A 72,089-nucleotide genomic window follows, 5' to 3' on the forward strand; every position below is an offset into this window, starting at 1 on the left:
TCAGATTGTGGCACTTGACCGCTGAGTCTATCCCTACCATATCCTCGTGACTCCAGGCGAATACGTCGAGGTTGGCTTTTAAGAACTCTACTAGTTTCTCCTTCATGTCACCGGAAAGGTTTTTTCCTACCTTCAACTTCCTCAACGGCTCATTCATGACCGTTATTTCCTCCAATTCCTCTACTGTTTCAGCTATGGGCTCTTCTATGACTCGTGGGTCCAACTCGCTTGGGTTTGCGCCTTCATGCACAACCGTCGCCATAGGTGATGTCGGCTTTGTGGCTGTGCGGAGGGATGCATTATAGCATTCCCTCGCTTCCTTCAGCTCTCCTTTCATGCATGCTATTCCCTCGGGAGTTGGGAATTTCATAGCTAAATGGTATACAGAAGTTATCGCTTTCAATTCTCTTAGGGAAGTTCTCCCTAATACTGCGTTGAAGGCTGAGGCGCAATCTACCACAACGAAGTTTTCCATTATGGTGGTTTGTCTGGGTTGTTCTCCCATAGTAAAGGCTAACTCAATTGCCCTCAGGGGCTGTATCGAATCTCTCGTAAATCCATACAAAGACGTTATGCAAGGCTTTAGGTGACGGAGGCCTAGTCCCATCTTCTCTAGCGCTGGGCGATACAAGATGTCCACAGAGCTTCCATTATAAACCAAGACCCGATGCAGTCTCATGTTAGCAAGCTGGACTGTCAACAATAGGGGGTCATTGTGGGGGAAGTGTACACCTCGAGTGTCTTCTTCGGTGAAGGTTATTGAGTCATTTTCACCCTTGAAACTCTTCGGGGGGCGCTGCTCCAGACTTAGGACGCACGGTGGTGGACTTCGCCTGGCCTCCCTGGCATATCTATCTTGTCCCTCCTTGATTCGCCCCCAAATCCTGGTCCTCCAAAGATGGTCCTGACCTCTCCTTGCACTTCTAGGGCTACTTCTCGCGCCCGCGGCGAGGATGCTCCTTCTGGCCTATGGTTCTCTTTGCGCACATATCTACCCAAATGCCCCCTACGGATGAGCATCTCAATTTCCACCTTCAAATGGTCGCATTCCGCAGTGGTGTGGCCTATATCTTTGTGCACCTTACAATACTTGCTGGGGTCTCTTTTAGACTGGTCTTTTTTCATTGGCGGGGGCTTTTGAAAGGGACCTAGTTTTCGTTTGTAACGAAAATATTCTCTCTCGCATGGGTGAGTTCAGTATAAAAGGTATAGGGGCCTTGTCTGCGCTCGCCAGAGCGCTGATGCTTTCAGGGTCAATCATCTCTTGCCCCCTCATCGACCCTCTTTTTCTTTGCATTGCCTTGGCTCTCCCGGATTGAGGGCTTCGGTGAATTCTGGTCTTTTCTGGCCTTGAGGCTCTCGTGACCATCTTCCATGCGAATATACTTTTGCGCCCTCTCGTAGAAATCATCCAAGTCTGTGACCTCCCTCTTGAGCATGTTATCTCATAACTTGCTTCCTGGGTGCACTCTAGCTGTGATGGCTGTTGACGGTGAGAACTCGTCAACCAAGTTAAGTTAGAAAAATAGAAACATAGAGATTATGAAAAGAAAAACTTTAAAGATCTAATTGGAAACTGAAAGAACACTTGCAGAAGAAAAATGGTGAATTGAATTTGTATTTTTTATGGTGTAGTGCTACAATGTTTTTTCCAACCCCCTTCCAAGTGGAAGTGAAATTCCTTTTATAGTGGGCTCTAATGGCCCCTGATACAATGTGGTCTAGGGGACCAGATAGTACGCAAGTACGGTGTCAGGAGAGTGGTATCAGGTGTAGTGGTGTTGGTTCCAGTACATGATTAGGGTTGGTGGGAACACCTCCACTTCAGTACTTGATTGTGCCTCCACTACTCATTTAGTACGAGTTTCAGAGGAGTGGCCGATGAGGACAACAACAGGTACCTCACTCGTACTACCACTACTTATCTGGCGTGGATATTATGTTCATACTCTAACTCCTTTTGGGTTTGTTAGTGCGCTCCGTACCCATAGGAAAAATGGTTCCCCGTTGGTGGCACTAATCTCAGGGAGAGAGAAGAAGGCTCTTCAACAGGGCCTGCTACGTATGCGATAAGACGTGACACCCATGTGTGAGTCGATGGTCTCACTTTATGAGATCAATGCCCTATGGCCCCTATTTGCGAGGTGCAGGTGCGAGGTGGCAAGGACCCATGCAATGGTCGTGCCTTGCGGGGATCCTAAGGGTGAGAGGCCTTGCTACGCTTGCCTCCTTGCGACACGGACCTAGTCATGCGAGGCGATGGCATTTTGGTCGGAGGGCCTCGCGGAGGCGTAGGCGCATGTGGGCCTCGCGTGGCGCATCCCCTAGGGGCGCTAGATGGCCCCGCGAGAAGGTGACGACCCGAGGGCTTCGCGGAGCCATAGGTGCATAAGGGCCTCGCGTGGCAGACCTCCTGGGCATGCCCGATGGCCTCCCGTGGCACACCTCCTGGGCACGCCCAACGGCCTCGCGAGAAGGTGATGGCCCGAGGGCCTCGCGGAGGCGCAGGCGCATGGGGGCCTTAGCACGTGCTTTGGATCTTTTACAAGCATGGATTTTTTAGCATCTACATTTGCCCCCCAGTCGAGGAGAGGACCTTTAGGTGCTCTGGTATAATCTTCTCTTTGATTCTTATAAAGAGGCCCCCATGGCAAGCCTATTTTTTACACTTCATCTCCTTAGCTTAGTGGCATTTAGATCCTTGGTCCTTTCAGGAGTTAAAGGGTTCAATCCCCCACAACCTCACTTTTATTGTAGTTTCCTCCTTTTTTTTTATATATTTGAGCTAATTTTTGGTATGTTTATATCCCTTCGTATATTTCAAGGCCAACACATCTTTTTTCTTTATTTTTGCAGACGCGTATTTTCGACCACTTGCCTCTATTTGACCGTGACGGCGCTTTTTGCCCTCGACCTCCTTTTGACCACGTCAACACCCCATTTTACTTGCATAAGGTATATTTTCTTTCTCCCTTATGTTTGTTGGGTCAACATTAGCACCACACGAGATGGGGTACTTTGGCCTGAGCTCTTCGTGAGTTAGCCTTGATGCATGCCCCTTTATTCACACCCCGTAGTGGGTCATTTAGAGTGTTTGTGCCTAGAGGTTTTGAGCGCATTCCTTTGTGTTTTGTAGCAATCCTTTTTTCTTTCGGGACAAGGTCTCATGGCAAGTGAAGGTCCGTTCAACATTCCTCTGGGGGTTGAGTTTGTTGACTTGTATTCAGACTCAGAGTCCCCTGAGGAAAATCCTTACCGTGACCATGACACTTTAAGGCAGGCCTGTATTCGTCATCTCGAGCACATGGCCGAACTTAGGCGTAAAATTTGGGTGGTAAAGAGCGAAATCGACTCGGTGTTGAGGGGTGACGGAGTACCTTTCCCTCCTGACCTTAGTGACCATGTAGCAAACCTTAGGGTGACCCTTTTAGATTTGCAGGTGGAGTTTGAGTGTATGGAGGGACATCTTCCGCCTGAGCCTCCTAGCCCGTTCTTTCCTGATGACTATCATGGGGCCGCCCCGTCTTCTCTTCAGCCCTTATTTTCGATCTTCCCTAGCTTAGCGCTTCTGCAGCCGGTGCCCCGGTGGAAGACTCTTGCTAAGAAGAGAAAATGGAAGGTCAAGTGTTCTGTATCCTCCTCACCTTTTTCTTCTAGTTTTGCAGATATGCCGAAGAGAGGACGACGACAGGTGTCCGTTAATGACCAGGATGATGCCCCCCTATTGGCATCCACCCTAGTGTCCCACGTGTCTAAAAATAAATTGATGGAAATTGTAGAGCACTACCGTGTTCCTCCGGAGTACGCATTATACACCCCTTCGGACAAGTGTCGGGCTGATTTCCCTAGTCCTGGCTTCGTGGCCCTTAGCGAGCATATCCTGAAGGCGGGTGGTACCATCCCATTACACCCGTTCTTCATTGCAGTTCTCAACTTTTTTTACCTCGCTCCACTTCAGTTGGCACCCAACAGTTGGATGACTTTGAGCTGCCTCTTTATCGCGTTTACGGAACTTGCCAAACGTGCTCCTACGACCCTAGAGGTGCACTTCCTGTACAATCTCATTCCCTCTCCCAAATCCAAGGGCTATTATTTCCTGTAAAAAGCCAATAATGAAGTCCCTTTGATAGATGGCGCAGTGTCCAACCCAGGGTCTTGGAAGCATGACTTTTTCTTTGTGAAAGGCCCTCTTTCTATTCGTGAGCACTTCCGTTCTGCTCCCAGTAAGTACCTCGAGCCACCTTTTCTTCTTTTTTTTTTTTTTGTTGAAACTTATTGTTTTATAACTTATGTTTGTGTCGACAATGGTGTGGATCGTGCAGAGCAGTTTGCCATACCTGTAGTTGTTGGGTCGGAGGCGAACGCCGTGAATGATCTTATCAACGCTGACCCCGTCGTGAATAAGGCAGCATACCTATTCACTGTGGAAAATCTCAACCTTCACAAGCTGTCCCTGATTTCAGATCCCAGGTTGCTGTGGACTATTCCTGGGTCAAAGAAGATGAAGGTTGCCTCTACTGACCCTCGTTCAGGTGAAGGTGAGGCTGAGGGTGTGCCTGAGGGAGTCTTCCTTGGACACGGGCAACCTTACCTGCTGTCCTTGTCCCCTGGGGGATGTCCTCCCTTTATCCCTTCTGACCCAGACATGGCTTCCCAATCCCAAGGCCAACAGGCCATATCGGGGCATTTTGTTTTCCCCGACCCCGCAGACTTTGACACTTTTCCGCAGGCTCCCCTCGACCCCGGTCCATCAGGGGCTTACTTTCCTGATCTTCCTGCACCCCCTCCTGATCTACTCGGGGCTCATTTTTCCAATTTTCCTGCACCCCCTTCTTTTTTGGTGAGCGGGTCGTCTGTCCTTACCCAGCTGAGTACCTTGGCTCGGGAGGGGCGCCCTAGGTGGGTCTCATGGCGGCCTCTTACGGGCAGCGGTATGTCCAGATCGCCTCAGACCCCAACTCCCCCCCCGAAGCTGATTGGAGTTTTCTTGGGAGTTTCTCCATGTCAGATCTCAGGGAAACTCTTACGCACACTACTACCTGGGTGAGTTCATGCATCTTGTGTCGACCTTTTTTTTTATTACTTATCATTGTTGTTGTTGTCTTTCTTGTGCAGGCCTATACCATGGCTCAGCGGTTTGTCGACTCGGCTCACAACCTTTCTGCGTCGAGTACCGAGAGGGACCATCTTGCGACCCGGGTCCAGGAGCTCAAGAGAGAGCTTGATGAAACAAAGTCTAGGCTAGAAAAGGCCTTGGAAAAAATTTCTGCCTCATCAAAAAGGGAGAAGAATGCAGTTGTCAAGGCCATGATGTTGCAGGAAAGGGTCACCAGCCTAGAGGGCGAACTCCTGGGTGCCAAGGCTACCGCGGCAGCGTCGCAGGAGAGGGTTGCTTCCCTAGAGGCTGAACTTGAGGTTGCTAAGGCTGTTTTAGTTGCGTCGCAGGAAAGGGTCGCCTCGTTAGAGGCGGACAGGGCAGCCATTGATTATAGGTCTATAGAGCGCACCCTCTATGGTGTATGGAGGAAGGATCGAAACTTTGATTTCTCCTCCTTTGGCGAGCACGCCGTCGCCCGGGCGGCTTGGGGGAACGCCCGGGGCAGGAGGCCCTGAGATCGTTAATTCATAATTTTTGCCAGTTAGCCCGCTGTGGGTGTATGCTCATTTGAGCCTTGTTGTGCTTGTAATAATTTTTCTTTTAAATCTTGCCATGTTACTAAGACTCTTTTTTTTTAATATATACATATGCGGTTATTCATCTCTTATTCCTCTGTGTTTGAGGCCTTTTTGGGCTCGTATGATGGGGTTTGGTAGGTTCCCCTCTTTTATTTATCAGGCTACAGGTCCTTTGGAGCTTGTGTGAAAGGGTTCAATGGGTCCTTTTTTGGTGCCTCTTGATTACTTTTATAAGGATATATTGACCCCTTGAGTTCTAGCTATCCTTTTATAAATTTCTCCACGCGCTTATTATTTTTTTCAAGAAGTGTCCTTCTCGTCATTATTCATAGTACTATTTTTGCAAGGGCCTCTTTAGGACCATTTTTGGCTAGACGGCTTGGTGGCCGCTCTAGGATTATTGGACCTTTTGGCCTCCTTGATGTTCACAAGGGTAGCTAATCCTTGTGAACTTCAAGAGATGCCTTGCAAGGTCTCCTCCCTATTTGTTAGGGTTCACCATGCATTTTTTTTAAAGAATTCGTTTAAGGTCCTGATACAAGGGGTCCTTTTTAGGATCTTCCTATTAGAGAGTCCTTTTTAGAATCCTCCTGATAGAGGGTCCTTTCTAGGATCCTCTTGATAGAGGAGCCTTTTTAGGATCCTTCAGTTAGAGGGTCCTTTTTCGGGTCCTCCTGATAGAGGGTCCATTTTAGGATCCTCCTGATAGGGGATCCTTTTTAGGATCCTCCTGATAGAGGGTCCTTTTTAGGATCCTCCTATTTGCTGTATGCTTTGCCTTCACGGGCCACTATTCCCCCCCAAGTGTCTGGTGAATTTTATTTCGGCAGGCACTTTGATTGATGCTCACATAAAGGAGAAAAATAGCATGCGAAGATGTGAACAGTTTCATTCATAGTAGGTAGGTTACAACGATATGTATATATATATGAAAAGTTTACATCTTCTTGGGAGGTTATCTAGGAACCCTCCTTGATTCTTGTCTACTAAGCTAACATAACACGTAACAAACTAAGCATGGATGCTGCTTGCATTGGATGTGGAAGTCTCACTGGTAGTACTTTTTGAGGTGCTTCGCATTTCATGCCCGAGGCACGACGGTGTCGTCCATGCGCGCCAGCTTATAGGTGTTTGGTGGTATGCACTGAGCGACCTGGTAGGGTCCTTTCCAGTTCGCTCCCAGTACCCCCGCCCCCAAGTCTCGCGTGTTGGAGAGTACTTTCCTCAATACTAAGTCTCCTATCCTGAACTTGCTCTCCCGTACCCTTGAATTGTAATACCTCGTTGCCCGCAGCTGATACGTAGCCAGCATTAATTGTGCCCTTTCTCTCTTGGCTTCCAGTAGGTCCAAGTTCTCGACCAACGCTGTGGTGTTAGCCTGGTCATTATAAGTTTGCGTGTGGAAGGAGTTAACCTTCATTTCTATCGGAAGGACAGCCTCGCAGCCGTAGGCCAAGGCGAATGGTGTTTCCCCAGTGGTGGAACGGGGTGTGGTCCTGTAGGCCCAGAGCACATTTGGGAGTTCTTCGACCCAGGCCCTTTTCAACTTTTCCAACTTAGTTTTCAAGTTCCTTTTCATGATCTTGTTGATGACCTCTACTTGCCCATTGGCCTGGCGGTGTACTACTGTTCAGAAACTCCTCCTAATTCCTTTTTCCTTACAGTAGTCCTTGTACACTCCTCCTTCAAATTGTGTTCCATTGTCGGAGAAGATCTTGTAAGGTACTCTGAATATGCAAACAATATATTTGTTGACGAAGGTGGTGATCTGCTTTTCCGTTATATTGACTAAAGGCTCTGCTTCCACCCACTTAGTGAAATAGTCGACTGCTACCAATGCATACTTAGCTCCTCCTCTTCCAGTTGGCAGTGCCCCTATCAAGTCAATCCCCCACACAGCACAGGGCCACGGGCTGGTCATGCTCACCAACTCATTTGGTTACTGTCGCGGGTAAGTCGCATGTCTCTTGCACTTGTCACATTTTCTCGCGAAGTCACTCACGTCCTTCTCCATGGTAGGCCAATAATACCCCTGGAGGACGACCTTTTATTCCGCGGACTGCCCCCCAGCATTGTTCCCACATTCCCCTTTGTGTATCTCTTGTAAACATTTTGACGCTTCTCCCTTATAAACGCACAGCAGGAGTGGGGTAGAGAAGCCTCTCTTATATAAGATCCCGTCTACTAGGGTGTACTGGGAGGCTCTATAGGTTAATCTGCGGGCCTCCTTCTTGTCTAAGGGCGAGGTCCCATCATTCAAGTACCTCCTAATGGGGGAAAACAATGGCTCCTTGGAGCTCTTGACCGTGTTGATCCTCTCTTCGGCTATGCTTGGATTAGGGAGATATTTGACCGGTATAGACTCAAGCGTATCTTCGTCTTGCGTGGAGGCGAGTTTCGCGAGCGCATCGGCGTTCGCGTTCTGCTCCCTGGAGATCTGTTCTATCGTGTATTTTTCGAACTGGTCTAAATACTCCTTCACCTTGGAGAGGTACGCAGCCATTTTTGGACCTCTAGCTCGGTATTCGCCCTTCACCTGAAACACTACCAGCTGTGAGTCACTAAAGACATGCAAGTGGGATACCTTTAATTCCTTAGCTAGCCGTAGGCCGGCCAGCAACGCCTCATATTTTGCCTCATTATTGGAAGCCTCGAATCCAAATCTCAAGGCACAATACATCTTGTACCCTTCAGGTCCCGTCATCACTATGCCAGCACTGGCTCCCCCTTCGTTAGACGCCCCATTTACATGGAGGCTCCATTCTTCGGGGTGCCTCTCCTCTTCAGGTGCCGGTTCCTTCTCCTCTATTTCCCCCTCCTCTTGGGGTCGGTATGTGAACTCGACTATAATGTTTGCAAGTACCTGCCCGATGGTGGAGGTCCTTGAGGTGTAAGTGATGTCGAACTGACTCAATTCAATCGACCACTTTAACAATCTTCCTGAAGTTTCTGGCTTGTGCAAGACTTGACGCAGGGGGGTGTTGGTGAACACCTCAATCGCATGAGCATGAAAATAGGGCCTTAATTTTTGAGATGCCACTACCAGGGCATATGCTAACTTCTCTATTTCCAGGTACTGGGTTTCCGCGTCTACCTACCGCTTACTCATATAGTAGACAGGGTGTTGATGCTTCTTCTCCCCCTTGACCAAGGCGGCGCGTATGGCATGCTCAGATACAGCTAGATACAGGTACAACTTCTCCCCTTTTTCTGGCTTGGCCAAAATGGGTGGCCTTCCACGGTGCTCCTTCAGCTCGGTGAAGGCATCCTGGCATTCGTCATCTCAAGCGAACTTTTTGTTTCCTTTTAGGATGTTGAAAAAAGGGAGGCATTTGTCAGTCGACCTGGAGATGAATCTATTGAATGCTGCCACTCTCCCCGTCAGGCACTGCACCTCTTTTTTGCTCCGTGGTGGGCTCATTTCCAGCAAGGCCTTGATTTTTTAAGGATTAGCCTCAATACCTTGGGAATTCACCATGAAACCCAGGAATTTTCCTGATGAAACTCCGAAGGTGCATTTGAGTGGGTTAAGCTTCATTTTGTACTTGCGACGGGTGTTGATCATCTCCATGAGGTCGCTAGTGAGATCTTCCACTTTTTTGCCTTCACCAGCATATCATCCACGTACACTTCCATGTTCCTTCCTATTTGATTTGGGAACATTTTGTTCACCAACCTCTGGTAAGTGGCACCTGCGTTTTTTAAACCAAAGGGCATCACTTTATAGCAGTACAACCTGTTGTTTGCTATGAACGAAGTGTGCTCCTCGTCAGCAGGGTTCAGGGGTATTTGGTTATACCCTAAATATGCGTCCATGAAGCTAAGTAGCTCGTGTCCCGATGTGGCGTCTACCAACTGGTTTATCCTAGGAAGCGGGAAGTTGTCCTTAGGGCAGGCCTTGTTGAGGCTGGTAAAATCCGCACAAGTCCTCCATTTTTCGTTGGGCTTCGCGACCAGCACTGGGTTCGACACCCATAGTGAGTAAAACACCTCTCAAATGAACCTGTTCGCCTTCAGCTTGTCAACAACCATGGCGAATACATCGAGGTTGGCTTTTAAGAAATCTACTAGTTTCTCCTTCATGTCATCGGCAAAGTTTTTCCCTACTTTCAACTTTCTCAACGGCTCATTCATGACCGTTATTTCCTCCAATTCCTCTACTGGTTCAACTTTGGGCTATTCTATGACTCGTGGGTCCAACTCGCTTGGGTTCGCGCCTTCATGCACAACCATCGCCATAGGTGCGGTCGGCTTTGTGGCTGTGCGGAGGGATGTGTTATAGCATTCCCTCGCTTCCTTCTGCTCTGCTTTCATGCATGCTATTCCCCCGGGAGTTAGGAATTTCATAGCCAAATGGTATGCAGAAGTTATCGCCTTCAATTCTCTTAGGGAAGTTCTCCCTAATACTGCGTTGAAGGCTGAGGCGCAATCTACCACAACGAAGTTTTCCATTATGGTGGTTTGTCTGGGTTGTTCTCCCATAGTAAAGGCTAACTCGATTGCCCTCAGGGGCTGTATCGAATCTCTCGTAAATCCATACAAAGACGTTATGCAAGGCTTTAGGTGACGGAGGCCTAGTCCCATCTTCTCTAGCGCTGGGCGATACAAGATGTCCACAGAGCTTCCATTATAAACCAAGACCCGATGCAGTCTCATGTTAGCAAGCTGGACTGTCAACAATAGGGGGTCATTGTGGGGGAAGTGTACACCTCGAGTGTCTTCTTCGGTGAAGGTTATTGAATCATTTTCACCCTTGAAACTCTTCGGGGGGCGCTGCTCTAGACTTAGGATGCACGGTGGTGGACTTCGCCTGGCCTCCCTGGCATATCTATCTTGTCCCTCCTTGATTCGCCCCCAAATCCTGGTCCTCCAAAGATGGTCCTGACCTCTCCTTGCACTTCTGGGGCTACTTCTCGCGCCCGCGGTGAGGATGCTCCTTCTTCTGGCCTATGGTTCTCCTTGCGCACATATCTGCCCAAATGCCCCCTGTGGATGAGCTCCTCAATCTCCACCTTCAAATGATTGCATTCCGCAGTTGTGTGGCCTATATCTTTGTGATAGCGGCAATACTTACTGGGGTCTCTTTTAGACCGTTGTTTTTTCATTGGCGGGGGCCTTCTGAAAGGGACCTGATTTTCGTTCCTAACGAAAATATGCTCTCTCACGTGAGTGAGGTCAATATAAAAGGTGTAGGGGCCTTGTCTGCGCTCGTCAAAGCGCTGATGGTTCCGATGTCGATCATCCCTTGTCCCCTCATAGATCCTCTTTTTCTTGGCATTGCCTTGGTTCTCCCAGATTGAGGGCTTCGGTGAATTTTGGACTTTTACGGCCTTAAGGCTCTCGTGACCATCTTCCACACGAATATACTTTTGCGCTCGCTGGTAGAAATCACCCAAGTCCGTGACCTCCCTCTTGAGCATATTATCCCATAATTTGCTTCCCGGGCATACTCCAGCTGTGATGGCCATTTTCAGCTCTCGGAGGGTCAGGCTCCCCACTTTAGTTGCCTCCATATTGAACCTGTGAATGTAGCTCTTTAGAATCTCATTTTCTCCTTGCTTCACATTGGCGAGGCTGGTGCCTGGCATCGTGTAGTCCCGCACCGCGTGGTGTTGTTGGAGGAATTCATCAGAAAACTGTTGCCAGGACCTGATGGACCCTGGTCTAAGTGTTTGGAACCATTTGTATGCATGTTCTTTCAATGTGACAGTGAAGCAGTGACATCTAGCCCCGCTACTAATTCCCCTCAATTTCATCACATCGTTAAATGCGCCCAGATGGTATTTTGGATATGTGCTTCCTTCGTAGGGGGTCATATGGGGCTCCTTAAAGTTAGCTGGGAGCCGGTTGGCTTGGATCTCCCTGATGAAGGGTGACTCATGATCGAATTCTTCCTCAAAAGCTTGACCTCCAGAGGCAGTGATGATTTTGCTTCGGAGGCTCCTCATTTCTGTGTCCAGGTCCTGCCTCCTCTTGCTTAGGGAGTCTCTCAAAGTGGATGGGTAAAGATCCCCCTTTCCTTTGCCTTCTCGGGGTGCCATAAGGGGTGTGGTCCTTTTACCCATCCTCTTTCTGTTGAGCTCCTCTCGTAAATCTGAGGGTGCTCTTTTTGAGGTGACCTCGTCATCGTTGCGAGGGGCAGCATTGGTCTTCGGCTTTGGCTTCTGGGACTGTTTTGGCGGTCTGGGATGTTCGTGCTGCTTCGTTCGGGGGGTGTTACTAGTGGAGAGTCGCGTCTTTCCGTCATCTACTGGGACAGTGGTTTCTACCCCCTCTGGACTCTCTCTTTGCGCTTAGGGAGTGTCATGTTTGATCTCCCTTGCAACAACCCATTTAGCACTTCTTGCATGTTTTTCAAGGTGGTTTCTAGCCTCTGATTCTTGCTGTGAAGTTCTCGTATCTCATCTTCGTAGAATTGAGACTTTGAGCTTGAGCTGATGGAGTGGACCCGAGGGTGCTTGTCAGCCCGGCGCTTCGATGGGTCTGCATCCTGCTGACCAGGGTTTGGCAGCTGCGGCGGCTTTGGTGGCAGGAACTCATCGACGCCCCTTGCCGGGGTAGTCGTCGACCTTGGGAGATCCTCCTCAAGTGGGACTATCAGGGATGAGACCTCCCTTTCGTCTCTAGGTGCCTCAGGCTCCCTTGGGGTCTCCATGTTTGCAGGTGGGGGAGGATCCCTCATGGAGGCTTTTAGCTGATCTCCATCAAGGTGGACTTCCACCTCGCGCGGCTCTCTCAACAGTTTCGAACGTCACAACATTTTTTTCTTATCAGAATCGACGGAAGAACAGTGACTTGTAATCTATCCTTCCCACAGACGGCGCCAAACTGTTGATTGTGAGAATTCGTCAACCAAGTTAAGTTAGAAAAATAGAAACGTATAGATTATCAAAAGAAAAACTTTAAAGATCAAATTGGAAACTCAAAGAACACTTGCAGAAGAAAAATGGTGAATTGAATTTGTATTTCTTATGGTGTAGTGCTACAGTGTTTTTTCCAACCCCCTTCCAAGTGGAAGTGAAATTCCTTTTATAGTGGGCTCTAATGGCCCCTGATACAATGTGGTCTAGGGGACCAGATAGTATGCAAGTACAGTGTCAGGAGAGTGGTATCAGGTGTAGTGGTGTTGGTTCCAGTACATGATCAAGGTTGGTGGGAGCACCTCCACTTTAGTACTTGATTGTGCCTCCACTACTCATTTAGTACGAGTGTCAGAGGAGTGGCTGGTGAGGACAACAACAGGTACCTCACTCGTACTACCACTACTTATCTGGCGTGGATATTATGTCCGTACTTCCTCAACTACATGAAGTTGGCTTCTTTCCAACTCCCCCCTAACTCCTACCGTTTGTTGGCGGGGTTGAGATATCTGTTCCTGAAACAGGAATTGGAGGTCCCCACCCCGGCGAATATCTTATATTTTTTCTGCCTCAAGGCCAGCCCGGAGTAGCGGGGGCGAGGCGACGGGTTCTACTACCTGACCCGTTTTCCAAACACGGCTGCTGTCATCGAGCTGCCCAGCCACCCCAACGACTTCAAAGAACAGTTCTTTATGTCCACGGGGTTTCGCAACTGCGAACTTCACTACTTCAATCGCCCTTGTAAGTACCCTTCACTCTTAGCTCGTGAGTTAAGTATTGATTAGCTCCCCTTTATCAGTTTCTGACTTAGAACAATTCTGCAGCCATTTTCGCGAGGACAGATAAGTCTGTGATCCTCGGGAGTCAGTACGAGACACTGGAATAATTTCATAATTTGGCTAGCAATAACTGATGGAATAATTTCCAAACAAATATAATATTATTTAAAATAATATTCTTAACACGGGGACAAAAATCCTGAACCGAGTCGTTTTAAGGTATCCGAAAATACAGGACGTTACAATACCTACAATTTATAAAGATTTCGTCCTCGAAACTTAAAATAAATGAGGATACAATTCCCTCATCTTGTCTTCTGTTTCCCAGGTTGCCTCTTCAATGCCATGGTTACACCACTGCACCTTTACCAACGACACCGTCTTGTTCCTCAACAATTTTTCCTTTCAGTCTAGTATCATAACCGATTTTTCCTCATAGACCAGTTGAGGATCCATGCTCAGCTGCTTATAGCTTATTACATGCGAGGGATCGTGCACGTATTTTCTCAACAAGGATACATGGAACATGTCATGCACCTTAGACAGGGCGGGCGGAAGAGCTAAACGATAAGCTACTTCCCCGATCCTCTCTATGATTTCGAAAGGTCCAACGAACCTTGAGCTAAGCTTTCCTTTTAACCTGAATCGCATAGCCCCTCGTAGCAGAGCTACCTTCAGCAGCACATTATCGCCAACCTCAAACACCAGGGGTCTTCTGCGTCGGTCGACATATTTGCGTTGTCGATCAACCGAAGTTTGCAAGTGTTGCCTTATCTGTCGGATGTCCTCGGTAATCTGATCAACCTCATCTGATCTGAGAAACAATCTTTCACTGGTCTCGTGCCAATGAATTGTTGATCGATATTTCCTTCTGTACAAAGCCTCATACGGAGTCATCTAGATGGAATCATGATAGCTATTATTGTAAGCGAACTCTATTAATGGAAGCTTCTCATTCCATGACCCTTGAAAGTTGAGCACGTAGGCTCTTAGCATATCTTCCAGGGTCTGAATTATTCATTCGCTTTGACCGTCTGTTTGCGGGTGGAAAGAAGTGCTAAACTTCAGTTTAGTACCCAACCTTGTTTGGATTCTATTCCAGAATGTCGAGGTAAAACGTCAGTTGTGATCTGATACGATTGAGTTAGGTACACCATGTAGTCTCATTATTTCTGCAATGTAAATATCTGCTAACTTATGTGCACCATAAGTTACCTTGATCGACAAGAAATGAGCAAACTTAGTCAGCCTATCCACAATAACCCAAATGGCATCGTGCCCCTTGGGAGTGGTTGGTAGACATGTGACAAAGTCCATAGTGACCACCTCCCACTTCCATTCCAGAATTTCTAAGGGTGGTAACAATCCGGCTGGCCATTGATGCTCGGCCTTTGTCTGCTGACAAGTCAAGCAGTGTGCCACATATTCTGCCGTCTCCTTTTTCATCCCAGGCCACCAAAAGTACTTATTCAAGTCTTGGTAAATTTTTGTGGTACCCAGATGCATGACATAAGGAGCATTATGTCCCTCAAAATAGATCTGCTTCTTGATCTCGTCATCGTCCAAAACACATATTCTGCCCTTGAACCCCAATACTCCATCTTTGGAGATATGCAATCCTGGTCGCCCCTTGTTCCTCACTTCATACATCAATCCTTGAACCCAAGGTTCAACTAACTGCCCGCCTCTTATAGCTTCCATAATGGTAGGCTCGATAGAGAGGTTAGCCAATTGACCAAGTACTATCTCTAAATCCAAGGTAGCAAGGTCGACTTGTAACTACGGCGAAATCTCTTTCACTGTCATCACGTAAGCACTTGGTTGTCGACTCAATGCATCTGCCACCTTGTTTGCTTTTCCCAGGTGGTACAGAATGTCGCAGTCATAGTTGTTAACCAGTTCCAACCATCGACGCTGTCTCATATTCAATTCCTTCTAAGTGAAGAAATACTTTAGCCTTTTGTGATCAGTGTAGATGTCGCAGTGTATCCAGTATAGGTAGTGCCTCCATATTTTTAGTGCAAATACCACTGCTGCAAGCTCTAGGTGAAGAGTGGGATAGTTCTTCTCGTAATTCTTTAGCTGTTGAGAAGCATAAGAAATTACTTTTCCGTGCTGCATCAGCATTGCTCCCAACCCTTAGCCTGAGGCGTCGCTATAAATAGTATATCCCTCTGTGCCATTAGGGATTGTTAGAACTGGGGCAGTCGTCAATCTTGTTTTCAGCTCCTGAAAAATCTTCTCACACTTGTTAGTCCATTCATATTTGATGTTTTTGCAGGTGAGGGCAGTCATTGGTGCGGCTATTTTGGAAAATCCTTCCACAAATCGCTAGTAGTATCCCGCTAACCGAAGAAAACTTCTAACCTCATGAGCATTTTTCGGAGGTTTCCACTGCTTAATAGCTTCTATTTTGGCGGGATCTACTGAAATTCCATCTCCCGACACTATGTGCACCAGAAAACTTACTTTCTCTAGCCAGAATTCGCACTTCGAAAACTTAGCGTAAAGCTTTTCATCTCGCAGACGTTGGAGGACCAGTTCCAGATGTGTTTCATGCTCTTCCTGGCTTTTTGAGTATATTAGAATATTGTCAATGAACATGACGAAAAACTTACCCAAATAGTCGATTCATGAGATCCATGAATGTTGCAGGCGCATTGGTTAGTCCAAAGGACATCACTAAGATTTCGTAGTGACCGTAGCGCATTCTGAAGGCCATCTTTTGTATATCCGTCTCCTTAACCTTGAGCTGATGATAGCCTGATCACTGGTCTCTTTTGGAAAATACTGACGCTCCTTGTAGTTGATCGAAAAGATCGTCGATCCTCGGTAATGGATATCGGTTCTTGATCGTCACTTTGTTCAACTCCCAATAGTCAATGCACATTCTCATCGTACCATCTTTCTTCTTAACAAATAAGATCGGGGCTCCCCACGGAGAATGGCTTGGCCTTATGAACTTCTTGTCCAGTAACTCTTACAGTTGTGACTGCAACTCCTTGAGTTCAGCTGGTGCCATTCTGTAAGGAGTCTTTGAGATCGGCACAGTTCCCACAATCAACTCTATCTCAAACACAATCTCTTGGTCTGGTGGAATCCCTTGGAGATCTTCAGGAAATACATCAGAAAACTTGCACACAACCGATACATCCGATGGTTGTTGACTCATCTCTTTATCCTTATCCACTATGTTTGCCAGAAAACCGATGCACCCGTCACTCAACATTTTTCACGCCTTCATCACAGAAATCATGGGACACTTCTTTTCTCTTGTCGTACCCTTGAACTCGAATGGTTCTTCTCCTGCTGGGGTGAAGACCACTTTTCTACGCTTGCAATTGATAACGGCTCCATATTTAGTTAACCAATCCATCTCAAATATGGCATCGTATTCAAGTTGGTCCACGACTAAAAAATCCACCGCCACCTCACGATTTTCAACCCAAGCTGGTACGGTTCTAACTCATGTCCGCACCAGCATATCCTCTCCCGAAGGAAAGGATACCCCACAAATAACAGGCATAGGCTCAAGACTTCTATATAATTTTTCCACAAAGGATGCAGATACAAAAGAATGTGATGCACCAGTATCCATTAATGCATATGCTGAGGTTCGGGCGATAGAAATCTGACCTGACACCATATCAGATGGGCTAGCTCCTTTGTCGCTTTGTGTAAGCGCATAAACTCGAGGCGGAGCTCCAATTTATTTCTGTTGGTCGTTTCCATTTCCCTTGGCTGACATTCGACAATCCTTAGCAAAATGCCCTGGCTTTCAATAGTTAAAACAAACCCCGCACTCGCCCCAATGGCGTCGGTTACACTTGTTGCACAATGGTCATTGTTCAAACTCATGTCTTGGCTGTTTTTTGTGACTAGCCATTGCCTGATTGGGTGGTCCCCCTTTTCTTTTGTTATTTCCTCCAAAAATTGGTCTTGTGCCTCTTGGATTGTTTGTTCGCCTCGAGTTCTGGCCGAACCTCGGGTTGAACCTTCCCCTTGGGCCATTCTGATTGGCCTGAAACTGTCCGGGGTTTTTGGGAGTGTACCTCCTGTCTTCGTTCTTCTGTGGTTCTGGATTGTCTGACATGGCCCAAGACTCTTGGCGAAGAGCCCATTCCACAGCTTCAACATACGTCTCCAGGCCGCTTCTACCAGTGTCTACACACCTGGCAATGTCTCTACGTAGGCCCTTCATAAAACTACAGGTCTTATTCTCTTCGGTGTTCACCTGATTCATCGCGAACGTAGATAGGTGATCGAATTTTCGAACGTAGTCCTGCACACTTGATGTTCCCTGCTTCAGATTTGAAAATTCATTCACTTTGTGCTCGAACACTGCCTTACTAAAGTACTTGCCATTGAACAAGGTCAAGAACTCGAGCCATTCCATCTCGACAACATTATGCCCTTTCAGATTGGTGGGCATCATCGTCCTCCTGTCTCTTTTTCCCTCTTTTAATTTGGGCTCCCTACGTGTCCACTAGCCTTTGCAGATTCTTCATCTACTTAGCAATCTCACGAACTCTAGTAGCTTGGTTTAGAGCTCTAGCAGCAGGCGCGTTCTAAGCTCTATCAGCAGGCACGACCTAGCCTCGGTCAACAACATCCCTTCCTCTTTGTGCTCTTGTCCTTTTCCCTTTCGGTAGCCGCCACCAAGTCAAAGATCCTCTATCTGAGTTGCCAGATTTGGTTATGGTTGTACTCTTTGTCCTCGGCCTCGACCCTTTCCTCCCTCAGCCACGACCTACATCTTGGTCAACGGTCGTTCTCTTGGCTAGGTCTGGTTGATTAATAGCTCGACCTCCCTTGGCTCGAGTGTTAGGCACCATCGCAAGTCTTTATACAACAATATATAGTAGGGAAGAATATTAACCTAATTAAGCTTGCCAAACATATCATGCACAACAAGCAATCAACACTATTTAACAAAAGTCAGAAACCTCATGTCATAACCTATACCATATACAACAACGTTTTAAGTTTGGGTCTGCCAGTCTAAGGGATTTACAAAATTAGCCCTAATAAAAATAAATACTTGTATCCCTGCTAGAACAATTACTAATTTCCTTAATCATATACAAGGTAGGTACATATTTCAAAAGCAGGTGGGTTTCTAACACCTATGCAGCTTCTATCATCTAGTCGGTGTCCATATCAGGATCTCCATCTGGATCCTCCTCGGGATCTTCCTCAGTCTGGTCCATCGGCTCCTCATAAGAAATTTTTCTCACCGCTGAGTTTGTCGTCAGCCCCTTCCTCCACTGGCAGGTTCTTAGCTACAACTACACCAAAGTCCTACAACCTAGTAGGTTTGCAAGGTCTTTACAAAAAGTTTCAACAAGACCCTCATAGCATAACCTAATCAAAGTTGTCCATCAACATATCCAGCTCTATGTCGGTAGCCTCGTTCGAATGCTCGAGATCCTCCTCTGGCTCTACCAAAGACTCTCGTTATGTACTGCGTACATTGCCAAATGGCACGCAAATTTCGTTGTCCGTACTCGAAGTGGAAATGAATTCTCATCGTTAAAGAGTCTTTAGAAAATTGATTCTAGGCGAATGGATCATGGGTAGTTTACCTATCACAGGGTCACCTATCTCAGGTATATCGACCATAACCTACAATTTATAGAATTGAGGTAAATAAAAAGAAAACAACACACTAAAGGAAGAGACAGTACTAACAGAGAGTGCCAATCAATCTTTGCAAAATGTACATTTGGGTTGTCTATAGAACCGGCTCAACTCGAGCTCTGATACCAACTGTAATGACCTGGATTTTCATGACTCGATAATCCAGAAATATAAATGTTTTCATTTAACAAAATGTCTCAAAAACCCTTATAAAAAAAACTTTTTAAAAAGTCGTATGGCCATACTTAACATTTAGTTACAAACATATTTCATAAAGAGTAGAGTGAGCCTAGTTTAGGAAAATTACACAACATTTCCAAAAATAAAAACGGCTTCCCAAAAGGTCGGTCCACATGTACATTTGCAAGGAAGACTCCAACGCTCACTACTCTCCCTTGCCCTTGCTCTTACCTACAACATGAAAAACCTAGGTAAGCGAAAATGCTTAGTAAGATCAACTTTCAAACAAAAGCGTGTAGAGAATTAGGGTTCCGGACCATACACAATCAATTTCAAGAATGCTAAAGCATCCTGGCAAACTTATGGTCATGCCTAATAACCAATGATAAATTATATTCATAACTAGATAAATTCCTGATATTAGAGGAGAGATGTGGTCACTATGACTTGGGATGAGTTCAGCGACGTTTTCAATGAGAAGTATAACAGTATTGCAGTTCGAGCTACAAAGGCAGATGAATTCACTAATTTAACATAGAACAGAATTATCGTAACAACGTACGCTTTGAAGTTCAACCGGTTAGAGAGATTCGCGCCAGATTCGGTGCCTACTGATACGGCAATGAGAGATCGCTTTGTATGAGAGTTGAATGTTATGATAGCTCAGATATGGAAGGAAGGCTCCGCAATGCGTGTTGATTGGAGGATGGTGCCTCCCTCCACTGGTTTTGGCCGAGTTAGTAGCCCCAATGAGCATAAGAGAATGGCTCTGGATTCTTTTATTCCTCTTGGTCCAGATAGGAGGGCACGGGGTGCCTTTGGTGGCTGTCATGGTGGAGGAGAGAACGGGAGAAGCTTCCCAGAGTGTGCACGTTGCAGGCGACGCCATTTGGGATAGTGCAGAGTTAGAGCATGTTTTGTTTGTGGGAGTGTCAGTCATTTGAGGAAAGACTATCCACAAGTCAAGAAAGAGGAACCAAAGAGGAGCGATAGCCTCACTCCAACCAGAGTGTATACCTTGACCCAGACCAAAGCTGAGGCTAGTCCCTCAGTCGTGAGAAGTCAGATTTATAGTGTTGGTTCTTTGTTTAATGCATTGATTGATTCGGAAGCTACTCATTCATTTATATCTGCTACAGTGATAGACCATCTGTGTAGAACATTGTTGCTAACTGGGGAACTTGTAGTATCTAGCAGGTGGGTTAGAGTGTTACCAGTGGAGATAGACAGTAGGGAGTTGTCTATGGATCTGATTTAAATAGAGATAGATGATTTTGATATGATTTTTGGAATGCATTTGTTGGCAAAGTATGGGGGTAGTGATAGACTGCAAGCGGAGGATGGTAACTTTTGAGCCTAAAGGAGAGGAACCCTTTGCTTTTGTGGAGACGGTGAGTGGACCACAAGTACCTATGATGTCTGCATTGAGAGCTAGAGACCTGTTGCAAGAAGGTTGTGTAGGTTCCCTAGCAAGAATAGTAGATAACTCTAAGGTTGTTTCAGTTGGACCGGGTGAGACTAGATTGGTGTGTTAGTGTAACGTCCTCCTAATCCAGGACCGTTACACTGTGTACTTTAAATAGTGTCAGACTTGCTAATCATGTCATTTGGTTATAAACATGTAACACAGGATAACATCAAGGGTTTGGGTTAAAAGTTTTGGTAAAAGAAATTGTTGAATTTTCATTTTAAAAGCTTCATACATACATGGGATCCCAATAATATTACAAACAAATGTTTAAAAGGGTTTATATACATCAAAAGTTACAACCGGTCGACCTAAGCAGCAAAATTAGGGCTACAACCCTAGTTCCTCTGAGATACACTCGGCCGTGGTGGACGAGCAGCCACATATGTACACGTCGCCACCGAATCTCTCCAACTCATGGTTGGTCAAGCTTTCCCTTTCCCTTACCTGCACCACATAGCACCTGTGAGCCAAGGCACAGCAAGAAAAATTAAACACGTGTAACAGTAGAGAATACAGATTTCCGAATACTTATCTAGCATGCCCAGAAGTAATAAGCTACTCATGTAGGCATAAAATTACAAATAAATGGTCATTAGACCATTCTGGGGCTGCTACCCCAAAGAGTTGACCATAGAGTCAACCCTGGGGCCCTATGTTCTAGCTATGTGACCATAGAGTCACATGGGGCCCTCCCTCTTAGCTCTAAGTAACTATCTATAGAGCTAGCTAAACGCTTTGTTTTCTAACGACCATAGGGTGGGCCAACGTAATAGTACATTGCTGATTTGGGCCCAAGAATTTTGACCAGCACGCAGCACGCTATTGTCACCCTTGATGAATAAGTCAAGCTCTGAACCAGGTATTCAGATACAGATACAAATAAAGATAAGAATACTTATGATAATAAAATTATGCTTACATATTAATCATATAACACCATCAATTAAATGCAAACATAGTAATAACCATGTTCCCTAATGGGGTCGAGCCCTAGCTACACTAACCATGCGATAACCATATAACACTTAGCCAGAAACAGAATATTGATGTATGTTTAATTAACAAGAGAAATTATAACTTAAACACGTTCATTCTCAAGGGCCCGATCCTTATTCAAAGTAATAATCACAATTGCCCCTAGTTTTATTTACATATATCACATATTGGGTGCAGTCTTCTTACCTAAGGTCCGAGTATATTGTAAAATAAGGAAGACCCTCGAGCACGATCTCGATTCCGAGCCTTTAACGATAACCTAGTCACAACCATAATCTAGGATCCCATCGATAACAAGCAAATAAAGGCTTCCAGACCAAATCCTAGCCTCCGGGACGTTGTATTCCACTAAACTGGGTAGTAGAACTGATCCTGAGCCCTTAGGTTTAAATTCCCATCACTCAAGACTTATGTTGGCTAAACAGCCTAAGTGGGTCGAAACTTTCCCTAGATGGTCGTGGCGCGCCCCCGAAGCAGAAACCCCCTCTAGCCCTGGGTTCAGTTGGGTCGCGGCGCCCCAAAAACAGGACCGCTACCTGAACCTACGAACCCAAAATTCCTCTATTTTTCTCCAGCAAAACTCAATCAAACACAACCCCAAATCCATCCTAGAACAACAATTAAATCCTTAGAGCAATATCAACACAATACCAACAACCAAAACCCCAGCTCAAGACACTCAAAACTCCACCCAGAAACTAAAATTCAAACCTTCAGCCACAAATCTCAAGAACACCTTGAAAACACTAAGAAACCTTAACAAACTCAATTAAAACTGAGATTGAAGCTTTGCCTCTACTGTGATTGATGATTTCATAGCAACAACCAATCCCGAATCTTAACCTGAGCCTTCAATTCCTTGGTTTCCTCAAGATTCACACCAAAGTTGAGAGAGAGTGATGAGAGAGAGAAAGAGTCTGTTGGGAGTGAGGGAGAAAGTTGAGTGTTTGAGTGTTTTTGTGTTTTGTTTGTTTTCTTATTCCTAAGCTTTCACTAAACCTTGTATCTGTTGGTCAATTTTGTGATTCTGGCTATTCAATTACTTTTTCTTCTACTTCTTGCCATGTGTAGGATCCATAATCTCAAAAGTTGATTGGGACAGGCCATAAGCGAGGAGGTTTATATGTTTTGGATGAGCTGAGATGACTAGTATTTGTAGCTCCTATTGTTGATTTGTCTTCTTTTCTTGTGTCTCCTTCATCTTCTAGTTTTTATTTAGGCACTCTCGCCTTGGTCATGTTTCAGCTTCTCATTTAAGTTTCTTAGCTTCTATGAGAACCATAGGGAGTTTTCAAGTTTATGATATTTCTAATTGTAGTGGTTGTCAACTTGCAAGATTTTCTGCTTGACCATTAAATAAAGGTGCTTCTATTGCACCTTTTGACTTGGTTCATTCTGATGTGTGGGGCCCCTCTCCTATTGCTACAAAATGTGGGTCTCGATATTATGTTTCATTTTTTTGATGATCACACTCGTTTTTGTTGGGTTATTCTTATGAAACACCGTTATGATTACTTTGATATTTATAATCGTGTTTGAACTTATGTAAAAACTCAACATGCTTCTGCTATTAAATGTTTTACATGTGATCATGGTGGTGAGTCTATTTCAAATAAATTATGCGATTTGATTGCTTCAGATGGAACCGTGTATCAAACTTCATGTATAGATACCCCCGAACAAAATGGTGTTGTTGAGCCCTTATTGTCTGCTTGAGCCTTTATCCTATAAGGATGCAGCTAATGACCCCCTTTGGGAGGGTGCTATGAATGAAGAGCTTCCAGCTTTACACAATACAGATACATGGGATTTGGTACCTTTACCTTCTGGTAAACGTACAATTGGTTCTTGTTGGGTCTACAAAATCTAGACCAAGTCTGATGGGTACGTTGAATGCTACAAAGCTAGATTGGTGGCTGAAGGGTTCTCTCAGCAGTATGGTATGGATTATGAGGAAACTTTTGCTCCTATTGCAAAAATGACTACTATCCGTACTCTTATTGCAGTTGCATTTGTTCATCATTGGAATATAACTAAGATGGATGTTAAGAATTCCTTCTTGAATGGTGATTTGAAAGAAGATTTTACATGGTTCCTCCACCTGGTGTTCCTTATAATCATGGAGAAGTTTGCAAGCTTAAGAAAGCTTTAGATGGTCTCAAACAAGCTCCTCGAGCATGGTTTGAGAAATTTTCTATTGTTATCATCTCTCTTGGATTTTTCCCAAGTGATCATGACATAGCTCTTTCTGTCAAGTTTACCATAGCTTGCCATATTTTGCTTTCTTTATATGCTGATGATATTATTGTTACTAGAAATGATGTTGAGAGAATTGCAATGTTAAAGTCTGAATTAGCTCGTCAGTTTGAGATGAAAGATTTGGGTTTTCTAGGATACTTTTTGGGTATTACAATTGCATTCTCTCCAAAAGGTTATCTTCTCTCTCAATCGAAATGCACTTTTGAAATTCTTCAGCAAGCTCATCTTATTGATGCTAAAATCGTTGACACTCCTTGTGAGATCAATGTTCAGTATTCTCCTTCTAATGGCACACCTTGGGAAGATCCCACCTTGTATCGCACCATTGTTGGTAGTTTGGTCTACCTCACTATTACTGGTCTAGACATTGCATATGTTGTTCATATTGTTAGTCAGTTTGTATCTTCTCCTACTACTGTTCATTGGGTAGTTGTTCTTCATATTTTGAGGTATCTTCTAGGTACCATCTTCCAAAATTTGTTATTTCCATCTATTTCTTCTTTGGAGCTACGAACATATTCTAATGTTGATCATGGTCGTGATCCCACAGACCGTAAGTCAGTTACTGGTTTATGTATCTTTTTAGGTAATTATCTTATTTCTTAGAAGAGTAAGAAACAAATTTTGGTCTCTCAATCTTCTACTGAAGCATAATATCGTGCTATGTCATCAACAACCAAATAGATTGTTTGGTTACGTTGGTTACTTGTAGATATGAGTTTTGTTCTTTCTCATCACACTCCTACGTATTGTGACAACCAAAGTGCTATCCAGATTGCTCACTACTAACTCTTTGATGAGTGTACCAAACACATTGAGATCGATCGTCATTTTACTTGTCACCACCTAAAGTATTGCTGTAATGCCCTGGATAGCCAAGACCGTTCACTGTGTGTTTATAAAGGTGCTAGACTTGCTAATCAAGTCATTTAATTAAAAACGTGTTACTGAAACTATAGTGGAACTAGGGTTAAAAGATTTTGGTCTCAAAAGCCGCATTTCCTATAAATAACATTTTCTGTTTACACGGGATCCCAAAAATAATAAGATTAGAACCATTTACAAAGATTCAAGATTTAAATACATTAATTAGCCATTCTAAGGCAAAACAGACTCTTAGGTATTCCCTGTCCTGATCCACTCCTCGGCCATGGCGGCCGAACAACTGGCTATGTACATTCAGCCCCGCAGCTCTCCATCTCAAGGTTGGTCCAACTTGCCTATGCCTTTACCTGCACCACGTAGCACCTGTGAGCCAAGGCCCAGGAAGAAAACACAATAACAGAGCATAATCAATCAACAGACAGTCAAATATCTCATATCGCATAAGCATGTACTTAGTCAATTTAAGCATTCATGACAATCAAGTATTCATCATACCAAGTGTTGATGTTAAAAATCTGGTATTTGTAAGAGACCCAAAACAAGTGCCAAGAGCCCCTCGCGTGCCATCAAAGACCCATGTGCGCGGACCGCGCGACACCCCTGCTCCGCGCGCGTCGGCCGCGCGACGCCCCTGCTCCGCGCGCATGTTGGCCGCGAGACGCTCCTGCTCCACGCGCGCGTTGGCCGCAAGACGCCCCTGCTCCGCGCGCGCGTTGGCCGCACGACATCCCTGCTCCGCGCACGCTGACCGTGCGACACCACCAGGGTCCGCGCGCGCTGGCCGCGCGACACCACCTGATCCACGCGCAGGGTGGCCTCGTCCTCAAGGGCCTCGCCCAGGGGCCACGCGTGCTTAGTGGCCTCGCCCCCAAGGGCCTCGCCCAACGGCCACGCGTGCTTAGTGGCCTCGCCCCCAAGGGCCTCGCCCAAGGGCCATGCATGCCTAGTGCCCTTGCCCAAGGGCCACGCATGCCTAGTGCCCTCGCCCCAAAGGGCCTCACCCAAGGGCCGCGCACATCTTGTGGCCTCGCCCCAAAGGGCCTCGCCCAAGGACTAAGCACGCCTAGTGGCCTCGCCCCAAAGGGCCTCGTCCAAAGGGTCACGCGTATATGGCGGCCTCGCCCAAGTGGGTCTCGTCCGAAGTCCTCGCACGCATGATGCCAATATTCGAGGCAGCCCACAAGAGACAAAAATAATACGAACAAGGTACCTCTAAAGGGGTACGTACATGCCTGCAAGGATCATTGGACAGGCCTGACACCTGTACCTGACAAATAGTGGCGGTTGGGAATAGTACGAGGAGTGGCTACACCCCCACCACGTCTTTGACACCCGTACAAGGTAAGTAGTGGAGTCATGACCGGGTACAAAAGCTGAGGTGCTCCCATGAACTCTGACCATGTACCAGAGCCGACACCACTACCCCTGGAACCACCCTCCTCTTAGTGTACTCGTGTACCATCTGGTCCCCTGGACCACCTTGTACCCAGGGCCATTAGAGCCCACTATAAAATGGACTCTAACTCCACCTGAAGGGGGGTTGGAAAATTTACTGTAGCAAGTGCACCATAGTGAATGAAAATTGATTTCACCATTGTTCTTCTGCAATTGTTCTTGGGTTGATACTTAAATTTCTAAGGTTTTTCTATTGATAATCTTTACTTTGCAATTTTTTCCAACTTAACTTAGTTGACGAGTTCTCACCGTCAACACCAAGTATATCAAATCATATCTATAATCAATCCACATATGATAACTAGGGTTAACACCCTTAGGTCGCACCCTCTATTAATCCCACTGACTCCAGCCCGCTTAAACCGAGCTCAGTGATTATTAAGCTGTCCTCGGCTATCAGTGGCCGAGCCGCGCCCTGTGCGCAAATATAATTTACGATGCCCTTAGGTCGTATATCACATGTCCCATGGCATAATACCATCTATGACATTATACAGTTAACAGGAGCACTTAGTCCCATCACAAACATATAATCGAGTGCAGTTTTCTTACCTTTGGATTTGCTAGCGTTGTTCACTTTGATCCTTGACCACGATCCCTCTTGAGCCCTAGCACACACCTAGTCATAACCATAGATCAGAATCACCAGCAAACCTCAATTACAAAACCTAACCTCGGGACCAATCCCGAGCCCTCGGAAAGCATTGATTCCACCAAACGGGGTGGTGGAATCAAACACCGAACCCCCAGGCAAAAACCCATGAAAATTACTCAAAACCCCCTTTTTGGAAACAGGGTAGCTCTACAGCGCTCTAAGGAGGGCGCTACAGTGCTACAAACAGAGCCCAAAATCGTCCCAGGGTATATGGCCTAGAGCTACAGCGCCCAAAGGCAAGCGCTAGTCACAGAACAACAAATGCTGTTTTTCCCTCCTTTGACTTTCCCTCAGCCAAACCTTACCAAAAATTCTCCAAACTTCAACCAAACTTAGAATCAAGCTTACTAACATGTCTAATTCATCCCAAGCACCCCAACCATAAAAAACTTAAGCACATGCATCCCTAATCTAATATTTCACCATAGCTGAACCTAGAATTCAAAAACTCAGCAAAACAGCCACTGAAACCACAAAGTTCAAACTAGAATCCCTTACCTTTGCTGGATGAGTTTAGCCTAGGTTGTCCTCCTCACAAGATTTACCTTCTCCTCCTCAAATCCTCAACCTTAGCTCCCTAGGATTCCCACCGAACTTTGCTTAGAAAACTAACTCAAAACCAATACCAAAACTGAGTGAACCTCAAATTCTTACCTCAAATGGATGGTTTGTTCTTGCTAAATCCCTGCCAATTCTTCCAGCCAGATCAAAGACCTTAACCTTAAGCTTCTACTTTGATTCTCCCTAAGTTTCTGCCCCAAAAGTCCTCAAGAGATGGTGAAGAAAACTTGAACCGAGAGAGAGAAGGGTAGACTTATGATTCCCTTTCTTTCCTTCCTTTTCTTTCTTTTTCTTTTCTTCAGAATTCCAGCCCCTTCTACAAATTCCACTAAATATAAAGCCTGATAATACTTATCCCTTATAAGCCAAATGACCCATTTTCCCTCCCCTTTATTTCTAAATCTTTTAATCCACCTAGGGGCATTTTGGTCATTCCACCCAATTCCCGCTAATTCCTCGAGTGTCTCTAATATTTACCGCTTACTTCCCGACATCTAACCGAACACCAACTATATTCTCCAATATCAAAATAGACCCCAATACATTCTCTAAATTCCCATTTATACCCCAGGCTCGCCCCGAGCCGGGTATAAATCCCCGCCGTGAGTTTTTCGCTAAACCGCTCACTAGGATCGTCTCGAATCACAGATCACAAATATATTCACATAATAATGCGGTCTCGACAATTTATCACATATATATATACAATTATGCCCTCAATGGGCCCAAAATTACGATTATGCCCTTCTAACCTAATCAGGGCCTACATGCATACTAATACACATAGTCATGCATCTCAGATATTCAAATGGTCATATAACATACTTTTAATCATTAAATCACATATATTCCAATTATGCCCTCCCGGCACACTAATCAAGGCCCTTAAGCCTTATTAGTAAATTTGGGTCGTTATAATGGAACTATTGCTTTGCCTTTTGTTTATTCCAATTTGCAGATTGCGGACTTCTTTACCAAGTCACATCCTATTTTATAGTTTTGCTTTCTAGTTGGAAAACTATCAATGCTTCTTGCTGCAACATCAAGAGTTTTGAGAGGGTGTTAAAGTAATTGTTACTAGCTTATAAAACTAGTTTAATTTTTCTCTTTGTAAGAGTTTTTTAGTCTTTTCCATTTTATGACTTTATTATAAATAACATATTTTTCTATTATTATATCAACCATAATTTTGCAGTAAAGAGTAGCCACCTTTTCTTCTGTACATGTTTTTTTCTTCTCACTTTTTATTGACACAAGCAGGACTTGACATATATGCAAAAAATGCAGAATATGCATCACCAGGAACACTCCATGTCCACGCACCTAGTAAATGCTTTACGTTTTAAAACAAATCTTGCAATGAGATAACGACAAGATAAAAATATGTATGTTTGTTAATTAATTAAGAAAGAAAGAATTGGGTCGATTTGTTTTAATGGTTTGGTTAGGTGAGAATGGAAATGTTGGGAAAGTTTTGATATTTTGTTTGTGGGGCCAACGTGCTTTTTAATGGATAATCTTTAACAATTTGTACACTTGAGTTTTAGATATAATTAATAATATTGAGTTTGGTCCCACATTCCACTCAAATCTCACTGATCAAACGCTCGCTCCATTATAGATTTCTATAACTATTATAAAAGTCTCAAGTGTCATGAAGTCTTGATATCTTATGGACATTTATAACCTCATCGTTCCCACATCTCTACCAAGTCACTTGGAAACTTGTACACGCTAACCCATTCCAACTCCACTTTCAAGGTCCAACTTTTCGGCTCTACTGCTTAGGTTATGTTAGAAGACTTTGTTTAAGATTCTGGTTAATGATATGTACTTTTATCTACTCCTGTTTGGATCATAGAATGAGGAGCTAGAATAACACAAAGTCCTCTTTTATTCATGAAAGCACAATAAAAGTATGTTTTGTTAAACAACTCTTTGGTTAGTGATCTTACTTAATTGCATGTGTACTTCTTAGTGTTGGCAGCTTTACATTTGATTTTCATACTTCCACATGTTAGAGATAAATATGTTGAGTCTAGTTTTTGTCATGTTTAGGTGATGTCTTTAGTAGTCTTTTATTTTATTTTTCTTTCATTTAGTACGGGTTTATGCTTTGTTTGTCTGTCTTTGTAAATATCAGGAAGAATTGAGCACTCGGAAGGAAATGTCAAAGAAATGGAAGAAATAACCAAGTTTTTCATCATATTTCGAGGAAGAATGGTTCTCAACATAATTTGGAAGTGTTGGTGAATTTTTGGAATGAAAACTCGAAAAATTGAGAAATCCCTTAAGAGCCACGGCATGAGCAAAGTAGAGCCGCGGCTAGGTGGGAAACAGAACCAATTTTTTGAAGGAAATCCTCGAGTCGCGGCATGGCTAGAAAGGGCCGCGGCATTGAAGGGCATCAACCCAGATTTCGTCGACGCGGGCCGCGGCATGGCTGACTAATGCCGCGGCATGGAGAGGATCTTTTGCCCAGAAATTTTGACACGGGCCACGGAATGGTGTATGTAGAGCCGCGGCCGACCTCTTTAAAATTTGAGTCCTCGGTTTTAATATGGCGAAAAAGAGAAGAGAAAAAGAGACGTACGGATTAGGGATGAATTCTGGTTTTGAAGGCTGAAGACTTAGAGTATTTCTACATGTTTTTCTTCTTCTTCCTGATGTTATCTTTAATTTTTGTTGTGATTAGCATTATGATTATGAACTAATTTTCTGTTTAGGATGTTTAATTTAATCACTTGAATCCCTGTTATGAACTAATGCAATTTCAATTTTCTTCTTCTTCAATTCCATATAACCTGTTCTTATAGATTGATTATTGATTGGCCATCTTTTAGTCATATACATATGTTTTTAAGTCAAAATATGAGAAGTGAGATTTAATTCTGCTGTGGTTATATTGGACATAATTCTAATTTAGAACGAAAGTATCTGAATTAATTGTGTAACTGTTTATTAAGTTGTTGAGATTAATGCTACCTGTGTGGTTCAATTTACCATAGAAATATAGGAAATTGTCACCTAGGTTGAGTTTATAATTCATAGTATGATTATAGGCTGCTGTATCAACTTGTTAATTGAATTAGGTAAAAAGAAGAAGAATTCACACTTTGCATTAGGGAATAATAGGGAGGATAGTTGATGAGATTAAATATCCTAATTGTTTCTTCAGTGATTAAATTAAAAGTTTTACTATTAGTTGTTATTCCATTTAATTTTCAATTATTGTTTCTGCACTTTATAGTTTCTTTTGCTGTATTTACAAAAATCAAGAATTTCAATTCATCAAATAGAACAAGAAATTAATTGACTGGTAATTGATAAATCAGTCCTTGAGGACGATACTTGGTTTTACCATTTTATTACAAATTGCGACTGTGTGCACTTGCATAGCAAAAATATCGCAACAAAATATATTATACTCAATGGAAATGGTAAAACTGAAGATATAACTCTATGCAAATGGTTACAATAGACAAGATTATAGAAAATAAGTATTACAACTCTATTACAAAAATACAAGTTCAAATTCTATTTTTAGTAATTATCAAATAATTAAACCATGTGAATTAATTAAGGTGCGGAAAGGTAATTAATTGTTGAAACAGATTTCAGATATATCGGGACAGAATCTGAACTTCTCACGACAGAAACTGAACACAATAAAAGCACAATGCAAAAACAATAAAGAACACAACGAATTTTTACAAGGTTAAGAAACCCTTTCGGATAACCTACTTCTTGGGGCCACGCCCAGAGAATAAAACCAATTATTAAAGAATCACAATTATAAATATTTACTTACACAAAACAAGACTCCCTCTTGAGATTTGCCGTAACTTTGTTGTGCTTCTCTTTACTAATCTGATTCTTATTGAAATGCTCAACCACTTGAACTCCCTTCAATGGCCAGCGAGTGCTCGCATCCTCCCGACACAAGGCTTGTAAAAATCCTCTCCCGAAGACTATAAAAATTGTGTTCAAATTACAACATGTATTCTGTTTACCCAAAAAACGGTTGTTGATGATGTGGCGAGAATTTCTCACACGTGGTTGACACGTGGCGAAAGTACTACTCGACTATCGACCAGAAGCACACCGCATCGTCAGGGTTAATTTTTTATACGACTAGGCTGGTCATATAACCTAAGTTATTTCCTTCTTAAGCTGTAATCTTATAATAACTGCATTGAATATTTCTTCATTATTATCTTGATACGCGATTATTAAGGAAAGATAGGGCACGTTGCCATGTGTAACCCTCCTTGAGCCTATAAATATGCATGAAATAGCTCAAGGAAGGGACTTTTGGACTTTTGAATTTTTGATTCCTGAATCTTTTTGGGAAATATTGAGAGAAAAAATATCTAAAGTGGGTTGTTCACCGTCTTATTGTAATACATTCAAAGTTTGTGAAACTCAAGAACCCTAGTTCTTTGATCACTGCTTTGAGATTCAATAATAACAATATCACTAAGTGGACGTAGGTCATTACCATTCTTTGGGGCCGAACCACTATAATTCCTTAGTGTTTTCTTCCTTTCTATTAGATCATTTTTCTCATTCCTGATTTATGCTTTGTCGTACATTTGACTCCATGTCATTGGCCAAATCGAGGGTCAACATTCTGGTGCTTTCATTGAGAGTTTGGGAAAGAACTGTGAAAGAATCTAATGGCAAAAACATCCAAGAAGACTGGACAGGCTGCTGGCGCTGCACCATCCCAACCTCCTCTCCCAAATGTGGCCGAGAATGAACCACATTTGGAGTTTGATGAGGAGGAACTAGACTCTGAAATGCTGAGGGCAACGCTAAGAGTGTTGCAAGATGAGTTGGCTAATCAGGAGAATGTTGAGGAGACGATGGCACTACAGCAAAGAGAAATAGAACACCAGCGTTAGGAGCTAAGTGAGCGGCATGCTGAGCTGGATCGTCAGCAGAGGGATGCCATGGGCGCCCTTGAAGCAGCCATCCAACTGGCGAGGGGTCCAACTGTACCAGCCTCCTAGCCAGATCAGCCACCAAGCGCACCACCTCAAAGAGGCCCCAATCCAAGCCCTCCACCACAGCCAATAAACCTTCAAAGGCTAGAGCAGCCGCCTATGGCCCAGAATGATGTCCCACCTAGGGATCCTGAGCAGCAGCCTCCTTCCCAGGCTGGTCGAGGCAATCCCCAGCGCCCGAGGCAGAATAGGGCCGGGCAACCGCCCCGCAGCCCTAGAGGCCCAGGGGATGATGAGTCGAATCTACCAAGCAGGGGACAACGTTCTTCTGCCAACAGAAGGAACACAGAGTCAGGCTCTGCGATCAGGGGCCCCCCACGGCATAACAATGCATGGGGACCCAATGACGAGCGCAGTCATCCCCCTGACGCTCGAGAGATGCCATCCCGAGGACGAAATAGCGCGAACAGTTGGCCACGCCATAGTCAGCCACAATTTAGAGATGGCGATGGATATCATGAAGCTGATTCTGGCAGAAGGAACGATGGTTGGAGAAATGAAGAAAGAGGTGGAGGCAGAAGCCCCCCACCTAGAGAAAATAGGCCTGCAAACCACAATGCTAGGGGGCAGCCCAGGCAACAGAACGTCTTTAGTCGGCTAGGAGCTAGTGAGCAGAGACGAAGAGATGGCGATGTTAGGGACGTACTTAACGACCACAGTGAGAGGCATGATGAGTACGCTCCCCCGGCACAAGCAGTTCCGGAGGCAGTTCAGGCTCAGATTGATGCCTTTAACCAGGCGGTACAGCAACTGGTCGTGGGACGAACGTCCCATATTGAGTACAATAGGAGGAGGGGCACCCCCTTCATACAAAGAATTGTTGCGGCTGAAACCCCCAGTAAGTTTAAGATGCCTACATTGCCATATTTCGACGGGTACGGAGACCCAGTATCTCACGTTAATAAGTTTGAGATACAAATGGACATACAAAAAGTGTCGAAAGATAACAGCTGCCAGATCTTCCCTGCGACACTATCTGATATCGCTCAAGAGTGGTTCTTCAAGTTCCCTCCCGCTAGTATAGTATCTTGGAAAATGTTAGTGAAGGAATTCTACGGACAGTTCTACGCGGGTCGTGTACACCCCACAGAGGCCAACCAGCAGGTCGAGATAAGACAGAAAGAGGGAGAGACCTTGAAAGAGTATGTCCAACGCTTCATGCGAGCTGCAGTTGGAGCCAAGACAGTGGGCGATGAAGGAAAGATGATGGCTCTAATTGCTGGAGTTAGGTGCCATTCACCCCTCTGGAGTAGCCTCAGAAAGCATGGGGTTAGAAGTACCCAAGAGTTCTTGAATCGGGCTGATCGATATATCAAGCTCGAAGATGCGATTGCCAACGAAGGGAAATCACCAAATAAAGACAAGGGTCCCAAAGAACCCGCCAAAGCCACCAACGGGTCGGAAAAACCCAATGGCAATGACAAAAGCAACGAGAATGGCAATGGTAGAAATGGTGGAAAGCGGGCGAACAATGAACCCTCGACTTCTGAGAGTAAGCGCCCCAATGGCAATCGATATGAGCTGAGATTCACAAACTACACTGCCCTTGTCGAAAGCCGAGCTGAAGTCTACCAGGCGACCAGCTCAAGCGTGCCTTACAAACGACCCGCACCTATAAGGAAAGATATCTCCAAAAGAGATACAACGAAGTTCTGTCATTTTCACAACGACTACGGGCACGAAACCAATGAATGTAACCAGTGGAAGGACGATATTGAGTTCCTGATCAGGCAGAGACATTTAAGAAGATATGTCCGAGCCGCAGGAGGTTCTCAGCGAGAGGCTCAAGGTGGGAACGAGCAGGCGCCGGCACGCCAACGCTCGCCACCTTTACAACCAGCTCCTGTGGCAGGCACTTTGCTCACCATCTGCGGAGGCCCACATCTTGCAGGAGACAGTGGGAAGGCAAGGGAATGATACGCTTGAACCCTACGCCACGACCAGGACATCGAGATGATGAGTGTGGAAGATCCAGCACCAAAAAAGGCTCGTACAGAGGAGGAATTGATAACCTTCTCTGATGACGATGCCCAGCACATATAATTTCCACACTCTGATCCGCTAGTCGTGGACGTATAAATTTCCAACATGATGGTGAAAAGGGTGTTGGTCGACATGGGAAGTTCAGTTAACATCCTATACAAGTCTTTGCTGGAAAGAATGAAGCTGTCAGTCAAAGACCTAGAGCCATGCAACCAAACCATTTATGGTTTTTCTGGAGAAGGGCTCGCCCCAACAGGGTCGATTAGGCTTCCAGTTACGGCAGGTACTGCGCCTGCTAATAGGACATTACTCACTACATTCATAGTAGTTGATTGTCCTTCAGCATACAATGCAGTAATTGGGAGACCGATTCTGGTCGACTTACGAGCCATTACCTTGATATGGCACCTCGCCATGAAATTCCCAACAGACGCAGGGACAGGTTGCGTATTGGGAAATCGGCGAGAAGCGAGGGAGTGCTATAATTCCTCGATCACCAAGGCGAAGAAGGGTGTATCGAGAGATGTTCACGGGAAAGAGTTGCAAATGGCGACTGATGCTCAGGCCCACTCGGGTGATAATGTCACCAAATAGGGCGTTGCCCAAAGTGAGGATAGGGATTTAGATCCTCGCTTTGGGGATTTTTAGGAAGAATTTAAGCCCATCGAGGACCTTGAAGAGGTCCAATTTGATGAAGAAAATCCGACCAGGGTTGTGAAAGTCGATAAAAACATAGAGACAACGACAAAACAAGCACTGGTGGAGTTTTTAAGGAGGAACCAGGAGGTCTTTGCCTGGTCGCACAAAGACATGGCCAGGATAGATCCTGCACTCGTCCATGTCCTAAACATCGACAAAATTTTTCCACCAGTGCAACAAAAGAGAAGGTTGCTCGACAAAGATAGATCAAGGGCCTTAAAAGAAGAAGTCGAGAAGCTGAAGGAGAATAGGTTCATCAGGGTGGCGTTTTATCCATCGTGGGTCTCTAATCCTGTACTAGTGCCCAAGCCGAATGGCAAGTGGCGTACCTACGTGGATTTTACAGACCTAAATAAAGCCTGCCCCAAAGATTGTTTCCCACTCCCAAGGATCGACCAGCTGGTCGATGCCACTGCAGGAGATGAGATCCTCTCATTCATGGATGCATACTCCGGGTATAATCAGATTAGTATGCACCCCTCTGATGAGGATCACACTAGCTTTCTGACTAATACAGGGCTCTACTGTTACAAAGTGATGCTCTTCGGTTTGAAAAACGCTGGTGCGACTTACCAGCGACTCATCAACCACATGTTTAAGGAGCTGATCGGCACAAACAAGGAGGTCTACGTCGACGACATGCTGGTCAAGTCGAAGAAAGCAGAAGGGCATGTAAAGGATTTGCAGGAGTGCTTCAATGTCTTGAACAAATATCAGATGAAGCTAAATCCCCTTAAATGGTCTTTCAGAGTAGGATCAGGGAAGTTTTTGGGATTTATAGTTAACTCGAGAGGAATTGAAGCCAATCCTGATAAAATTAAAGCCCTGATCGACATGAAATCACCAGCAAAGATTAAGGATGTTCAAAGCTTAACCGGAAGAATTGCCACTCTTAGTAGATTCATTTCAAAGTCAATAGATAAGTGCGTCCCATTCTTTAATCTACTTGGAGGCAATAAAAAGTTTGAATGGACGGAGGAGTGCGAACATGCTTTTCAAGCACTGAAAACACATATGGCGCAACCACCCATCCTGTCAAAGCCGGTCGATAAAGAAACTTTGTTCATTTACCTGGTGATCATGAAATACATTGCTAGTGCCGTCTTAGTAAGGGAGGAAGAAGGCGTGCAGAAGGTTGTTTACTATGTAAGCAAAAGGATAATTGGAGCACAATAGTGGTACCCACCCATCGAGAAGCTAGCCTATTGCCTAGTTTTGGCCTCCAGAAAGTTGCGGCCTTACTTTCAAGCTCATCCAATTACGGTTTTGACCGACCAGCCTCTACGACAAGTCCTGCAAGAACCAGAGGCTGCAGGTAGATTGTTAAAATGGGCAGTCGAACTTGGGCAGTTCGATATATCTTAGTTGCCACGAGCAGAGATAAAAGGACAAGCCCTGGCTGACTTCTTTGCAGAATTCACTGAACTTACGGATGGCGAGCAGATTGGAGAGCCTAATGAGCCTGAATGGCAAAACCAAGCTCCCACGTGGAAATTATTTATAGATGGTTCTTCTAACGAGTGCCATGCTGGGATAGGAGTGATATTGATAACGCCGGAGGGGCATCGATTTCACTACGCAATCAAGTTTGACTTCACTGCTTCTAACAATGAGGTCGAGTACGAAGCACTACTCGCTGGATTGTGGTTAGCCAGGGACATGAATATAAAAGTGCTTGACATCTATAGTGATTCTCCACTAGTGGTGAATCAAGTCATGGGAGAATACCAGGTGCAAGGTTTAAAGATGGTTTCCTATCTGAACAAAACAAAAGATCTATTGGCTCAGTTCGACAAATACAGTCTCCAACAAGTACCTCGTGACCGGAATTCCAATGCGTATGCTTTGGCCAAATTAGCAAGTGCGAAGGATGCTGATACTCTGAATATAGTGTCGGTTGAGCGACTAACAATGCCAAGCATCCAAGCAAAGGAGACCGCTATGGTGATCCAGATGACTAATGAATGGATGACACCATATATAGAGTATCTAACGCAAGGCACATTACCAACGGACAGAAACAAAGCTAGGACCCTTCAACGACAAGCTCCTAGCTATATCCTGGTCGATGGAATCTTGTACCGAAGGGGATATTCAATGCCACTCCTCAAGTGTATTATGAAAGAGAAGGCCAAAGAGTTGATGAAAGAGGTACACGAAGGCTCTCGTGGAGACCACGCTTGGGGGAAAAGCTTGTCAAAAAAGATAATGAGGCAAGGATACTTTTGGCCCACGATGAATGGAGATTCGATGGAGTTTGTACGGAGGTGCGACAAGTGCCAGAGGTTCGCCAAAATCCCGCTAGCAGCCCCTAATGAGCTTAAACAGATGCAAAGTCTGTGGTCGTTTGTAGTTTGGGGCATAGATTTAATCGGATCTTTGCCCACAGGGAAGGGCAGCGTCAAGTATGTCGTGGTTGCCGTAGACTATTTCACTAAATGGGCCGAAGCTGAGCCACTCGCAACCATAACAACCAAGAAGGTCCTGGATTTTTTGATCAAGAACATCATTTGTCGCTATGGATTGCCAAGGAAGATCGTCTCGGATAATGGCACCCAGTTCGATAGTGATTTATTCACGGATTTTTGCGAACGGCATGGCATTATCAAGAGCTTTTCTTCAGCCGCTCATCCCCAATCAAATGGACAAGTTGAAGCAGTCAACAAAACGCTGAAGGATACACTGAAGAAAAGACTAGAAGAAGCTAAGGGGGCGTGGCCAAAATAATTGCCTCAAGTACTTTGTCCTACAGAACTTCCCGCCGAACAGCAACGGGTCATACTCCATTCTTTTTGGTGTATGGATATGAGGCTATGTTTCCTGTTGAGTTAGATCCGCCGTCGTATCGCAGAATAACATACGATCAAGGTTCGAACAGCCAGCTATTGATGGAATCCCTGGACTCGATCAATGAGAAACGTGAACAAGCCCAACTCTGAGTAGCTGCGTACCAGCAAAAAGTCGCCTGGTATTTCAACTCTAAAGTGCGAGAAAGAAAGTTCAGCATTGGAGATCTTGTACTCCGAAGATTTTTTCTAAACACTCGCGACCAAGCTGCTGGAGTATTCGGACCTAATTTGGAAGGGCCATACCAGATTGAAGAAGTCCTTCACCCAGGCACCTATAAACTTGCTCGCTTAAACGGAGATCTCGTTCCTCGTTATTGGATTGGAGAACACCTGCGCAAGTATTACCAATAAACAATTCTTCTTAAGGAATTGGCTAGTATTAATTTTACTTTTTACAAGTTTTGAAAAAGGGTTGGTCATTTTATGTGGCTGATCGCTTATAAGTGTAAGATCTTATTGATCACTCGTACAGACATGTTTTGTCCATTTATTACGATAAATATAAGGGACTGTGCACAACCAGTCATTTCTTGCCAATTATTGTATTTATTACAAGTATTTTCTCATTACGTGTGTTGTTTTGTTGTATTACAATTTCAATTATTTTGCTCCGAGCAGTATTGTTCAAACAAGTTTTGGTCAAGGCAAGTGACCAAGGACCTAAAGCTCCTCGATCACTTGGGGGTCATATAAGGTACAAGTAAACTAAGCATATCATCAAAAGGTATGTAAACACATGAGCAAAATAAGTGAAAGCATGCTACGGTACTTAGAGTATTTTTCAAAATTTTGTATTTTGTTAAATCAAACCAAAGTGTTATGCTAAGTTCGGTCATTCGAACATATGTTATAATAAAATGGAAATGTATTATAATATCAAAAAAGAATTACTTTACACCATGAGCAGTATTGCTTGGATGTAATTGTTTTATTAAAAGGAAAATAGCTGCCCGCGCAGCAATAAAAAAATTAATTAAAAGATTAAAAGATAAAAAAGGAAAAAGACTAAGAGGCTGGAGGGTCCTGAGGAGCGTCCTGGTCGACAGCTGCGCCAGCTTCATTATCTGCACCATCTAGCCCTGTTTCCAGAGAGATCTATGGGGAAGTAGGAACTTTAGCCCTCTCTTCTTCCTCCAGGCGAATGGCACACTGAGACATTAGAGTCCGCCTCAGGCGTTCTGACAGATAGTTGAAGTTAGCCTCCTGGTTGTGCTTCCAAAACTCGTAGAAGCAAAGATGAGTGGCTTCCTTGTACTTCTCCAAGTTCTTGGCTTCAAGTTCCTCAAGCTCCTTCATGCGCTTTTCCAGCTCCTCCGTCTCCTTCCTGCTCGCAATCAAATCAAGCTCGACCTATACGAATTGTTGGTAGTTGAGTTTGGCGCTTTCCCTGAATTTTTCTTTGTCTTCATTGGATTTCTTCAAGCCGTCCCGAACCTCCAGCAGCTCCTCGGTCAGAGTGGATTTTTGCTCGAGCAGTTCCTCTTTCTACTTAGACAGCTCCGTACTCTTCTCAAGCAACTCACCGTTCTGCTTAGTTAGCTCATTGTTCTTCTCGAGCAACTCAGTGTTTTTCCCTTCAAGTGCTTTCTTAGCCTCAGCAAGCCTGGTGTAGAAATTTTTGGCTTGGGACATCATCATCCCTGCACGGCGCCAGCCAGCGGTCATGGTTAGTAAACCCTACAGTCAGATGGAAAGGGTAAGGCGATGGCAGAAAATAAAAAGCAAGTTATTTAGCATCAGGAAATAACTTACGCTAACTATCTCATTCAGTCCTCAGTTAAGTATTTGATCAGTCTCGATGGAAATGGTTTCGTTAACAGCCTCTTGACTGGGTTTGTACTTGGAGAGCTTGTATATCCTCTCCCTGGCTGAGCTGACCACGATGCTGGACAGGGAGCCTTCAGGCTGAGTGCGCTATGTTTGGCTAGCAGGGACCTGAGGAGTAGGGTACTGGTCGACAGGTGTTGTAGGAGTGGAATGCTGGTCGACCAGAGGTGTCAAGTCCGGCTGCTTGAGGGGCGGTGGAGGTGGCATGTTCTCCTTCGAAGGGACTGTGGCTGGAGGGTCCTCAGTTCGGGCCTTCTTTGAGGTAGTTTTACTGCTCTCCCCTCAAGACCTCTTGCTGTCCTTCTTCTTGCCAGAAGATGCAGCGGCAGCCTTGTAATGCTCGAACGCATCTTCAGATGACATATCTGCACAAAAGGAAACAACATGAGCAGTGAGACAAGATATATAGACGGAGCTAAAAATGAAAGTAATGTAACGCCTCACTATGGCTGCTTTCTAGAGTGACGACTGGCCCTACAAACCAACACGAGTCTTTCCAACGTGCTTTGTCCTCATTCGCACGCTTCCTAGGAAAACTTCCCAGGAGGTCATCCATCTTGAGATTATTCCAGGTGAAGCACACTTAACTTTGGAGTTCTCAAGTGATGGTCTACCGAAAAGAAGATGCATCTTGTTGATATAGGTAGTACCCATCAAGCTATTTAAGCTCTCTTCAACTATGTAGTCCCATACCTACACAGTCTTAGAATCATCACACTTGACCTTCCCCAGGCAGTGTGGGATTACATAGCTTTACCTGGTCTTTCCCCATACGTATCATGGGATACTGACTGTCACAAGTAAAGTACCCGCACTACAACTACTGGTCGCTACATTACTTACTAAACTACTTACTGCCTGGAAGAAATCTGAACTTAAGATTGGAGTATAGTTAAAGTTTCCGTCCCCGTCAAATAGGTGATAGGGAATTGGCAAACTATCTGAGAGCGAAAGATCAGTACTGTTCTCATCTGAAGATTCGTCGATGGGAGCGGGGGGTTCAGTGGCCTTCTTTTTTCCTTTTCCCTTTGGGGCGGGGGGAGCAGCAGCCCGCGGAGTGCTAGAAGGTTCCCTGATTGTTACTCCAGTGGCCCTCCTCGGAAGGGGTTTTTTCACGTCTGGGTGCTGCTCGGGAACCTCTCCGCCAGTAGCACTCCCCGCTCTTGACTCCCTCACGTCCTGATGAGGGGCCAAAAGGCCGACCAGCCTAAGGTTAGCCTCTGTGACCAGATGCTTGACGCTTTTCTCCACGTCAGTCATACTAGTCAAGAGGGCTGATCTTAACTCCATGTTTAGAGTGGTGTCTGGTTGTAACCATGGGCCTGAAAGGCACTAAAAATCTAAGAAAGTGTAGAGAAAAAAATTAAAGTAAGATGAACGACCAGTGGTACAAAGGCGTTACCTCCTTGAGTGAAGGCCAAGTTGTTCGCGACCATGTCAGTCGTGAGGAAATACTCCTGATAATACCTCCCCACGTTCTATATGTGAGTTGTGTCGGACAGGAAAGTGCGCCCTGTTTCCTGATGACAAAAGTGAAAAAACCCCATGCTTTCTTGGTTGGGGTTAGATTTGAAGTCGAACAGATAATTGACCTCATGGGGTGATGGAACAGGCCATTTTTTGTGGTTATAAAGGATATAGAGTGCTGCAAGCATTATATATCCATTAGGGGTTATTTGGAAAGGGGCGACCCCGAAGTTGTTGGCCACCCCTTGGAAAAAAGGATGAAGAGGCAAGGTAGCCCCTGCCTTAATATGATACCTCGACCAGGGGCTGAAAGCGCCTCCAGGCAAGTTCGCCAATTTGTCTTGATTGGGTCGGACTAGTGTCACCCCCGGAAGTCCATATTTTCTAATATAGTTGGTGATCATCCTGATCGTCACCCGACTTTCAGGTACAACATACCATTCAACATCTGGTTGAATGGCATTTCAGGGTTGAGCATGAGTTTGGATATTTGGGTCAGGAATATTTTTTTGCTCGACCACTGGTCAAGGGAACTTCAGCCCGAGGAGCAGGCTGATTTAAAGGATTGGGAGTTTTCTTTTTCTGGACTTTAGCTTTTGCTCGACCCATATTTTAAATGAGGGTCGATGGAGTGTTTGAAGTGGCACGAGAAAAGAGAATTTCAGGTATTAGCAATGACGGGTGCTCCTCATCCTCAAGCAGCTGAGCTAGTAAGTTGTCGTCGATGGGTCTTTCACCTCCCCATGGATCTTGCATGAAATGCCACGAACAGAGAGAGGGGGAGGTAAGACGTAAAGCTTAAAAGCTTGTGTTGAGAGTTGGAATAAAGTTGCTCTCGTATAAAAATTAAGTTTTTATACGGCCAGCAACATTCTAACAAAAACACTAAGTTCTACACGAGTAGTTTGAAAAACAGATTGAAAAGCGAAAGTAAAAGTTTTTCAGGAAAAAGCTTTTTCGACTCCGAAGGGGCGGGAAAAACCCAGTTTTTCAACTAGCCTAAAAATCAAAATTTTACTTCGATTTTACGCCCTAAATCTACAATCTCGACTACCAAACTGGCTCCTAACTCCTACGGAAAAATATTTCACTACCCTATCAATCATCTGTCAACATGCACACAATCCCCATACATTTTCAGCCAACAACACGAAAGGGTTCGGAGATGAAAGCAAGTATAAAGCACTTTCGTATGGTAACTCAAAAGATAAGAAAGTTCATGAAGCTTACTCAGATGAAGATTGAATTTCGAAGGTGGAAGCTTTTGAACGTCCAAGCGTAGATGCTTGAAAATTTCTGTGCTCTGGAGCATGAGTTCTTCAATGTTCTTCAAGAAGGCAAAAGTATGTAAAAGGTAAAAATGATAACTTGGGGGTTATGTATAAACACCAAGGCACATTAAAAGAGGTAATCATGAGTTACTTTTTCTAAGCATGGGGAAGTAAAATGGCCACCGGACACCTTCTTGGGAAACCAAAAAGACTTGATTAGACATGATTGGTAACCTTTTTCGAGAAAGCATGGGTGGTTTTGACAGATTTCGTGGGGTATTCGAAGAGTCAGTTTCCTAACTTTACTTATTGCTGCTTGCAATAAATAAACTTGGGGGGCAAATGTTTACCCAAAAAACGGTTGCTGATGACGTGGCGAGAATTTCTCACATGTGGTTGACACGTGGCGAAAGTACTGCTCGACTATCGACCCGAAGCACACCACATTGTTAGGATTATTTTTTATACGACCAGGCTGGTCATATAACCTAAGTTATTTCCTTCTTAAGCTGTAATCTTATAATAACTGCATTGAATATTTCTTCATTATTATCTTGATACGCGATTATTAAGGAAAGATAGGGCACGTTGCCATGTGTATCCCTCCTTGAGCTTATAAATATGCATGAAATAGCTCAAGGTAGGGACTTTTGGACTTTTGAATTTTTGATTCCTGAATCTTTTTGCGAAATATTAAGAGAAAAAAGAGCTAAAGTGGGTTGTTCACCATCTTATTGTAATACATTCAAAGTTTGTGAAACTCAAGAACCCTAGTTCTTTGATCACTGCTTTGAGATTCAATAATAACAAAATCACTAAGTGGACGTAGGTCATTACCATTCTTTGGGGCCGAACCACTATAATTCCTTGGTGTTTTCTTCCTTTCCGTTAGATCATTTTTCTCATTCTTGATTTATGCTTTACCATATTCACTCATGAACGTGGTATAAACTCACCACAAAACTAAACACTCATTTTACTACAAGATCACGTGAATACAATGATCTTGAATACGAACAAGGAACTCTCACAAATATTACAATTTCACTCACAAACTATGCACCCAAGAGTTCACTTTTTCTCAAGGCCTTATAAGCCTATTTATAGAGTCCATTTTGTGCTCAGAAAGGCTGAGAAAGAATCTCCTAATAAATGCAAGAATATTTGATGATCTTCTTGATTAATGAAGATTTTCCATTTTTAGATGATTCTGATCCGACAGATACATATTTAGTGGGGATAGCTAATACCTGTGTCAGATTAGATTTCTCAAGATAGAAATAACAACTAATTATTTCAAAGATTTATTTTCGTGATGTTTATTACCTTGAGCAGCACGAAAAATAAAAGACAAATATTTCAAAGATGATTTTGAGTAAGTACAGAATATTTTCTTTATATAACGAAGATACAACTTCCCTTTATAATCATATTGTGATAAAATTAAGCTAAATAAGGAATAATATGAAACTTAATTTTCTGAAAATCACAATAATGGGAAAATAAAATTATCTATTAAATAAAAAAGATATTTCTATAAAATTTGCCAATTTTAGGATTTACAATCTCCCCCTTTGGCAATTTTATAGATAAGGCACATCTATTTTTTAAAATGATCCTGCATAAAACAAGTGAGTGCTTAAATTCACAAGAGTCACAAAATGACTCCCCCTGCCAAAAATAACCAAAACACATGACTAAAAGAATTAACAGAAACTGCAGGTCAAAAACATAATCAGAGCACCAAAAATAGAGTTACTCTCTCTCCCCCTCATTGTCTAAGAAAATGCCAAAGAACTAAGGAAACAAAACCAAAACAAAGACACATTTAGTGTTCTTTTACATTTATCAAAAGAAAATAAAAATATATTGAAAGGAATGGTAACCATCATGGAGCTGGAGTGGTTGAGGCATTGATGATCGCCAAAGAAGCCAGAATTTGGCGCTGAGTATCCTCCATGGTAGTGAACTGCTCGGAGAGACTTGCAATTCCTGTTTGGACAGAAGCGAGAGTAGTAGGGACAGCATGAGTGTCAGGCTCGACATCTCCACAACCAAAACCAGTCAAACTATGGTAGAAGCATTGTCATCGTTGATCTCATTGATAGTGTATGTAGGTCCAACCAAAGGGGAAATCAAGGTCTCGTGTGACTTCTTCAAATGACGTTGAGAGTCCAAAAGTTTGTAAATCACTTGCGGAAACATCAAATGTTGACCCTTGCATTTGGCACCACTCAAGGACATGATCTGAGTAAAAATAGCAGCAGCAAGATCGACAGTGAGACCAGTCCCAATTTTGAACAAAAGAAAGGCCATATCTTGAGTGATTGTCGAGGAGTGAGTGGCAGGCAACCAATTGAACATTGCAAATTTGAAAAGTGCACCATAGTAGTGAGTAATGTCTGAGACACGGAGAGATGCACTTTGTTCCCACACCATAGCTTGGCCAACTAATTCAGACAAAACTTGATCCTTTGCAAACTCAATCGAATTATCAATCTCAACAGGAACTAGATTGAGGGCCTTAGCAATTTCAGTAGGACTAAACTTATACCAATGACCCCTAACTCATCATCCAGTTTTGCATAAAATTCCTTAACTACCCAAGTCACAAACCCATCAAAGCCAGACAAAGATCGTAACCAACCCCTTTCCTCTAAAGTAAGAAAAACCCCAAAAACACAATGAGGAGCAAAAAGAAAATTACGTTCAATAATAAAGTGACGATGCTCATAAAATTTCATATTTTTCTCATTACCATTAAAACAGAAAGTAAGAGAATGAGCTTTGAAAGAGGAACCTGAAGTACGGATGGGTGCACCTTTTTGTTTAGTGATTTTGGTAGAAATTTTAGGAAATGACAATGGTGTTGTGCCCTTTGGGTCAGATGCAATAAGAGTGGTCTCTGATGGGTTTGTTTCAGATTCAGTCTCCTCCTCCAAATCTTCATGAGGTTCTTCTAGAATTGTCTCAGTCAAGGAAAGGTCCAACTCAGGTAGTGAGTCTTCCGTTTCAGGAGAGACAACCTACAAGGAACTACAATGAGGTGGGTTGATTTTTTCTTTCAATTTGAATTTGGATAAAGGAGTGGAATCAGAGACGGAGCTAGTACCTTTCGTAGAAGCCACTTTGGTCTTCTTGGTTTTCTCTGATCCAGCGGCTTTGGATTTGCATTTGCCTTTTGCCTAGGGTGTTACGACATCAGAGGATAATGATGATTCAGAGTCATGTTCAGACGAATCGGACACGGCTTCAATGGAGTAATATTGTGTAGGGCTTGAAGTCAAGGCGGGTTTGGATTTTACTTTACCTTCGGGTGAGGCGAGTGGAACTGTTGAGGCTTGGTTTTTCTGCACATCAAGGTTGGGAAAGGTCACTCCTTTACTCATAGCCCTAATCAAGTTAGATCCCTCAGGTCCCGAAGAACAAGGCCTTCTTCCTTGCTGTGGTTTTGGGTTGATGGCCTGTAGGAGGCGAGGCAGCTTATATTGATGCTGGAACATGAGGAGAGGCAGAGGGAACCATCTCAGGAACTGTCTCCTTCTGAGACTTCACAGGTTTGGAGGTAGATCCATGGCCTCGACTCTTCATGGCTGCTAGGAGAGAAATAAATGGAGACACGCAATTAACAAAACCCTAAACAACTTGTTTACAAGTGAGCTAGAGAGAAAAAACAAGAAAACACTTAGAATTAAATAGCCAAAGTGAATCTGAATATATAGAGAATTTGGTGCACAAATGAGGCAAGTTCGAAAAAGGGTAACCAAAAATGGGTAACCGAATTTAATGTGATAAATGCCAAAATATCTCATTTTTAAAAAATAAAAATTCTTTCACACCTCAAAATTGGAAACTTGTACACGATTTTGAATATAATGAGATAAACAAATAAACTGCTTTTATTTTTTTGTTTGTCTTTAGTACTCGGTCAGAAAAGATAATTTTATTTATTTATTTTTTTAATAAAAAAATTGCCAAAAATAAAAGGATAAATTGTCATACCACATGTGTCCATGTAAAAGCCAAGTCCTGTGCAAGAGAAACAAGATAACAATTTTCTTCAAAAATTAGAAAAATGAATTATAATTAAAATAATAAGTGATAATGATAACCATATTTCGAAAAAGAATACACCAATAACAAAAAATATTTTAATCAATTCATTATGTGTATGAGTCCTACAACATTCTTACACAGTCTAGTCAACAGGCTTATGTGTGTGCATGTGTAAACAATTTGGTTTTTCTTTTTGGCCTTTTAAAGCTAGGATCATTGCCCATGTTTGGCAATTATAGCCTTTTTCAAATTGTAACCATATTGGAGGCTATAACTCTTATACTGTGTTATATTATTTTATAATATAATGTAATATTATATTATATTATAATTTAATGTTTTAGATTAAATAAATGTGACAAAGAGTCTCACATATTGTAACATATAATAGAGAGTTACAATATTTAGATATATGAGATATATCGAAATAATGTAACATATCTGGTGTTACAAATTTGCACCTTCCAAATATTACCCTTTATTATGTAAATTTGTTGTTACACAATATTGAGATGAATTTCATAAAGTCATATGTGAAATGGCTGTTAGAGATATGATTTTAACCCCAATAATGTGTTTTGGGAGTTACAAAATCATTTGGGAGGGTTTGGAACCGTTTGGAAAAATAGTACATTTTTAAGTGTTGAAATTGGTCGGTGGCCACGGTCTGTGGGACAGAGACCAGTGGCTGTGGCCACTAATGTCTCTGGCCGCGGCCACAAGCCAAAAGCTGACCAATTTTTCAGTTTTTTCAATCTTTGTTGAACGGCTCAAAAAACCTAAATAACTCCCGAATCTCCTTTTCAATTCCATATTAATCCAATTAAACATTGGTAATAGCCATGGGGGTTGGTGGAATTTGAAATTAAAAGGGTGTCTTTAAACTCTATAAATAGGAGCCTATAGCTCACTTGTAAGACACAACACTTCTATCCATTAGAGCACTTGGCTAGAAACACCTTGAGGCTTGATAATTCCAGAAAGCATTTCCTATAATCTGTGAGAGATCCCTTAGTGCTTGAGTTAGGGGGAAATAAGCTTTTGGACAAAGGTTTCAAACCTTGTTCAAGTTGGTGATCCCCAACACTCTTCGCTTTGGAAGTGTGAGTGAGAGTTCTTTATCTTTTGTTTCTTGTTCCTTTCTTTCATTCTATTTCTTTTCATCTTTATATTGTTCTTCTCTATTTACTTGTATTTCTTGTTCAATAGTTGTAATCTTTTTTTTTTCTTTTGTTTCAAACACTTTACTTTATTTGTAACCTTTTGCTTAGAGTTGTAGTTTACTATTCTCTTCTTCTTCATCATCTTCTTCATTTTCTTTGTTTATTTGTAATTTTTAGTTATAGAGTTGTAACTCTTTTTAATCAATCATTATTTATTTGTAATATATTGCATAGAGGATTAATTTATTATTATTTCCATTGAGGCAAAATACATATTTTCCTAACATTCAAAAGCTTATCCCTTGTTTGTTTCAATGTAAGGTGAGACCATCAAGATCATGAACCAAGACCTAATGAGGTTGGATAGGTTTGATGGATCCAATTTCTCTAGGTGGCAAGACAAGGTGAAATTCCTTTTGACAACACTCAAGATAGCCTACATCCTTGAGTCATCCTTGGCACCTCTAGCCGAGCCATCCGACAAAGACACTCCCGAGGAGGTGGAGAAAAGAAGGAAGAGGGAGGAGGACAATCTCCTTTGTAGGTGTCATATCCTCAACGCCCTATCCGATAGGCTCTATGACCTCTACACCGAGACCAAATCGGCCAAGGAGATATGGGATGCACTTGAGAAAAAGTTTAAGGCGGAAGAGGAAAGTACCAAAAAGTTTTTGATATCTCAATACTTCGATTTCAAATTTTTTTGGTGATAAACCTATTCTTCCTCAAATTCATGAATTGCAAATAATTGTTAACAAATTGAAAGTGTTAAAGATTGAGCTTCCCGAGGCCTTTGAAGTTGGTGCTATAGTGGCTAAATTACCACCAACTTGGAAAAGCTATAGGAAAAGAATCCTTCATAAAGATGAGGATTATTCTTTGGAGGAGATCCAAAAGCATATTCGAATCGAAGAGGAATCGATATGTAGAGATAAACTTGTGGAGGGGTCTAATGGAGAGACTTCCAAAGAAAATGTGGTGTCACAACCAAAACTTCCCAAAAAAAAGGGAAAAAGGGTAATGAGAAACCTTTGGGTCCAAAAACCTATCCAAACAAGTTTAAGGGCGAGGAAGGTCCTTGCTTTGTGTGTGGGAAAAAGGGTCACTATGCTAGAGAGTGTAGTCATAGAAAAGACCAACAAGGACCTAAGGTGAACGCAACTTAAGAGGAAAACATAGTTGCTACCCTTACTGAGGTGAATGCGGTCCAAGGCAAGGTGAAAGGACGGTGGTATGATACATGTGCCACCATCCATTTCACCTATGACAAATCATTGTTCAAGACCTTTGAAGAGTCAAAGGGCAACCATGAGATTCAAATGGGCAATGAGGGCAAATCCAAGGTACTTGGCAAAGGTACTATTGAAGTCTACTTCACCTCCGGCAAGAAAGTTACATTAGTGAATGTACTTTATGTTCCCGAAATGAGTAGAAACTTGGTAAGTGGTGATTTGCTTGGCAAGCCCGGCATTAAAGCCGTTTTTGAGTCCGGTAAACTTATACTTACCAAATCAAATGTATTCTTGGGAAAAGGGTACTCTTGTGAGGGAATGGTTAAATTGTGCACCAATGAGGTAACTTTCAATACTATCAATAAAAATGCTAATTCCGCCTATATTGTTGAATATGATTCTTTATTTTTGTGGCATCTTAGACTATCGCATATAGGTTTTTCAACCATGAAAAGAGTAGTAAAATGTGGTATGATTGCATGCAATATTAAAAGCTATGGTAAATGTAAAACATGTGTTAAGGCGAAAATGATTAAGAAACCATTTCCTAGTGTAGAAAGATCATCTAATTTACTAGATTTAATCCATAGTGATCTTTGTGAATTAAATGGTGTCTTAACTAGAGGTGGTAAAAGGTATTTTCTTACTTTTATAGATGAGTTTAGTAGATATACCTATGTGTTCCTTTTAAAGCATAAAGATAAAACTTTTGATGCTTTTAAATTGTATAAATTAGAAGTTGAAAATCAACTAAATAAAAATATTAAGGTGCTAAGAAATGATAGAGGAGGAGAGTACTTCTCTAATGAATTCAATACATTTTGTGAAGAACATGGTATAATTCTTGAGTGCACTGCACCTTATACACCACAACACAATGGTGTTGCTGAAAGGAAAAATAGGACTTATCTAGAGATGATAAATTCTATGTTGGTGTTTTCTAAGTGTTATATTATTTTATAATATAATGTTTTAGATTAAATAAATGTGACATAGAGTGTCACATATTGTAACATATAATAGAGAGTTACATTATTTGGATATATGTGAAATATCCAAACATGTAACATATTTGGTGTTACAAACTCATCACAAATTTGTAACTCCTAAATATCACCCATTATTGTGTAGATTTGTTGTTACACAATATTGAGATGAATTTCTTAAAGCCATATGAGAAATGGCTGATAGAGATGTGATTTTAACTCCCATATTGTGTATGGAAGTTACAAAATCAAGTGGGAATAAATTGGAACGTTTTGGAAAAAAACTTAAAAAATTAGTTGCTGAAACTGACCAAGGGCCGCGGCGCTTGAAACAACCGCCGCGGCGCTAGTGGCTGACAGATTCATACTAAGTCGGTTTTTATCTAATTTTGAACGTTTCCAACAGCCAAGTAACTCCCAAATCTCTATTTTAATTCCATAAAACACCCAATTTATCATTGGTAACAGCCATGGGGGTTGGTGGAATTTGAAATTCAAAGGGTGTCTCTAAACTCTATAAATAGGAGCCTAATGCTCACTTGTAAGACACACCATTTCTATCCACTAGAGCACTTGGCTAGAAACACCTTGAGGCTTGATTATTCCAGAAAGCATTTCCAAAATCTATGAGAGATCCCTTAGTGCTTGAGTTAGGGGGAAATAAGCTTTTGGACAAAGGTTTCAAACCTTGTTCAAGTTGGTGATCCCCAATACTCTTCACTTTGGTTGTGTGAGTGAGAGTTCTTTGTTCATTGTTCTTATTCTTGTTCTTTTATTATATTGCTTTTCTTTTCTTCTATTATTCACTCTTTTACATGTATCTTTTGTTTTAGAGTTGTAATCTCATCTATATCTTTTCATTATACTACTTCTAGTTTATTTGTATATTTTGTCTTAGAGTTGTATTTTCTATTTCTATCATCTTCTACCTCTTTCTCTATATTTACATGTACCTTTTGTCATAGAGTTGTAACACTTTTAATCAATCAATATTTATTTGTAATATATTGTCTAGAGTTGTAATATTATCTTACCATTTCCATTGAGGCAATATTATTTTTTCCTAACACTAAGTTGAACATCAACTTATGGGGTGAAGCGCTTTTAACCGCTTGTCACATTCTTAATCGAATACCGATGAAGAAAAATGAGATATCTCCATATGAGTTATGGAAAGGAAGAAAACCCAACATAGGGTACTTCAAAGTGTGGGGGTGTCTAATAGAACAAAGTTAGGTTCAAGAGCCATAAAGTGTATTTTTGTTGGTTATGCCAACAATAGTAAAGCTTATAGGCTATTAGACTTAGAGTCTAATGTTGTGATTGAATCTAGAGAAGTTGAATTTTTTGAGAATATGTTATGTGACAACAATTCTCAAGCTTCAACATCTCTAAAGGAGAATTTGTTATATGAGAACAATTCTCAAGCTTCTACATCCAAAGTTGATTCTCAAGAGGAGAATTCTCAAAAGGATGTAAAGCAACCCTTTGAGCCTAGAAGAAGTCAAAGGCTTAAAAATCATAAAAGTCTAGTAGTGGATGAGATAGATTCTCAACGAATTTCATTCTACATGGTAGAAGGAAATAGATTGGAAGTTATTAGGAAAATTCCTATTGTACTTGTCGTTGAGGATGATCCTAAGACTTATAGAGAAGCTATGCAATCGAAAGATAGTGCATTTTGGAAAGAAGCCATCAATGATGAGATGGATTCCATTCTTTCCAATAACACTTGGGAATTGGTAGACCTCCCACCGGGGTCTAAGCCAATTGGGTGTAAGTGGGTATTTAGGAGAAAATACCACACTGACGGCACTATCCAAACCTTTAAAGCTATATTAGTAGCTAAAGGGTTTAGGCATAAAAAGGGTATCGATTATTTCGATACCTATGCGCCTGTTGCAAGAACAACTTGTATAAGAATTTTATTCGCTTTAGCTTCTATACACAACTTGTATGTTCATCAAATGGATGTCAAAACGGCATTCCTTAATGGTGACCTCAATGAGGAGGTCTATATGAAACAACCCGAAGGGTTTGTCCTACCAAAATATGAACATAAAGTTTGTAGACTTGTAAAATCCTTATATGGATTGAAACAAGGTCCTAAGCAATGGCATAAGAAATTTGATCAAGCCATCATGTCTAATGGGTTTAGACATAATAATAGAGACAAGTGTTTGTATTCAAAAACTTGAAAGGGATATGTGATCATTGTTTGCTTATATGTGGATGACATGCTTATTCTAAGTAATAGCATGAAAGGGATAGAAGAAACGAAGAGGTTTCTATCATCAGCCTTCAAGATGAAAGATTTTGGAGAAGTTGATACCGTACTCGATATCAAAGTAAAGAAACATAGTGGGGGTTTTGCGTTAGGGCAAGCCCACTATATTGAGAAAGTATTGAACAAATTTAACCATCTCAAGTTTAAAGATGCCAATACTCCATTCGATCATAGTGTAAAACTAGAGAAGAATGAAGGAGGAGTGGTGGCTCAATTGGAGTACGCTAGTGCTATAGGGAGTCTAATGTACGCTGCCCAGTGTACTAGACCTGATATAGCATTTGCGGTAAGTAAACTTAGTAGGTTTACAAGTAATCCAAGTGTGGATAACTGGAAGGCAATTGGAAGAGTCCTAGGTTATCTCAAGAAAACCAAAGGACTAAGCCTTCACTACTCCCAATTTCCTTCGATATTAGAAGGATATACAGATGCAAGTTGGATATCCAATCTTGGTGACAACTTGTCCACAACTGGTTGGGTATTCACACTTGGTGAAGGTGCAATTTCTTGGGTTTCCAAGAAACAAACCTGTATATCTATTTCCACTATGGAAGCAGATTTCATAGCTCTAGCTGCTACCGGCAAAGAGGCCGAATGGTTAAGGGATCTATTGATAGAGATTCCCCTAATCAAAGAGAATGTATCTACTATATCGATACATTGTGATAGCTTAGCGTCATTGGCTAGAGCATACAACGGAGTGTATAATGGGAAGTCTAGACACATTAGTCTAAGACATGGATATATAAGAGAATTGATTCAAAGAGGAGTCAACTCAATATCCTATGTGAGAACAAGTGAAAATTTGGCGGATCCTTTCACTAAGCCACTAACGAGGGATTTAGTGGCCGCATCATCTCGAGGGATGGGACTTAAACTCCCTAAAGAGATTCACGATTGATGGTAACCTATTTTAACACTAGTTATTCAACTAGTGTTAGGTTCAATAGGTAACAACAAGTCAATCAAGTGAATATTAGTTGTACTCAAATAAGTCCCATCTGAGATATTGAGTACTTGTGTGTTACCAAGTTGAGGGTTAAAACCGAAAGGTTTTTTAATAGAATTCAGTCTTGTAAAAACAAGTATTTTTGGTAAAAAAATACTGTAATAATTCTACCTATATGGACCAAGGGGTGGTCCCGCCTCTCATGAGAATTGGGAGTATTCTCAAGAGTGTCCACGAATGGAAAGTGCACATGGCCATTAACGGTGCAAAGCGAGACATATTTGGTATTATATTATAATATAATGTTTTAGATTAAATAAATGTGACAAAGAGTGTCACATATTGTAACATATAATAGAGAGTTACAATATTTAGATATATGAGATATATCCAAAAAAATGTAACATATTTGGTGTTACAAATTTGTACCTTCCAAATATTAGCCTTTATTGTGTAAATTTTTTGTTACACAATATTGAGATGAATTTCATAAAGTCATATGTGAAATGGTTGTTAGAGATATGATTTTAACCCCAATAATGTGTTTTGGGAATTGCAAAATCATTTGGGAGGGTTTGGAACTGTTTGGAAAAACAGCACATTTTTAAGTGCTAAAATTGGTCGGTGGCCACGGCCATCGAATGTTGGTGGCCGCGGCCTGTGGGACAGAGACCAGTGGCTGCGGCCACTAATGTCTCTGGCCGCAGCCACAGGCCAAAAACTGACCAATTTTTCAGTTTTTTCAATCTTTGTTGAACGGCTCAAAAAACCCAAATAACTCCCAAATCTCCTTTTAAACATTGGTAACAACCATGGGGGTTGGTGGAATTTGAAATTCAAAGGGTGTCTCTAAACTCTATAAATATGAGCCTATAGCTCACTTGTAAGACACAACATTTCTATCCATTAGAGCACTTGGCTGAAAACACCTTGAGGCTTGATAATTCCAGAAAGCATTTCCTATAATCTGTGAGAGATCCCTTAGTGTTTGAGTTAGGGGGAAATAAGCGTTTGGATAAAGGTTTCAAACCTTGTTTAAGTTGGTGATCCCCAACACTCTTCACTTTGGTAGTGTGAGTGAGAGTTGTTTATCTTTTGTTTCTTGTTCCTTTCTTTCATTCTATTTCTTTTAATCTTTATATTGTTCTTCTCTATTTACTTGTATTTCTTGTTCAAGAGTTGTAATTTTTTTTTTCTTTTGTTTAAAACACTATACTTTATTTGTAACCTTTTGCTTAGAGTTGTAATTTACTATTCTCTTCTTCTTCTTCATCTTCTTCATTTTCTTTGTTTATTTATAATTTTCAGTTATAGAGTTGTAACTCTTTTTAATCAATCATTATTTATTTGTAATATATTGCATAGAGTTGTAATTTATTATTATTTCCATTGAGGAAAAATACATATTTTCCTAACATACTGATGGTAGCCCTTTACACTGGTAGAGTATCGTTCAATATAATTGCAAATTACCTGGTACCAACTTACTCAGTGTCAACTTTCATACATCAGTATAGGTAGCTCTTTTCCAAAATGGAGCTTGAAAAAGAAACTGGATTATGGAATGCTAATACTAAAACAAACATAATGATTTGATCATATATAAATTGGATGGTCTATAATTTTTCAAATATGGTTTTTTATTTCTCACAAAGTATGTGAATTATAATGTTCTTTTTCTAAAAATTAAGAAAAATATGGTCATCAAATTTCTTCCACACAGGACAATAGATTTACACAATCACATATGCAAGGCAAGGCAAGACAATCAATTTTTGACAATTTCAAATGAAACAAACCCCAAGGGTTTCCTGAGGGAATCAAATCTAACTGTGTCTAAAGCTTTGGTAAAAATATCTGCAATTTGTTTGTTAGTCTCAACATATTCTAAAATCAGAGTTTTGTTTTCAACAAGTTCTCTAATAAAATGATGACGAATGTCAATATTTTTGGTGCGAGAGTGCTGAATAGGATTCTTGGAGATATTAATAGCACTTGTATTATCACAAAAAATGGTTAAATTTTTAATATCAAACCCATAGTCAGCCAACATTTGTTTCATCCACAAAAGTTGAGTACAACAGCTTCTAGCAGCTATGTACTCAGCTTCGGTTGTTGACAAGGAGATGGAGTTTTGTTTTTTACTACGCCACCAGACCAAATTGTTCACTAAGTAAAAACAACCACCACTTGTACTTTTGCGGTCAGCAGTGTTTCCTGTCGAATCTGCATCACTATAACACACAAGGGTAGAGTTTGTTTCTTTGGAATACCAAATGCTTAAACCAAGTGTATTATTGATATAACAAATCATTCTTTTAACAGCAGACACATGAGACTCCATGGGGTTCCCTTGAAAGCGAGCACATACTCCAACACTAGAACTAATGATTGGGCGACTAGCAGTTAAGTATAGGAGACTCTCAATCATACTTCTGTAAAGAGTTGGATCAACTTTCTTCCAATTCTCATCTTTAGATAGTTTGACAGTGGTTCCCATGAGAGTTTTAGCAGGTTTAGATGCATCGAGCCCAAATCTCTTCACCAAATTTCTGGCACACTTGCTTTGTGAAATGAAAATTCTATCGTCTGACTGCTTAACATGGAGTCCTAAGAAAAAATTCAGCTCTCCCACCATGCTCATCTCAAACTTTTCCTGCATTTGTTTCACAAATTCTTGTACTATAGAGTCATTAGTAGAACCAAACACTATATCACCAACATATATTTGAGTTATCATAATATCCGCATCAACATTTTTGATAAAAAGTGTTTTGTCTACTCCCCCTCTCTTGTACCCCTTTTAGACCAAAAAACGAGTTAGTCTCTCATACCAAGCCTGGGGGGCTTGTTTCAACCCATACAAAGCTTTTTGCAATTTAAAAATATGATTAGGACCACAAGGGTCCTCAAACCCTTTGGGTTGCTCCACATAAGCTTCTTCATTCAAGAATCCATTTAAAAAGCGGATTTGACATCCATTTGAAATAATTTAAAACCAAAAACACAAAAAATAGCTAGCAATCATCTTATGGATTCAAGTCTTGCAATAAGGAAAAATGTCTCATCAAAATCAATTCCTTCAACTTGAGTGTACCCCTGTGCAACTAGTCTAGCTTTTATTTCTTATTATGGTGCCAAATTCAACAGTTTTGTTTTTAAATATCCACTTTGTACCAATAACATTAGTATGGCTCGGTCTAAGGACAAGGATCCATACCTCATTCCTTATGAATTGATCTAGCTCTTCTTGCATAGCATTAATCCATTATTCATCATTTAAGGCTTCCTTCACGTTTTTTGGTTCCAATGTAGAAGTAAAAAAAAATTGAACCAAGTTTACATATCTCTTTCAAGTGACCATACTCTTTTCAAGATTTCCTAAAATGAGATCATAAGGGTGATTCTTTTTTACTCTGGTTGAGGGTTCTTTTTGAATGGAGTAAGAAGAATTAACTGGATTTTCCTTCTCTGTTCGTTCAGTTGTTTTCGCGACAGAATCAGTGTTTGATACATCCTCAGTAGGTGTTGTCGCCTCTGAACATTATTCTGTTAGATCTGGTATCCCTTTATGTTGTTGAACATCAATGAACTTGTCAATTTCCTCCTCATGGGAGTACTCAGAAAAATCTTTTAGATCGTCAACAACCACATTAGCAGATTCCATAATAGTTTTGGTTCTCATGTTATGAACACGATAGGCCCTACTATTGGTGGAATAACCAAGAAAAACTTCGGAATCGCTTTTAGCATCAAATTTTTCCAGATTCTCGCGATCTCTAAGAATATAACAAAGACTTCCAAATACATGAAAATAATTGACATTGGGTTTTCTACCTTTCCAAATCTCATATGGAGTTTTATTTGTACCTGGACGCAGAAAATCACGATTAATTGTGTAGCAAGTAGTGTCAATTGCTTCAACCCACAATTTCTTTGTGATTTTTTTTCTATTTAGCATAACTCTGGTCATTTCCTGCAAGGTACGATTTTTCCGTTCCACTACCCCATTTTTTCTGGGGTTTTGGGTGCAGAAAATCAATGCAAAATTCTAAAAGATTTACAATATTCATCATAAACAAAAATTTCAAACTCCTTGCCATAATCACTTCGTATTCTTACAATTTTTCCAATGTTACAAATTTTTTCAACTCTTAGTCTTGTATAGAGAGTTTTAAAAGCTTCAAATGTATCTGATTTTTCTCTTAAGAAATTTACCCAAGTAAATTTAGAAAAATCATCCACACATACAAAAATGTATCTCTTATCATTAATACTTTCAACCTGTATAGGACCCATGATATCCATATGCAATAATTCCAACACATTTGAAGTATTAATCTCATATAGAGCTTTACGGGAAAGTTTCAACTGTTTTCCCAATTGACATGATTCACACTTACCAAGTGATTCTTTACCCAGCTTGGGTATACCACGGATGAGACTTGCATTAGCAATCTTTTTCAAATTTTTTAAATTTATATGTCCAAGTTTTTCATGCCACAAATCAGTATTATTAAAACTTGATGATGACACATGACATGTGAATTTTTGTGTGAGTGTGTAACAATTATCCAAAGAACGAGAACAATTAAGAACAATGTCACCACTTTGATTTACAACATTACACTCATCATGCGAAAAATTAACAAGAAAACATTGGTCACAAATTTGTCTTATGCTAATTAAGTTAGCTTTCAACCCATCAACATGAAGAACATTTTTCAGTTTTGGTAACCCTTCAATGTTTAGAGTACTTTTACCTAAAATATTTCCTGTCATTCAATCCCCGAATATTACTACACCACACTTCAAAGATTTGAAGTTTGTGAGTATGTTGGTATTACCTGTAGTATGCATGTATTTTATATCATGTAAATGTATCCAAGCAAACAGAGTTATTTTTCTTGACCCTCATTGTTTTTATTTTGATTTTCTTTTGGTCAATAATTGATTCATGCTACCAAAGTGTTTAATATAATTCTTTTTAAACACATTCAATAGAGAAAAACACTTAGGTCCTATGTGTCCTTTCATACCACAAAAATAACAAAATGGTCAAATTGTCCAATGTTTATCTTCGGAGAAATTTAGATCTGTTGGAACAGATGACAACTGTGTGGTCTCCGAAGAGTCACTTGTTCCTGCAAAACGGTTAGTTGTCACAACAGGCGGATACTTCACAGATATTACAAAAACCATTTTCTTAGAAGATTCAGATCCATTAGATCCTAATCCACTATAATCACCAGCCTTTTTTCCTGAAGAGAGAATATCATCTAAAATTCCAGATCTTGGATTAAGAATTTTGACACCTTTTTGCATAACATCAATTTCTTTACTCAAAGAATTAATTTCATCATTTTTGGAAGCAATAAGCATCTCAAGTTCTTTAATTTTTTCAATAGATTTTTTATTATTGCTAGCCATTAATCGATTCTCAGAGCAAACTTTCAGCCATTGATCATACATTATTTTATAAGAATCTTTCAATAACTCCTAATCTAAGTCAGAATCATCAGAGTCAGTTTCAGATTTTTCATTATTCTGAACAGAATTATTAAGGCATACCAAATCCTTGGAATCAACTGAAGAAAAAACCATACCTTTGTGAGCTGAGGTTAAGGCAACACTATTTTCTTCCTCATCACTCTGTTCAGACTTTCTTTAAGGTATTTGCACACTCGGATTGAATGTGTCAAAATCCTTCTCATTCCCTGCACTGAATACCCTTTTTATTACTTTCAAAGGATTTGAAAAAATTACCTTCTGGGTTTTTGGATATGTAATTTTTATTTCCCAATTTCTTTATGTACTTTTGAAATTTTTTTTTTAACAAAGTCATCTCATCATCCTCATCATTCGAACTTTCCTTCTTTTCTCTGGAAGATTTCAAGGCAATAGATTTCTCCTCGATTTCTTATATTTTACCTTTTTGTTTGATTTGTTGGTTTAGTTCAAAAGTTCAAAGTGAACCCATCAATTCTTCTACTTTTATTTTGTCCAGATCTTTTGCTTCTTCAATTGTAGTGAGCTTAGTCAGAAACCTGTCAGGGAGAACTCCAACAATTTTTCGAACCAAAACATTCTCTTCAAGTTTCTTACCAAGAGCAAAATATTTGTCAGCAATATCTGACAATTTCTCATAAAAATCAGTGAGGGTTTCATTTTCATTCATTTTCAAATTTTGTTGTGAGCATAACAAGCCTAGAACACTTGACATCAGCAGTTCCTTCAAATTGGGTTTGAAGGATTTGCCAAGCATCTTTGGTCATAACACATGAAGAAATCATTTTAATGTAACCTTCACCAACACCATTAAAAATAGCATGTAATGCTTTATTATTGTAACTTGATAGTTTAACTTCAGCATCAGTCCAATCAAGTTCAGATTTTTCCTTAGTTACATCATTGCTTTCTGCTGGAGGAGTCCAACCACTCAAACCAGCTCCCCAAGCCTTTTCATCTTGAGATTTGATGAAGGCTCTCATTCTAACTTGCCAATATGGATAGTTAGAATCATTGAGTAAAGAGGGGCGAGTTATGGAGCCTCCTTCTGTGAAAAAAGACATTGCAAGAACAAGAACAACAAATGGAATAAACCAAGATCACACGCAGAAATGAGTGACCCACTCTGATACCAATTAAATTTTCATTTTTAGTGATTATCAAATTAATTAAACCATGTGAATTAATTAAGGTGCGGAAACCAATGCAGACAGTGAATAACTGTTGTAATTGGTTAGCACGACTTTATGCTGACAGTTAAAAACTGTAGGCATAGAAACCAATGCAGACAGTGAATAACTGCCACCGTTGCTTTTGACTGTCGCTATTGACCCCAAGGCCAATAGTTAATTTGAGACCAATGTTGAAAGTTAAAAAATTGTCGCTATTGACCTCAACGCCGACAATTAATAAAAGCCTGATACCGACAGTTATAAATGTCGCCGAAATTCAAATAAAAAAATCTATTAAAACAATTAATGAATAATTTAATTTTAAAAATAAACCAAATTGTGTAATAAATATATTTATAAAATTTATGTATTAATTAAAAAAATTTAAACTAGATTCTCTTTTGTTTCTAAATTAATATTATTAATTAACCTTTGTATGTATATGTTTTTATAATAATTTTTATATTAAAATTTAAACTTATTATGTTATAAAGAAAAATACTTATTAGTTGGTTAAATATTGTAAAATAATTTAAAATTTCTACAAATTTATTAGTTGTAATTTTTTTTATTATTTTGTATTTTATAAATTTATAATATTATATTTGAAATATTAATTTTTTTTACAAAATATATATTTTTGAAATATTATTAATTTTTTTACAATAGCGACAGTCCCTTATTGAACCAATGCCGACATATATAAGCTATCGCTATTGGCCTTGAAAGATAAGGCCAATAGCGAAAACTTATAGCTGTCGGCATTGGCCTTTTAAATTTTTTCCCAAGCAGCCCTTTTTAATTTTTTTTCCCACACGACTCTCTCTCTCTCTCTCTCTCGACCCCCACAACTCCACACAGTCTTCCTCTCTCTCTCTCTCTCGACCCCCACAACTCCACACAGTCTTCCTCTCTCTCTCTCTCTCTCGACCTGTCTGTCCACGACTCTGTGTGGTGTTGTCTTCTCCAAAGCCGACGGCACTCGTCTAGTCGACGGTACACCGACGCTCCTCTAGTCATGCGAAGTCGTCGCTCCTCCAGCCGTGCAAAGCCACCGCTCCTTCAGCCATGCGTTTTTATAGAGATATGAACAACAGAGCCATGATGATGATGTCGTGGACGTTAGCATCCTCTTCTTCTTTTGCGTCGACTTGGGTATCGACCACCTATATCTCATCTTGGGGTAAGCAGATTCGGAGGGAAATGGTCGAGCTTAACAATAATCCTCCTCTTGATTGCTCGGCTGGGACCAAGGGCAAAGATCTCTATCATTGGCTCACCACCATTATTGGCCCCCAAGGTTTCTCATTATATTTTACTTAATTTGGGTTTTCATTATTTTTCTAAGTTTATGATTGTTCTCACATTTGTGATTGATTGATTGAGATTCTTAGTAAATATATTGGTTTTATCTTCAATTTTAAAGAACCAACTGTTAGTATTTTTTTTATTTATGTTTGGAATGGTGATTGAACTTATATTTTTGACTAAGACAATGGTGACTAAAGAAAGTGGTGGCTGAAGTTTAAGCTTGTTTAGATTCATTTTTTGAGTTGATTATGGAATTGTTGTTTTGTTTTTGGTTACTCGATGACTTTGTATTATGTGTCAGACACATATTTTTCGTTAAACCATTTTTTTTTAAGTGCTACAATAATATTGAAAGAAAGAAAGATGAACTTGAATAGGAAAAGGAAAAATAAACATATGCCATAGGCTATGAATTTTAAGGAATGACACCATGAATGAAATAACGAAAAGCTTTTCATATTACCATATGTTTGGCAACATAGTTTGTAGAGCCAACTCAGCCTAGAATGATCATTATTTTTTAACTTAAACTCAGAACAATATCACCAGTTCAACTTACTAGGCCTTACTTTTGCCACTTGAAAGAGTCAGTGCTTTCAATTTTGTTTAGTTGAAGCAGATTGTTGAATTATTTTTTTCTTAAATCATCTTCTTATGGAGTAGCTGGCATCGATCCTCAATAACAGAAAATCACTTTTGACTATTAGTAATAGAATGTTGTTTCTTATCTGAGATTTTTTTATGACAGGTTTGTAGTTTGTCTGTCTCTTTAGACAAGAGAAAAGTTAGAAGAATCTAGGCTATTGCATTGTACCGTGGCACATTTGTTTTGGCCTATGCTTTTGTTGCTTACAATATTTATGGATTGAAATTTTACTATCAGTTTTTCACATCTGGCATGGGAATTTGTTGGGAAGATTAAATTTCATTTTCATATGTTATAATTTACGCCCAACTTTGTAATGAATACTAAACGGGTGACAATTCATTTCGAGATGATTCATTGATATTTTGTTTTGTTTTGTTCTATCTATTTCTTATGTTTTCTGTACAATGCTTCTTACTTAGTCTATTTGTACCTTATCTATTTTTTTTTTCTTCCACACCTTGCAGGAATATTTTAGTTTGAAAGAAATGTTATTTCTGCTCTAATGATATTGTATTTGAGGTATATATTCATGCCTTTTGTAATTAAATATGATTAATTTCTAGGTTGTTGGATGATTGTACGCCCTAATTCTCCATGGGCTATTAGCGAGCTGAGATATGGCATAATTATATCAGCCACGTGGATGCCACATGCCTGGAGCTGCTGTTATCAGGTCCTACCTCTTTAGCTCGAGGTAACCAAAGGTTTATTAAGATTACTAAGGAGCCGAGTCAGAGGTATGAAGACCGCGGGTTAAGAAGGCATCCAGCTCGAGGTACGAGCTTGAGTTGGAGGCTGTGGCCCTTTATAAAGTCAACCATGTAATGTAAACGTGCATATATCAGACATCACGTGTCTGATATATCCCTGAATTCTCGGGCACGCAGAATAAATGTGCGTGTTCAGGCTATTGATTAGGACCGTGAGGCCCATTATCCCCCTTACCTATTGATTAGACCACACTTCATTTGTCAGGTTTTCGGATTTAATCATGAATGTCACAGAAGTGACATGATGGGTAATAAGGTCACGGGATGACCCCCATTTACCAACCCCCAGGTGCCCTCTCCTATAAATATGGAGAACCTAGGAGTTGCGAAGGGTTGGATTCTATTGTATAAAGAAATACCCTGTAAAGAATACAAGAAATATAGCAATAATATTGGCTGGTCGAGTAGAAGGATTTTAACCTTTGAACCACCTAAAAAAGTATTCGTATCATCAGTTCATTTTAAGATCATTCATCTGTTTCGGTTCATTACTTAGCACTAATCCCATTCTCTTATTTTCTTAATTACCTGTTGGCGAAGAACCGCGTCAACAGTTTGGTGCTTTCATTGAGAGCTTGTTAGATTAGTGCTATCGCAAATACCCAACCATGGTGATCACTCGCTCAAGACACGATAACGAGGCGGACCAACATGATGGGCAGGAGGCCCATCATGCCGTCATCTCCGGTGAGCAGAACGTCGAAGTTCAGCAGCGGCCAGGCAAGCAGCCAATAGGCCAAGACGACATTGGAAGTTCGGCATCCCGGCCACCTAATCCGAACTCGGATTTTTACACGGCGGTAGAAATGGAGAATGCTCAGTTGAGGAGTCAGCTGGCAAAAGCTAACCAGCAAATTAAGAAGGTGTTGGCCCGATTACCCCCTCTTACAACCGACGCTAACGTGGGAAAGAGGCAAGGCGAGACTCATAAGTCCCACCAGGGTAATCGGTCCAGGCCTAGCCGGTCGGCCAGACCTCAAACATCAAACTCTACTCCCTCATCGCACCGCCGAGAGACCAACTTCGAAGAACTAGCTAAGGCCGAGCAACAGTATAGCCGATCGGTCCGAACTTCCACTCCCACTTCACTACCACCCTCGAGTACGCCCAAGAGGGCTCGAGGGAATTCTCGAAGGAGATCCGGGGAGGGCTCGCAGCGACAACCCACCCCGGCCAGCCGTCCTGCGCCTTGCTCAAACCGCCGAGCGCAAGACCCGGAGGTTGGCAGAGCCGAGAGGCCCCTATCTAACCTAATCCGCCCTGACGGGACCAGGATTGCATCCCCGATCAGACATCATCCTTCACCAATAAGATATCCGTCTCCTCCTCGACCTGTCCGAGATATTCCAGCTTATGGGAGCAGCAGGAGAAACCCACCTTCTGCAGGACCTTCCCATCGTGGCAGGGCGCCCAGAGAAGTCCCAGATCCTCAACCCCAAAGGTGGGCTCCAAGCTTCTCAAACGGGAGCTACTTGACCGGAAGCCGCCGAAGTGACATTTCTTGCGGAGACCTATGCCAACGCCTAAGCTCAGCGCAAAGTCCTCAAGCCACCCCGAGGGGCGACCTCCGAGATCGTCTTAACTCCCAAAGGGGAGACCCAGTGGGAAACGACAGTCGTGCTCACCCAAGGGAAGACTTGTCCGAGGTACGCGACAGTGGGAATGTCCCGTATAGCCTATCTCAAGATAGGAGGGACAATAACCCGCCAAACGTGTACAATGGATCCGGAGCTGTTGAACAGCCCTGGAACAACCAAGGAAATCAGGACAAAACCCTTGAGCGCTTGGCTCAGATGGAGGAGCTAATGAGGAAGCTCCTGTCAGAAAAAGAAAACGACGAATATGATTTAGGGGATGAACTTGAGCTCTTCGCCCCCAACATAGTAGCAACGACATACCCGCCCGGTTTTCGTATGCCGCACCTGTCCAAATTCAACGGAGACGGAGATCCGTCAAATCATCTGGGTATGTTCAATACCTTGATGATGGCCCACAACATTGGCCCCGAGCTAAGGTGTCTAATATTTCCCTCCACACTGACTGGCTCGGCCAGGCAGTGGTTCAAACAGAGCAAGAAACAGTCAATCAGCTCGTGGAAAACTTTCTCTACTGACTTCAAGAGGGCATTCCAGGCTTCCCAGGCTGCTCGCGTCAAGGCCGACACCCTGGCAAACATGAGACAACAGCCCGATGAGCCTCTGAAGGCTTACCTGAGCAGATTCGCAAACGTCGCTGCTCGGGCCAGAGACGCAGATGACAGCTCCAAGCTCATGGCTTTGAGAACTGGAATCCTCGTCTGTGGGGGACTCTGGAATGAGATACAAAGGAAGGGAGTCAGCTCCGTAAACGAATTCCTAAACAGGGCTCAGGAGTGGATCAACTTGGAGGAGGCACAAGCCTCATCTGCGGGAACCAGCCAAGTCCCTGAGCAGCCCGCTGGAGTAGCAACGGAGGTCGTGACAGCGACCCAGAACGTTACACAAAATAACCAGTTTGGTGGAGGCAAGAGAAAAAGGAACAGCGAGGGCAACCAGCACGGCCCAAAGAAGAATAAGTCCGTAGAAAAATTTAAGCTAGTCTACGCGACTTATACGGACCTCATTCACTCTAGGGAGAACATCTTCCTAGCAAACTCTGCTCGCCTTCCCTGGAAGAAGCCAGAGCCATTAAAGCACCAGAAGGGAAAGCGAGACCCCTCCAAGTTTTGTTGGTTCTACAACGACATTGGCCACAATACCGATGACTGTAGACACCTGAAGGATGAGATCGAGACTCTCATTAGAGCCGAACCCTTGGCTCAGTATGCACGGAACATAATTCCTGCAAGCCGACCAGCTCCAGAAGTCCAGGTTAGTCAGCCCGGGTCTCGGGTAGATTAGTACGTCCCTCCTCTAGTGATAGGAGGAGAGATCTCCACAATCTCTGGAGGTCCTCATTTGGCTGGCACGAGCAGAGGTGCCCAAAAGAGGTACGTCAACGAACTTAAGGCTCATAATGGAGTAGAGTTCGTCCCCGAGCAGCACCTGCCAAAGCAGCAGCGATTGGAAAGGCAACCAATCATTTTTACTGAAGAAGATGTCAGCCATGTTCAGTTCCTTCATAATGACCCTCTGGTTGTAGTAGTGCAGCTCGCTAATCGGAGGGTTAGGAGAGTGCTGATTGATAATGGGAGCTTGGTAAACCTTCTATTCTGGTCCACGCTGGAGAAGATGGGTTTATCTGTCGCCGAGCTGAAGACGACCTCCATGATGCTTTACGGTTTCTTTGGAGAAGGATCAGTGGCTATAGGGACGATCGAGCTGGTGATCACCTTAGGAGAGGGACCTCGGACAATGTCAAAACTCCTTGAGTTCGTGGTCATCGACTGTCCCGCCGCATACAATGCCATTTTGGGTCGACATACACTTATAGATTTTGAAGCCATCACCTCCATCCGCCACCTTGCGCTGAAATTCCCTTCTTCCACAGGGATATGCACAGTCCGTGGCGATCAGCTTGCTGCCAAGGAATGCTACAGCATTTCCATGAAGGGAAAATTAAAACCCGGGCAGTTAAAAATGACCGTCCAAGGAGGAAAAGAGGAATCTCAGGAACCTTTGCCTAATTCTGAGATTGAAAAACCTCAGAGTGCCGAAGGGGAAAATATTTTCCTAAGTGAGGATATTGACCCCAGAATAGGCGAAGATAAGTCCGAGCTCTAAGCTATCGAAGAGCTCGAGGAGGTAAATATCGATCCACAAAATCCCTCACGGATGGTTAAGCTCGGGAAAAACCTCTGTGGCGAGAGGAAGGCGGAGCTGATCAAGTTCCTGCAGGAGAACCTGGATGTGTTCGCATGGTCACACGAGGACATGGTGGGAATCAGTCCAAGTGTTATCATGCACACCCTTCATTTGGATAAGAGCGTTCCTGCAAAGTCCCAGAAACAGAGGCGTCTGGGAACAACTCGAGTTGAAGCCCTAGAAGAAGAAGTAGCTCGGCTCAAAAAGTGCGGCTTTATCCGCGAAGCCAAGTTTCCGATTTGGGTCACCAATCCTGTGCTGGTCCCGAAGCCCAATGGGAAATGGCAGACTTGCATCTACTTCTCCGATCTGAATAAATCCTACCCCAAAGACTTTTTTCCCATGCCGAGGATCGACCAATTGGTGGACGCCATGGCGGGGCACGAGCTCATGTCCTTTATGGATGCGTACTCAGGTTAAAATAAGATCGCCATGAATCTGGCGGACCAGGAGCACACTAGCTTCATGACCCCAACTAACGTCTATTGTTACAAGGTCATGCCGTTCGGACTGAAGAACACCGGTGCTACATACCAGAGATTGGTGAATAGGATGTTCGCCAATCAGATCAGGAAGAACATGGAAGTATACGTGGACGACATGCTGGTCAAGTCAAAAACTGCCGATAACCATGTTTCCGACCTGGAGGAATGCTTCAAGATACTAAGAGAATACGGCATGAGGCTTAACCCGCAGAAGTGCACTTTCGGGGTCGCATCTGGAAAATTCCTGGGTTTCATTGTCAACACTAGAGGAATCGAGGCAAACCCCAATAAGATCAGGTCATTGCTCGAGCTCCCCTCACCTAGGTCGTGAAAGGACGTCCAAGGCCTGACAGGAAGGGTGGCAGCCCTTAATCAGTTTATTTCTAAGTCCACCGACAAGTGCCTGCCATTCTGCTACCTGCTCCGGGGAAATAAGAAGTTCGAGTGGACAGAGGAGTGCGAAAGTGCCTTCCTCGACCTGAAAGCGCATCTGGCCAAGCCACCCGTATTGTCTAAACCAACGGCAGGACAGCCTCTTTTCCTTTACCTAGCTGTCACAGAAGATGCAGCTAGTGCCGTATTGGTCCGAGAAGAAGACTGGGTCCAAAACCCAGTCTATTACATCAGCAAAAGACTTCTCGGGGCCCAGTCCCGATACCCGTTGATGGAAAAGATGGCATTCTGTCTTATCACGGCCTCCCGGAAGGTCAGGCCGTATTTCCAATCTCACTCAATACACGTCATGACCGATCAACCTTTAAGACAAGTTTTGCAAAAACCTGAAGCATTGGGACGCCTGTTGAAGTGGGCTATTGAGCTCAGTCAGTTTGAGATTTTGTACACCCCGCGAACTGCAATAAAAAGCCAGGCCCTAGCTAATTTTGTGGCGGAATGCATAGGATTCAGAGAAGATTCTGTGGAAGAGTCACCCCAGGTCACCTCGGCCCAGGTGTCATGGAAGATCATCATGGACGACTCATCTAATGAGAACGGCTCTGGGGCTGGAATCATTTTGATATCCCCAGAGGGGCATAGATTCCACTCGATGCTGAGATTCGGATTCAAGGCATCCAACAACGAGGCCGAATACGAAGCTTTGCTGGCCGGGCTGAGGGTAGCCCAGGAGCTGAAGGCCAGCTCCGTTCAATGCTTCAGTGATTCCCAGCTCGTGATAAACTAGGTGCTAGGTGAATATCAAGCACGGGGAACCAAGATGGCTGCTTACCTGGCCAAGGTGAAAGTTGAGTTGCCCGCATTTGAACGAGGCTCAATCGAGCAGATACCTCGAGAGCAGAATGCTAATGCAGACGCCCTCGCCAAGCTCGCTACCTCCGGGGAGACGGAGGCTTTGGGGTTAGTACCGATAGAGTTCTTGGAGAAACCAAGTATAGAAGAGGTCAGTGCGAAGGTTGAGATGATCGACGCCAGGCCGACCTGGTTGACCCCCATCCTCGAGTATCTCACCGAAGGAAAGTTACCTAAAAGGCGTAATGACGCACGGCGGATACTGTACCAGGCTCCAAGGTATACGATGGTAGACAGGGTGCTATACCGGTGTGGGTACTCTCTACCCCTCCTACGATGTGTTCTACCAGGCGAGGCAAAGACCATTTTGCAAGAAGTGCACGAGGGTTTTTGCGGCGACCACACTGGGGGGCAGAGCTTGGCCCTGAAGATCTTAAGGCAAGGATATTACTGGCCCACTCTGTCGAAGGATTCGATCTCGTACGCCAAGAAATATGACAAGTGCCAGCGATTCGCCACAATTTCCCGAGCTCCCCCAGTCAAGCTGAAGATGATCTCATCCCCGTGGCCATTCGCGGTCTGGGGAATCGACTTGGTTGGCGTCCTCCCCACTGGAAAGGGAGGGGTCCATTACGCGGTGGTGGCTATCGACTACTTCACAAAGTGGGCTGAGGCAGAACCTTTGGCAACAATCACTTCCAAGAGAGTCCTCGACTTCGTGGTCAAAAGCATTATCTGCCGGTTCGGGCTGCTAAAGAAAATCGTATCCGATAATGGGACACAGTTCGACAGTGACCTCTTCACCGAATTCTATGAAAGGTACGGCATTGAGGAAAGTTTCTCCTCCGTGGCCGTCAATAAGATGCTAAAGGCGAGCCTTAAGAAGAAGCTGGACGAAGCCAAGGGGGTCTGGCTGGAACAGCTCCCCCAGGTACTGTGCGCATATCGGACCTCGCATCGGACTCCTACGGGTCATACTCCTTTCTCCCTAGCTTTTGGGAGTGAGGCAGTCCTTCCTGTCGAGATAAAGGTATCTTCACATAAAGTCCAGGCGTATGACCAGGACCGCAATCACGAACTGCTTTGCGCGTCCCTCGACATGATTGATGAAAGACGAGAAGATTCGCAGCTCTAGCTCGCGCATTACCAGCAAAAAATCACTCGTTATTTCAACTCAAAGGTCAAAAAATGCGCCTTTAGCATTGGCGACCTGGTCCTCAGGAGAGTCTTCTTAGCCGGTAAGGATCCCAAAGATGGAGTATTGGGACCGAACTGGGAAGGGCCATATCAAATAACCGAGGTCATAAAGGAAGGAATCTACAAGTTAGCTCGGCTTAATGGAGAAGCGGTCCCACGAACTTGGAACGCCATCCATTTAAAGAAATATTATCAGTAATACCCTTGTAAGGCTTACTCATAAAGGCCATTTTTTTTTGTGTATTAAGCAATGAGAATTAAATCTTCTTTCATTATTGTGTATATTTGTGAATGTAATCTCAAGTAACCACGAAAGACTCTTTCCTAATTACTTGGGGGGCATATGGTGCCTGGATATAACCAGGTCGCCTTAAAGGCTTAGAAGTTTATTCAAATTGATTGATTGATGCTTTTCTTAAAAAGCACAAGATATTGGTAAAGGATTAATGCGAACTAAGTCGCAAACTTGATATAACCAGGTCGTCCTAGAACTTAGAAGTTTATTCAAATTGATTGATCGGTGTTTTTCTTAAAAAGCACAAAATATTAATCAAGAATAAACGCGAACTGAGTTTTCAAATTAACGTCCTGGATATAACCCGGTCCTAAAAACTTAGAAGTTGATTCAAATCGATTGATCGATGTTTTTCTTAAAAAGCACGAGATATTGATAAAAATTAACGCCAACTAAGTTTTCAAATTAATTTTCTGGATGTAACCAGGTCCTAAAACTTAGAAGTTTGTTCAAATTGATTGATCGGTGTTTTTCTTAAAAAGCACAAGATATTAATCAAGAATAAACGGGAACTAAGTTTTCAAATTAATGTCCTACATGTAACCAGGTCCTAAAACTTAGAAGTTTGTTCAAATTGATTGATCAGTGTTTTTCTTAAAAAGCACAAAATATTAATCAAGAATTAACGTGAACTAAGTTTTCAAAGCAATGTCCGGGATGCAACCAGGACTTATCTTAGAAGTTGGCTCAAAATTGATTATGTTTTTTCCTAGAAAAGCATAGAATGTCAATCGCAGCACCAAAAAAAACTAACACTATTGCCAAAATTCATAAAGGTAAAATGATGCAAATCAGTTAAAAGCAAAAAGTTGGTAAAACCAATTGTCTCGGGGTTAAAAAACCTCATACAAAGTTACAAAAAAATATATATGAAGGATAAAAAGAAAAAAAGTCCTACGCCCCGCCAGGCTGCTCTGATGAGGTCACCACCTCGCCCTCCTGCTCGGCGGTGGCGGAGTTCTCCCCGGTCTCAGAGGGCGCCTCGTGCTGAAGGCGAGCTTTGAATTTCTCCAAGAAGCTCTCCCATGCATCCGCCCCCATAAAGGAGAAGTCACCATCTGGGTTATAGACCCAACAATTGTACAACATAGCCTCCATGGAGGAGATGGAGGCTGCCCTCTCCGTCGCCAGGGCGGCCTTGGCCTCCTCGGCCTCGTCCTTCGCGGTGCATAGTGTGACCCGAGCGGCCCTGGCCTCCTCGAGCTTAGTCCTCGCAGCAGCTAGCACGACCTTGGTAGCCTCGGCCTCCTGCAGCTTAGGTCGGGACGTGTCCAGCTCGGCCTACACGGTTGCTAGGGCATCCTTAGCCTCCTGCGCCTGTTTCTTGGCAGTCTCAAGGGCGGCCAGGGCAGTCTGGTGTTCCCCCCTCATGTCATCGAGCCTGGCCCGAGATTGCGATATGCTCTGGTGAAGAGCCAGGGCACCCTGCAAAAAGCCAAAAAGATGATAAGGCAACTGCCTTAGATAAAAAAAAAAAAAAAAACATATGATGCATAGCGAGCAAGGAATACCAAAGGCGAAGTCAACTTACCGTGAGAGCCATCCCCAGCGAAGACTCCATCACGTTCTCCGGGCCTTAGGTCCCTCTCGGCGGCGTTGTAGTAATGGTCCACGGTGTAGCTCGTCATCTCGTAGACCGTTCCCCGAAAGACATCGGGGATCTTCTCCAGAGCCTGGGGGTTCACCGGGACGCGCACCTCGGGGGTTGTGGTCGCCAGGGTCTCAGGGGGCACCTCAGTATCCCGAGCTGAGTCGGGAACTCGCGAGGGAGGAGGAGGCATCTTCATAACAGAAGGGGGCGGAGGCAGTTTCTTCGAAGCCGCCGGAGCCTAGTTTTTCCCCTTTGCAGGAAACTTAGAGGTACTCCCGATGGCCTTCTTTGCCAGCCGAAGCTTTTTCACCGAGGGCCCAGAGGCCCCAGAAGGGTTCCCTCTTGGGAACATGGCTCGTAGGTCATTGCCTCCGGGCTGAGACATCTCCTCTGAGAAAGCAAAGGCAATGTATTAATATACAAGTAGAAATATTTATGCAAGACTACAAAAGTTAAAGGGAAAACAGATCTCAAGTATATTGAAAGGGATCCTACCCTCCGAGCTAGAGGAGGAATCTATGGTCACGACCACTGTCCCTGGATCTGCAACGGATGAATCTAGGATAATGGCTTCGCGGGTTGGAAGAGTTTCTGGGTCCGAATCTGGCTCAGGACTAGACTCTTCTACATATTGCCTAAGGCCCAGAGCTACTATACCCTCCCAAAGGGAGGACCACGACCGAAGATTGGTCCCATACTCCTCAAAAAAGACCTACCTAGAAGCTATGGTGTTATCTACGACTACAGTGCCCCTAGGGCGACTACTTTCGTAATCCAGCACGAGCTGGTCGACGCATTGGGGTAAGGTTATGTCATGGTCTGGGTCACTTCGATGACGTTGAACGGGCTGGTTGGGATTGAACCTAGCTAACCGAGGGTTTGCAGCAGC

The sequence above is a fragment of the Humulus lupulus genome, chromosome 6 (genome assembly GCF_963169125.1).
Source record: "Humulus lupulus chromosome 6, drHumLupu1.1, whole genome shotgun sequence".
NCBI classification, from domain to species: Eukaryota; Viridiplantae; Streptophyta; class Magnoliopsida; order Rosales; family Cannabaceae; genus Humulus; species Humulus lupulus.